General features: G+C 42.7%; 5 protein-coding genes and 1 long non-coding RNA gene across 23 annotated transcripts; 4 read left to right on the forward strand and 2 right to left on the reverse strand.

Annotated features, from left to right (window-relative positions):
- The first annotated feature begins 16,692 nt into the window (after positions 1-16,692).
- Positions 16,693-19,123, forward strand: il17a/f2 (interleukin 17a/f2). The gene is made up of 3 exons (XM_082539413.1): positions 16,693-16,740; positions 18,570-18,724; positions 18,832-19,123. Exons 1-3 carry the CDS (start codon positions 16,705-16,707, stop codon positions 19,064-19,066), a joined length of 426 nt encoding a protein of 141 aa, XP_082395539.1. The 5' UTR covers positions 16,693-16,704; the 3' UTR covers positions 19,067-19,123.
- A 2,409-nt stretch (positions 19,124-21,532) lies between these two features.
- LOC309709200 (membrane progestin receptor beta-like) lies at positions 21,533-28,355 on the forward strand. 12 transcript variants are annotated; one of them, XM_082537738.1, is made up of 7 exons: positions 21,583-21,614; positions 22,253-23,205; positions 24,724-25,025; positions 25,111-25,223; positions 25,357-25,513; positions 27,407-27,622; positions 27,781-28,355. In XM_082537738.1, exons 3-7 carry the CDS (start codon positions 24,741-24,743, stop codon positions 28,090-28,092), a joined length of 1,083 nt encoding a protein of 360 aa, XP_082393864.1. In that variant the 5' UTR covers positions 21,583-21,614; positions 22,253-23,205; positions 24,724-24,740; the 3' UTR covers positions 28,093-28,355. The 12 variants fall into 12 exon arrangements, with proteins under 12 accessions (XP_082393863.1, XP_082393857.1, XP_082393866.1 ...); XM_082537739.1 differs by having other exon boundaries at positions 22,253-22,682; XM_082537734.1 differs by having other exon boundaries at positions 22,253-22,359.
- A 698-nt stretch (positions 28,356-29,053) lies between these two features.
- Positions 29,054-39,767, reverse strand: LOC309721019. 3 transcript variants are annotated; one of them, XR_014280633.1, is made up of 5 exons: positions 38,383-39,767; positions 38,009-38,213; positions 35,990-36,056; positions 32,940-33,101; positions 30,989-32,273 (listed from the first exon to the last, which is right to left on the reverse strand). It is a non-coding gene; the product is annotated as an uncharacterized lncRNA (long non-coding RNA). The 3 variants fall into 3 exon arrangements; XR_014280632.1 differs by lacking the exons at positions 38,009-38,213; positions 38,383-39,767 and adding an exon at positions 29,054-30,037 and having other exon boundaries at positions 31,837-32,273; positions 35,990-36,328; XR_014280634.1 differs by having other exon boundaries at positions 38,009-39,767.
- LOC309720950 (uncharacterized protein) lies at positions 30,032-37,535 on the forward strand. Its single transcript, XM_082558210.1, has 6 exons — positions 30,032-30,978; positions 32,965-33,088; positions 33,243-33,303; positions 34,751-34,811; positions 36,342-36,416; positions 36,520-37,535. The coding sequence occupies exons 2-6, from the start codon at positions 32,970-32,972 to the stop codon at positions 36,798-36,800; spliced, it is 597 nt and encodes a 198-aa protein (XP_082414336.1). The 5' UTR covers positions 30,032-30,978; positions 32,965-32,969; the 3' UTR covers positions 36,801-37,535.
- A 4,817-nt stretch (positions 39,768-44,584) lies between the features above and the next one.
- Positions 44,585-57,857, forward strand: znf395a (zinc finger protein 395a). Of its 5 annotated transcripts, none has more exons than XM_082557797.1 (10): positions 44,585-44,684; positions 52,220-52,380; positions 52,542-52,627; positions 52,719-52,828; positions 52,933-53,126; positions 53,230-53,330; positions 53,680-53,953; positions 54,034-54,123; positions 56,147-56,217; positions 56,478-57,857. In XM_082557797.1, the coding sequence occupies exons 1-10, from the start codon at positions 44,645-44,647 to the stop codon at positions 56,587-56,589; spliced, it is 1,239 nt and encodes a 412-aa protein (XP_082413923.1). In that variant the 5' UTR covers positions 44,585-44,644; the 3' UTR covers positions 56,590-57,857. The 5 variants fall into 5 exon arrangements, with proteins under 5 accessions (XP_082413923.1, XP_082413921.1, XP_082413922.1 ...); XM_082557795.1 differs by having other exon boundaries at positions 44,586-44,684; positions 52,530-52,627; positions 56,481-57,857; XM_082557796.1 differs by having other exon boundaries at positions 44,586-44,684; positions 52,530-52,627; positions 52,936-53,126.
- Positions 57,858-58,174: 317 nt separating this feature from the next.
- On the reverse strand, positions 58,175-60,568 carry gtf2a2 (general transcription factor IIA, 2). Its single transcript, XM_082537923.1, has 4 exons — positions 60,365-60,568; positions 59,172-59,276; positions 58,929-59,086; positions 58,175-58,376 (listed from the first exon to the last, which is right to left on the reverse strand). Coding segments are annotated over exons 1-4 (336 nt in total). The 5' UTR covers positions 60,437-60,568; the 3' UTR covers positions 58,175-58,375.
- Between the last annotated feature and the right edge of the window lie 8,100 nt (positions 60,569-68,668).

Below are 68,668 nucleotides of genomic sequence, written 5' to 3' on the forward strand. Positions count from 1 at the left end.
CGTGTAAATGTGAAACTGTTCTTTATTATATTGCATACAGCAATATTACATAGTAAATTTTACTATTATGCGTTACATGCTATAAAAAGTGAAACAATAAGTTTAAACACAAAGCCCTGTTTCTATGACAACAACTTGTAAAAAGACCTAATTACCTAAAGAAGATGAAGCTGTTCAACTTCTTATTGGCTGAGCGTGGGTCAGACCGTCTCTATGCAGACAGCATCGGTTGTCAGATGGAGGCAGTGTCCAAATAACGTGGTACAGCTGGTCTGTGGCTGCTCCTCCATCAGCCAGCTGCAGAGAAGAGCAAAATTATAACATATGAAGATTTAAAAGAAAATCAAGTTGTAAAAACAATAAAAGTGTGATTTGCAGCCACCGTCTGTGATTTTCATGCTGCTTTTTAATCCTTGATGTTTCGTCACACTTCTCCCGTTCCTGGAAAACTCTGCTGTCGCTCCCTTTTCCGGCCCAGAACAGGCTGCTGGGTTTTTGGAGGAGTGCATGGTTGGTTCCATTTATGTTGGAAAGCTAGCTAACGAGATAGCTAAAGCTAGGCTTTAAGTTCTGTGTACGTGAGAGACACTACGAGGTCTGAAAATACCTCCCAGTTTTTCTGCGATGACGTTTACAAAGCTGAGCCTGTTTAATATTTGGATGAAAAAATAAACTTGTATGCAGATGATGCAGCACTTTTAAATGTTCCTGTGACCCCTCAGTTACTTCCAGTGACTACTTTGAGGAAAGAGAGGCCAGTTTATCTGCATTTATCCTTCAGTAGTTTACAACAGCTCACTGAGATTAAGAACAAGAAAAAAAAATTTATCTGACGTCTCGATCACTGGTTTCGTTTTGCTGCTGCCTTAGATCTTAGTTCAAGCATAAAACTGCATGGATTCTGTTTTTTGATATAAAATGATTGTGTCTTAAGTCTAGTCTTTTTAAGTCTTTTTCAATCTGTACAGCTCTTGTGCCACATATTATAATAAATGACAATAGTAAAATGCAAGTTGTCTAAGGAGCTTGGGAAAAAAAGCGTCTGGACTTCTTTAAGTTGCAACTTAAAGAAGTCCAGACGCTTTTCTTTCCAAGCTCCTTAGACTGCGATGACCTGGATGACTGAGAACCTTCACAGACATAAAATGCAAGTTATAACATTTTTAATAGACACAAAACATTGTATGGCTGGTGTCTCTTTTCCTTGACAATGAGAGTTTCTAACGTTTTTACTGTTACATTGCTCCCTTCCACTGAGCCTTTACAGGATGAAGTAACTTTGTTACTTTGTTTCTGGCCGTGGAGGCCAATAACGGTTGGCTGTCCTCTCCTTTAGCGCCACCCTCAGGTCAGACATTTTTATCTCACTACAGACAACGCTACAGCTAAGGCATCACCTTGTCTCCATCGCATTTGCAGGTGTCGCTGGTGAGGCTGCACAGGTTACCTTGAAACTTGATCGACACACGGCTGTGTGAAAACTCCTGACAGCCCTGCCAGTAACCAGCAGTGGTTGAATACTTAGTGATTTATCAGATAAATCCTCGTTTTGTCGGGTTTCCTGTGTCAAACCAGGTCAAAGGAAATATGCTGACAGCTCTGATAGAAATTCTCTCAGCTCAAACCTCAGGGTAGACCACAATCAAAGCTACACCAAACAGCTCCGCTGTGATGTCACTGCAGGGGGTGGAGCCACGGCAGGAGCTTCTGTGAGAACCTAATATGGAAAAAGGAAACATACAATACTGAAACATGGGGGCTAACTGAACTATGAATGCATTCAAACCTGCAGCTCTTTCCATGCTAGACACAGATGAAATGCATTGTTCTGATTGGCTGATTACACACATGCAGCTGTTTCTGTTTCTTACTGGTGGATTTTCTTTATTTGACACTTTAAGAATATGTCACTGGTTTCATTAGATTGGGATCCATGAATATGTAAGATTTCCCCTCATTTTTTTTCTCTGTAATGGAAAATCTCTCTTTTTTTACCTTCACAGAGAAAGTGAAACATTACGTTAAAACTCTGTGTTATACCTCCACCATACAACGTTTTGACATCTCCTATGAAATAGTAGACATGTCTATCTAATAGTCTCTAATTTGTTCATGTAAATGGAGAGTCCTCGTCATATTTTTATATTTATTTCCCCATACCTCTACACAATCAGTTAAATACAATACTGAGAATTATGATCTAGAACCTGTTTGATTTTGTTCATGATTGAGAGGTTAACTGAAGTGATAAGAGCTAGCTTTTGAACACTTGAGTTTGTACACAACTGGTTTAATTGTCACGTATTAGTCCTAATAATTTAGTCTCCTTTACTATTTTAGTTTGTTCATTTTCTACCTGTGTTTGTATCCCATCATTCACTTTATACTCACCAAATATCATTGCTTTTATTCCCAGAAAGAATATATTAGTACCATTTCAGCAAATAATATTAAATTTGATCATTTAGACATCTTGAACATCTCATTAATATATGTTCACACCAAGGGCGTAGATTTGGTTGTGGCATTGATGGGGACGGATGATTCAACCATCGAACCCTGCCCCGTTTCTTATTTTTTCCTGTTTGTTTTTGCTTCTTGATAAAAAAGGAGAAATATACTTGCCTACATATGCTATTCTACATGCTTTTAAACCGTTTAAAATTACAATTCATAGTTTTATATGTGAATTATATAATGTTAAATTACTATTAAACAAATGACTGACTAAGTATTTCAGGCTTTAGTTTACTTCAGCCATATTACATATCAATCAGGTATCATACAAAAGTAAAAATAGCTTCAAATACAGTCATGACAATAAAAGAATATGACTTTAAGGACTTAACAACATTACTTCAGTTACACCAACATCTCTGACACATTAGCACTAAGGAAACACTGAATGACCTGCTGGTTTTTGTCCATAAAACTACTCGTCTAAGATGACCACAAAGTAACAGATCTCTTAGCAACATTATGCAACATTTTAGGCACTGTTGCCCTGATCAAGTCAGTGAGCTGGGATGTTTTACTCTAAACATGAATTACTGTTACAGCAACAGACATGGACTATACGTCAGCTTGATAAGCTGTTGTTAGAATTTATTTAATATTACTTTCTACACCAGGATCCTTTTCCACGCAGCTGACGCTGGTAACTGTGCAGGGGCGGATCTAGGAAAGTTTAGCCAGGGGGGCCGATAGAGCATGAACAGGGAAAAGGCGGCACAAAGACATACTTTTCTTTCTTGTTCTCATTTAAAATGTCGAGCTTTTAATAAATAATTATCTGAATCTTACAACCAAAGTTTTAATTTGATGTAAAATGTATAGAAGTCCATTACTGTATATAGTAACTGTTAAGTCTGATATACCCTAGTAAGCTATAGTACTTTTTCCTTTGGGAAGATACCATCTGTGCAGTCTGCAGTTCTGTAGAAGAAAGATGTTGAATCTATTTAATTATTCTTGAAAAATAATTTATTTCTGTGCATTTTTTTCACACTGCATCAAATTAACCTTGATCAGCTGTTGTTAGAACTTATTTAATATTACTTTCGACACCAGGATCTTTTTCTACGCAGCTGATGGCTGGTAACTGTGCAGGGGCGGATCTAGCAAAGTTTAGTCAGGGGGGCCGATAGGGCATGAACAGGGAAAAGGGGGCACAAAGACATACTTTTCTTTCTTGTTCTCATTTAAAATGTCGAGCTTTTAATAAATAATTATCTGAATCTTACAACCAAAGTTTTAATTTGATGTAAAATGTATAGAAGTCCATTACTGTATATAGTAACTATTAGGTCTAATATACCCTAGTAAGCTATAGTACTTTTTCCTTTGGGAAGATACCATCTGTGCAGTCTGCAGTTCTGTTGAATCTATTTAATTATTCTTGAAAAATAATTTATTTTTGTGCATTTTTTTCACACTGCATCAAATTAAAGTTGATTACGTCGATTAAGCATCACGAGGTGGAGCGTGAGGGGTGGTTCCCCATTTATTTATTTATTTATTTATTTTGCTGGGAGTTTTAGAGCCCTATTAGTTAGGTTGCTTAATATTTCTGCTAAGTACTCTTTAAAATACCAGAATAGGGAGGATGGAGTAGGTTTAAGTTTATTAAATTGATCAGTATTGCTGAACTATGAAATATTTTGGGTGCAGTGTATTTTTTACATACAGGTATAACAGAATAGCTTTAGTGTTTTTGTTTTTTTTTTAACTTGAGTATGAACTTGTACAAAAAGCAGCAAGATATTAAAAAAACAGTTTTATTGATTAAAAACACTATATCGGATTCATATCGGTATCAGCAGATATCCAAATTTATGATATCGGTATCGGACATAATCAGAATCAGAATCAGAATCAGAAAGGGGTTTATTGCCAAATGTTGAGCAGGTTTACAACATTAGGAAATTGCTGATAAAAAAAGTGGTATCGTGCCATCTCTAATATAAATGCATAAACCATCTTCTTAAAGTTGATTACGTCGATTAAGCATCATGAGGTGGGGGGTGGTTCCCTTTTTTTTTTCACTGGGAGTTTTAGAGCCCTATTAGTTAGGTTGCTTAATATTTCTGCTAAGTACTCTTTAAAATACCAGAATAGGGAGGATGGAGTAGGTTTAAGTTTATTAGATTGATCAGTGTTGCTGAACTATGAAATATTTTGGGTGCAGTGTATTTTTACATACATGTATAACAGAATAGCGTTAGTGGGGTTTTTTTTTTAACTTGAGTATGAACCTATACAAAAAGCAGCAAGATATTAAAAAAAAAACAGTTTTATTGATTAAAAAACACTATATCGGATTCATATCGGTATCTCACATAAAAAAAAGTGGTATCGTGCCATCTCTAATATATATGTATGTAAGTATATATACACATACACACACATATATACATATACACATACATATTCCATCACTGAAAAAAGGAAATTGGGTGGTTGTTACATTTACAAAAGCCTAGCTTGTTTGCAAAACATGTTTCTATGGTGAACGTAGTGAAATCATCTAAGGTCTGAATGAAATTCAACAGATTAATTTGTTCTTGTTGAGATGACATGAAACAATCCTGTCAGAGAGATTACTTGACTGGACTCACAAAGTTCATAAGATCACACAAGATTTCAAAGCACAGGAAATGCACGAGTCAGAAGAAGCATAAAAGCATACGCACACCACGTGTAGGCTGTTGCAATATATTGTGGTTTAACCTGTCAAGGACAAAAAAATGTAAAGAAAATTCTGCATCAAGCCTTGTAATCATAGCTTTCCTACTTTTGTGAGGTCTGTATCGACAGCTCAGTGGTGCATTGGTTAGCATTGTTACATCACAGCAAGAAGGTCGTTGGTTCAAGTCCGCAGTCTGGTTAGTTTGCAGTGGGTTCTCTCTGGTTTCCTCCCACAGTTTAAAGTGTTGCATTTATTAGGCCTAGGTTAACTGGTAATTATAAGTGAACATTATGTAATATGAAGACAACATGCAGTATTTAAGTGACCAAGTAGTACTGGGGTAAAAAGGTATTTAATCAATCTGGAGAAAATCATAATATTCAAAGAGCTCAACTTACTTCATCTAAACATGTTTAATCACATTTTATCAACACAAAATTCACACGTTTATTGAATATGAATAAGTTGTGTTGATTTAACTCAGTTGTTTAAGTTGCTGCCAACGTGACTTAAACAACACTTTTTTCAGTATACCCAATTCTCCAAACTTCACAAACTGTTGTTCTTGATAAATGTATTTATTCACTTCCTTAAATGGACGACTGTAATTCATTATTATCAGGAAGTCCTAAAAACCCCTGAAAAGCCTTCAGCTAATCCAAAATGCTGCAGCAAGAGTCCTGACAGGGACGAGAAAGAGAGAGCAGATTTCTCCTGTTTTGGCTTCCTGTTAAATCCAGAATTCAAAATCCTGCTCCTCACATACAAGGTCTTAAATAATCAGGCCCCATCTTATCTTAATGACCTTGTAGTACCATATCACCCTATTAGAGCACTTCGCTCTCGCTCTGCAGGCCTACTTGTTGTTCCTAGAGTATTTAAAAGTAGAATGGGAGGCAGAGCCTTTGTACTGTAAAACTGTCTGTTTCGATAAAGCTTTTTCTTAGAGCTGAACAGCCATTAGTTATGTTGCAAAAGAGTGTTTGGCACACTACTTTAAAGTGGGAGAAAAGCATTTCAACAAAAGCTCCTGTTTGACATTCACGGGGAGATATTTGACTATTTTTGCACAGGTGATTTCTCTCAAATGACTGTACAGTTGTGGCAGATGTTACTTGGTTGAAGTTGGTTGAATTGGCAGCCTAAATGGCAGCACTGAGGATTAAAATACCACAGCAGCAGTTTCATGTGCGTTGATCTCTATGGTTAGGTCAGCAGTGTTACTATGGAGATGAAACCACTTTCATAACAGAGAAACACGAAGTTAAACCTGAAGTTTCCTCCAGAAGCTGAAAGTCCTCAGGACTGCGGTACCCTTGTGGTTAACCTGTGTTACTGCAGCGTCTGCGGTTTCTGCTGATTTCTTCGATCTTCTCTCACCGTAGATTCACGTTGCTGTGTTTTTACCATAACAGATGCATTTGGTCACCAGAACAAGGAGAGGCATCACTGTTTGTTTGAGTCAATTTCAGACTAATGAATGACTCATTTAATTGTTGCGTGGGAGGTGCTACAGTCATTTAATCAAAGATTAATGGTCATGTAGGTGTGATTGTGGACGTCATACTGGTGCTGGTTTGTTTTATCTCTTCTGCAGAGCGTGCAGAGCATCTGTTTATTATCCTGTTTAAATATCAGGTGAACTGAAGTAGCAGCATGTCACTGAGAAACGCCGCCCGGCAGCTTTTCACTCATCGCAAAGCGATTTTATGGAAAATCTAACGATTATGACTTTGCTGCAGTTTTTCAGAGGGTTGAATTTAATGAGCTGGTCCTCCTTGGTGAAAACATGGTTCATGTGTTAAACATAAAACATCTGGCACAGCTGTGCCGGCCTGCACAGTCAATCATGATGAGAGTTTTTAAGAGGACCCAAATGCAGGACACCAGGACATGGAGTGAAATATATTATTGCTATTATGATTATGTTTATGATTGTTATTATCATTGTTGTTGTTGTTATTAATGAAAAACATAAAACCGACAAGTTTACAAAATAAGAAGAAAAAAAATGAAAACGACACACAAAAAAAATTCCACTCGTACTGATCAGCAAATTTTCAGCAGATGAGTTTTTTTCTGCAGTAATTTAATAATTCAGGTTACACCACAAACATTTAGCCCAGATTCTCTAAGGAAGTCAGTCAGTACATCAGCCCCCTCGCCAATAACATCAAATCAAAAGACTTTGGTATCATTTTTGATCAGCACCTGAAACTCGCATCAAAGGTTACCCAGTCTTTTTCCCTTCATCCGAGAAATATTGAAAAAATCAAACCTTTACTGTCAGTTAACCTCTTAAATTTTAGTCCAATCCTTGCATCCCGTCACTGACTTCCAGTGAGATTAGAAGATTAGATTAGAATTCTGTTCTTAACATGTGAGGCTCTGCATGGACAGGCCCTGCTCACACTGCAGAGCTCCTAACCTTCTGTGATTTTGGAGGTTGTTACGTCCAAACTGTGGAACAGCCTTCCTCGGTCATTCAGGTAGGCTTTATTTGTTATTTGCTATTTGCTGAAAAAGTCATTTTTAGCCATAGTTTGAAACCATGCATGTGTGTGTGTGCGTGCGTGTAATGAATTATGTGTGTCTTTATTTGAACTGCGAAGTGCTTTTCAACTCTGTGTTTGGAAAAGTGCCATAAAAATAAGTTATTATTGGTTAATATTATCATTTTTGGTTTGGAGCTGTGGAAGGACAAAAGCTTCAAGCCTTTAAAGAACATCTGTCAACATCAGTACAGGTTAAATAATCATTGGGCCACTTTTAAATACCAAGCTTTTAAATCAAATTAAAAACATGAAGGTGTGTATTTTTTATGAACATCAGGGTTTACAAAAGATATAAAATATTTTTTTTAAATCCTCCAATTTTAATCGTTAAGTTTTTCTCTTTATCTTGACCAATGTACAGAATTTTAATTAATTAATTATGAAGGACAAATGCACATTTCACAAATTGAAAAATGAAGTCTGGACATAATGTGTAGACTCTCAGCTTTCATATGAGCGTATCCACATTCAAATTGGATGAAGAGTTTAAGAGTTTCAGGTCGTTAACATGTGCCACACTCTTTCTATAGGGACCAAAAGTAATTGGACGATTAACTCAAAGGGTGTTTCATGGGCAATTCCTTTGTTATGTCATTATCAAAGGCCTGGAGTTGATTTGAGGTGTGGTTTCATCTGGGAGATTTTGTATGAACAGATGACATGTGGTCAGAGGAGCTCTCCATGCAGGTGAAACAAGCCAACCTGCAAAAACATTTCTTCCTGTTAAAAGAGAGTTTTTCCTTCCCACTGTGGCCAAGTGACTTCTCATAGGAGGTCATCTGATAGAAAGACATGTTTTTCTGGTAGTAAATATTGCTATGTTTGTTTCCACATTATTACCTCTCAGCCATTTTCTACCGAAGGTCCATCCATCCATTTTCTTCGACTTATCCGGGGTCGGGTCGTGGCGGCAGCAGCCCAAGCAGAGAAGCCCAGACCTCCCTCTCCTCAGCCAGCTCTGTCACGGTCCCCGTGTCTCTCTGGTTGGCCCACGCTGGCTACAGGTTTTGTTGTTGTTAGTTTTGGTTTTTTGTCTCTCCTCCTCCTCCTCTCTGCCTGGGTGGAGCTCATTACGGGCTCTCGCTCTTGGCCCACACACCCGTGTGATGGTGTCCACCTGCGGCTGATCTGGCTGATTTCCCCAGCTGCTATTTAAGGCAGTGGCACAGAGCAGCTCACCGCTGGAACGTTGAACCACCTGAGTTTGTGCTCGCGGCATATTCAAAGAAGAATCGCTTACATGTGTTTTTTTTGTTGTGGAACTAACCTTTGACCTTCTGTCTGTAGATTCTGGACCGAATCACCAGACCTGTCCAAGTGGGGCAGTGTGTGGAGTGTTGGAGCGAGTGCGGCTGAAGAGGAGTGTGTGTGTGCGGAGGAGCGGTGGCGGTGACTGAGTGGAGGAGGAAGCGTGTGTGGGGATCCCCCCCCCCTTCTCTCCCTGGAGCCCTGGACCCCCTCCCAACTCACTGTACATATATTTTGCACTAAGGTGATCCCTATTGTAAATAAATCCCCTTTTGTTTCCTTGAAAGAACTGTCTGCGCGTGAGTCCGTTCAGTAGCCATGACAACCTCCTCCAACTTATCCGGGGGAACACCAAGGTGTTCCCAGGCTAGCCGAGAGATATAATCTCTCCAGCGTGTCCTGGGTCTGCCCCGGGGCCTCCTTCCTGTGGGACATGCCCAGAAAACCTCGCCCAGGAGGCGCCCAGGAGGCATCCTTGTCGGATGCCCGAACCACCTCCACTGACTCCTTTCGATGTGGAGGAGCAGCGGCTATACTCTGAGCCCCTCCCGAATGAACGAACTTCTCACCCTACCTCTGAGGGAGAGGCCAGCCACCCTTCGCAGGAAGCTAATTTCTGCCGCTCTTTCGGTCACTACCCACAGCTCGTGGCCATACAGAAGGTAGTCTACTAAATCACAAGGCTGGTGGTTTGATCCTTCAGGGCTCCAGTCTACATGCCAAAGTATCCTTGATCAAGATACTTAACCCCGGGGTGCTCCCGCTACGTTCATCAGATTAAAATCGAATCAAAATGCAAGAGAAAGTGATGGATTTCCTTTGATTTATTTTGATTCAAGCAATAACACATAGTATTGGCTATAAATTACTAAAGCTACCCAGCCATACACAAAGAGTTAAGGCCAGTGTGTGACCACTGGAACACAATTCAATACAAGCACAGGAAAGGTCTGAGTGAAGAGTAATATCACAAACTAACCACCTCCTATTACCAGTGTTAATACACTTTTATATACAGAATAATATGATATACAGAAGTTACAAGATGGACTTGATGTTTTATTCAGTGCAACCCTGAATGAGTCACTGAGGCCATGAAAGAGTCTGCAGAGGGTGGTTTTCCCATAGACTTCACATGGACTATTCACAAGCACAGCTAATGACCCCTGGTGGCCATTAGAAGAAATGCAAGTTTATGGGACTTCCATATTGCCTTCACGTTTCAGAGCCTGATGCAACATCCATCTTTAATACTATGTTTAAATAATAGGGGGTGCTGTCTGCGTACAGTTTACAGTTACAGTCAGAGACTCCAGCAACAGCTGGATTTACAGCCAAAACCCTAGCCACACTCCTGGCTAAAGAAACAGGCCAACCTGGCATCTCGGCCTCTGTAAGAAAACACTGTTACGACCCAGGGTTGCCTAATCCAGCCGTAAGCACGTTGGTAGGAAGGGTGTTACCATCACACGAAGGCAACATCAGACCAAACAGAGCTGCTGTCAGAAGAATAGCCGTTTTTATTTTATCTTATTTTTATTATTGCAAACAAATTTCAGAAAAATACCAGAATACCAAAAACATAATAGAGGCCCAAAGCATCACAGCTGCTGCAGACACAGTGCATATTACCTGCCAAGGATTCCCCTCTGATCTACGTGTTCCTCCCTCTGCTAGGTTACATTCACCCCCAATAGGGATAGACATGGACACCCCCATCCCCAAATTTTTATCTTTGAAACAGATCAAACTGTTTTCCATCTCTGAGCTCTTCTCTAATTGTTCTGTAATGTGCGCCCTCCTCTTGCCCTCTAACTAAGCAACTTAGGACTCAGCAGCTCACTCTGCACCTGGATACACTCTGGCGACAGTGAGAAGGAAAAACTCCCTTTTAACAGGAAGAAACCTCCAGCAGAACCAGGCTCAGGGAGGGGCGGGGCCATCTGCTGTGATTGGTTGGGGTGAGACAAGGAAGACAGGATAAAGACATGCTGTGGAAGAGAGACAGAGATTAATAACAGATATGATTTAATGCAGAGAGGTCTGTTAATACATAGTGAGTGAGAAAGGTGACTGGAAAGGAAAAACTCAATGCATCATGGGAATCCCCGGCAGCCTACGTCTATTGCAGCATAACTAAGGGAGGATTCAGGGTCACCTGGTCCAGCCCTAACTATATGCTTTAGCAAAAAGGAAAGTTTTATGCCTAATCTTAAAAGTAGCTAGGACAGCCAGTGATGTTTCTTCATTAGTGACAGTTTTCTTGCGTCCACATTTTGGCAAATCCAACACTGAACCAGTTTCACGAAACTTAGCAAGCAGTTTGCTAACTGTAGCATGGAGATGGGTGGTCTCGTAGGGTGTCTTGCATTGAAATCTGCTGCAATGACCCGGTTACTGCGTTCACCAGATATCAACACAATTTCGATCCGCTCCTCACGTGTTAACCTCTTCGACATGTCAATGGCTGTGAACAAATAGAAACTTGTATCCAAGATGGCCGACTTCTAAATGGCCACCATGGTCACCACCCATCTTGAGGAGTTTGCCCCCTCACATATACTAATGTGCCACAAACAGGACTTTAATATCACCAACCATTCCCATGTTGTTACGGTGTATCCATATAAATGGCCCACCCTGTATATTTTATCCCTGCACAGTTGGTGTGGAGCACCCACAATTACGTCGTGCATGTACAAGAACAATAAAGCGCTATTCTACTCTGTTCTACTCTTCCTCTATTAGCTCCAAACATCAGTGCAGGTTTATGCTTTCTGTAGATCCACAAAGACACAGAGTGAAGCTCTTTCTGACCTTCTCTATACTCCACCAAACATGCAGACATCAGTAATAATAATATTCATACTCTAACAGTGGCGTATGGCACCACCCTGTTCAGGTGTAGAACAATAACACGTTTTGAAAGTGCACAAGAAACGAGAAAAAAGCAGGAAGAATGCAGTTTTTTTTAATATGATCCGTGTTTCCTGGTCGATCATTAGAGGAAGACGAGCACTTTGATCAGTCTTTACTAATCTGACCTCGTGCTACTGACGCACTGAGGCTCCACGACGTCTTCCGGGAATGGGGACAGTATTTTCAGTAGGCAGCAGTTTCATGTGCGTTGATCTCTATGGTTAGGTCAGCAGTGTTACTATGGAGATGAAACCACTTTCATAACAGAGAAACACGAAGTTAAACCTGAAGTTTCCTCCAGAAGCTGAAAGTCCTCAGGACTGCGGTACCCTTGTGGTTAACCTGTGTTACTGCAGCGTCTGCGGTTTCTGCTGATTTCTTCGATCTTCTCTCACCGTAGATTCACGTTGCTGTGTTTTTACCATAACAGATGCATTTGGTCACCAGAACAAGGAGAGGCATCACTGTTTGTTTGAGTCAATTTCAGACTAATGAATGACTCATTTAATTGTTGCGTGGGAGGTGCTACAGTCATTTAATCAAAGATTAATGGTCATGTAGGTGTGATTGTGGACGTCATACTGGTGCTGGTTTGTTTTATCTCTTCTGCAGAGCGTGCAGAGCATCTGTTTATTATCCTGTTTAAATATCAGGTGAACTGAAGTAGCAGCATGTCACTGAGAAACGCCGCCCGGCAGCTTTTCACTCATCGCAAAGCGATTTTATGGAAAATCTAACGATTATGACTTTGCTGCAGTTTTTCAGAGGGTTGAATTTGATGAGCTGGTCCTCCTTGGTGAAAACATGGTTCATGTGTTAAACATAAAACATCTGGCACAGCTGTGCCGGCCTGCACAGTCAATCATGATGAGAGTTTTTAAGAGGACCCAAATGCAGGACACCAGGACATGGAGTGAAATATATTATTGCTATTATGATTATGTTTATGATTGTTATTATCATTGTTGTTGTTGTTATTAATGAAAAACATAAAACCGACAAGTTTACAAAATAAGAAGAAAAAAAATGAAAACGACACACACAAAAAATTCCACTCGTACTGATCAGCAAATTTTCAGCAGATGAGTTTTTTTCTGCAGTAATTTAATAATTCAGGTTACACCACAAACATTTAGCCCAGATTCTCTAAGAAAGTCAGTCAGTACATCAGCCCCCTCGCCAATAACATCAAATCAAAAGACTTTGGTATCATTTTTGATCAGCACCTGAAACTCGCATCAAAGGTTACCCAGTCTTTTTCCCTTCATCCGAGAAATATTGAAAAAATCAAACCTTTACTGTCAGTTAACCTCTTAAATTTTAGTCCAATCCTTGCATCCCGTCACTGACTTCCAGTGAGATTAGAAGATTAGATTAGAATTCTGTTCTTAACATGTGAGGCTCTGCATGGACAGGCCCTGCTCACACTGCAGAGCTCCTAACCTTCTGTGATTTTGGAGGTTGTTACGTCCAAACTGTGGAACAGCCTTCCTCGGTCAATCAGGTAGGCTTTATTTGTTATTTGCTATTTGCTGAAAAAGTCATTTTTAGCCATAGTTTGAAACCATGCATGTGTGTGTGTGCGTGCGTGTAATGAATTATGTGTGTCTTTATTTGAACTGCGAAGTGCTTTTCAACTCTGTGTTTGGAAAAGTGCCATAAAAATAAGTTATTATTGGTTAATATTATCATTTTTGGTTTGGAGCTGTGGAAGGACAAAAGCTTCAAGCCTTTAAAGAACATCTGTCAACATCAGTACAGGTTAAATAATCATTGGGCCACTTTTAAATACCAAGCTTTTAAATCAAATTAAAAACATGAAGGTGTGTATTTTTTATGAACATCAGGGTTTACAAAAGATATAAAATATTTTTTTTAAATCCTCCAATTTTAATCGTTAAGTTTTTCTCTTTATCTTGACCAATGTACAGAATTTTAATTAATTAATTATGAAGGACAAATGCACATTTCACAAATTGAAAAATGAAGTCTGGACATAATGTGTAGACTCTCAGCTTTCATATGAGCGTATCCACATTCAAATTGGATGAAGAGTTTAAGAGTTTCAGGTCGTTAACATGTGCCACACTCTTTCTATAGGGACCAAAAGTAATTGGACGATTAACTCAAAGGGTGTTTCATGGGCAATTCCTTTGTTATGTCATTATCAAAGGCCTGGAGTTGATTTGAGGTGTGGTTTCATCTGGGAGATTTTGTATGAACAGATGACATGTGGTCAGAGGAGCTCTCCATGCAGGTGAAACAAGCCAACCTGCAAAAACAGACAAAAACATCTGAGAAATGGCCACAATATTAGGAGTGGCAAAACCTACAGTTTGGTACATCCTGAGAAAGAAAGAAAGTACTGGTGACCTAAAAAGACCTGGATGACCACAGAAGACAACAGTGGTGGATGATCGCAGAATCATTTCCATGCTACAGAAGGCAGCTCATGACCCAAAGCACATCACATCATCTGTAAAACACGGCACAGGCAGTGTGATGGCTTGGGCATGCAAAGCTGCCAGTGACACTGGGACACTAGTGTTTATGATATTGTGACACAGGACAGAATGAAGTCTGAGGTGTTCAGAGACAAACTGTCAAATACAGTCAAATTGGGCAGTTTCATAAAACTGATGAACAAACATACAGCCAAAGCAACCCAGGAGTTTATTAAAGCAAAGAAGTTGAATATTCACAAATGGCCAAGTCAGTTACCTGATCTTGATCTGAACACGCATTTCACTTGTTGAAGACTGAGCTTCAGACAGAAAGGCCCACAAACAGACGGTTGCAGTAAAGGCCTGGCAGAGCGTTAAAAAGGAGGAAACCAGCATGTGGCGATGTCCACGAGTTTAAGACTTCAGGTTGTCATTACCACAAAGAGTTTGCAACCAAGTATTAGAAATGAACGTTTCATTTTCAGTTATTTAATTTGTCCAATTGCTTTTGGGCCCTGAAACGAAGTGATTTACTTTAGCTCCCTCACATTTTTTATTTCAACCCACCAAATTAAAGCTAAGAGTCTGCATTTCAGCTACATCTGAGTTGTTCCGCTGGGGTACTGTACAGAACCAAAATTAGAAAAAAGTCTCTGTCCAAATGCTTATGGACCTTACTGTATCTTATCTTATATACTGAAATAATCAGAGCCTTTTTTCCCACCGCGATGATTAAACACCCAACTTTAGCTTTACAGAATAAACAGATACGGTGATTATCAAAGAGGAAACAGATATTTAGATCAGATGTTTTGCTGATGTGCTGACAGTAAAAGATGCAGATAAAGACGAGATAAACTGGAATGATCCCACGCGGGGAGCTGAATTCTCACGGTAGATGATGGATCGAACAGATAAGAAACTACTAACGAAACAACATCGTAAAATTCAGGGCAGCGTGCACTTTGAAGACACTTTTGGGGGGATTTTATGCCTTTTATTTCAGAGGAAAGAGTCAGCAGGAGATAAAGAACAAAGGACTCCTGAATGACACCACAGGACTGCAGACCTCGACACAAAGCCAACCAAGTCTTCTACGTATCTGTAAAGCAAACCTTCTTCCAAACTTTCTTTGTCGGCCAACCTCTGGAAGCACGATGAGAAGCAGCGCGAATGTGGAAAAGCAGCTTCTGAACGACATTGCTTCTTATTTTTTATTACAAATCAGAAGTTCAGAAAGCACATCGCAGCCTCGCACAAGTTTTATGTCCACGGACACAACTTTCCCAGTTTTCTAACCTTCCTGAACACCATTTGTCATCTCTCCGTTCTCACATGTGATGATTTCATTATTTAACGAGGACCAGAAACACTTCTGGAAGCTGGAGGGACCTTATCAAATAGAATAAACTTGGTTAGATTTAGGTTAGATAAATGTTGCAGATATGAAACCTGCTTCCTGTTGAGATACATCAGTTGCAAAAGCAGTGCATGAACACAATCAGATAATTTTTTTTGATCAATTTCGATCGATCAGGATAAAGATAAGTGTGCTGGAGCAGGGTTGGAAGCTCTGAACCTTCTGCTTGCAGCTCTGCAGGTTTCACCTCGCGCTCTAAAGACATGCTCACTAACGATCGTAAACTGGCTGTAGGTGCGTCTGTCTCCAGGTGTTTGAGATCTTTTGCTCTCTGTCAGCTGGGAGAACTTTCCCCACCACCATGATCGTAGGTGAGGAAAATGGATGGAGCTGTTGTCCAAACAAATTACTTCAGGACGTCTCTGATCGCGAATGCTTCTTAAAATTGAACATATGTAGTTTCTGCTCAGGTAGACAGCATGGAGAACACCTACATTCTTAGCAGGAAGACCAGAGTTTGCTGTGCCTGAAGGAAATGACCAAATAAAGAAATCAGTGATGATCTCAGATCATCAGAGAGAAGCTGAGCGTACACTTATTAACACATTTAATGCAAACCGTGGACACTATATTACAGAAAATAAAAAAAGTAGAATCTGTTGTCATTAAAACAAATTCTGTTCTTTAAATTAATGCGACCAAACCTGCCACACTGAAAATAAAATTCAGCTTCTGCTGTTTTACACGTTTTTCCTGTTTTTCTGTCACAGATGTTATCAGTGCAGCAAACGTGTTCTTTTCATCTGACAGACCGCCTGTCAGGCTTTCATCGTGTGATTCAGATGGTCTGCAGAGATAACAGGAATCTCCCGTTTTGTTTCTTGAGCTGTTATCATCTCAGAGATCAGGCGTGATCACATCTGATCAGCATAAATTGTGCTGATATGAGAGCAGTCGCACACAGACGCTGGACAGGACCAGAGCAACATCATGAAGCTGCTGAGGCACGGCGTCTACACTCTGCTGGTGAGCATCGGCTTTGTTCACTCTGATCATCTGTTTACTGCGACTGAAAGATGAAAAGCCAGATTATATTAGTCTGCTGGAAATTACATGCAAGAAATTACTCACGGCTGATAGTCGCAAAGGTTAGATTGGGGATGACTGGTGAGAAGTTCCAGCGCAAAGCAAATTTAGCAGTTTGACTGTGAAATTGATCAGACTGGAAGAACCAGCAGCGGCTGAAAGGTTTTACTGGGTTCATTTAATGGATGGACATGAAAAGTGTCGCAAACAGAAACTAGTTCCAAGCAGTCTTTTAGAGATGTCGTTAGCTGGCCTAGAAGAGTCAGGTGTGCAGCGCAGGTGTCAAGCTTTCCAGAACTGGACCCAGCGCGGGTCTTTAGGCAGGTGAGTAAATTTAAACTGGTCAGAAAACGCTTTTAATAAAGTAATGTTTTACTTCACGTTTCCAGATAATCTCCTGTACGGCTCACCGGGTTTATAATAATTATAATCTGTGTGGCTAACATAATATTTAATCAACTATAACAGTTTTTGGTATTTTTACCTAATAGTTACACAGTCATGACGCGTAATAGTTCATCTCGTCCTAAAACTCTCCGTGAAATCGTCCTCCTGCAGACACTCTGTGTTTATTTATGTTTAAAACTGAGTTTTGTGTCGGCTGCTGCTGTTTAATGGACTATCATGTCTTTTTTTGTGCTTATCATGGTTCTTATTCAACCCTGTAGATTTGAAATTTAAACCCTGTTAAAACAGCGTTTAGAGTGATGAAGTTTGTCGTTGCTTAAATTGTCATCATCTCACTAAAAAGTATAATAAAATAACCTTTAAGGAACGGTTATAGACTCTCAGCAGCGCGCTCAGGTTAACAGATGCTGATGGAGGCTCGAAGCATGTCAGGTTTGGGATTTGATTTCCAGCTTTTTCTGAAGAGTCCACAGAATCTCCTTTAAAACAGTCCAACCCAGCATTTCCATCCAGCTTCAGGGTGACGCTCCTCTGGGCAACACCATGGATTAAATCCGGATAGACTTAATTAAAAAGAGCTTGTTTGTGTTGATAGTACATCTATAATTGTTGTTCTCACATTTTCACTCTGGATTTGAACTTTGTTCTCTGTGTGAGTCTATCGGTCTGTCTCATCACTGCCGAGCAGTTTTGGTCCACTCTCGGTAACAGCGTTGCTTCAGTTCATCGAGGTTTGCACCATTCGTTCATGCACAGCTCTCTGGACTCTGCACCACTGCAGCAGCTTGATTCTTTTCTTTTTCAGCCATGCATCTTCATGGAGCTCTTGGGTTTGAGCTCAGGGTGAATTTGCTGGTATGTCTGCTCCTGGGGAGATTGTGGCATTGAGTGTGTTAACATATACACCTGTATATAGAAGTGGTCCCTCGGGTCATTAATCGGTTAATGAAGGGCATTTGATTGGCTGATACTTACCCTCCGCTTCACGTGGAAGCAGTGAGAGAGGACTGTCTTTTTCACACGTATGGACTTTGAGGAATAAACGCTCTAACAGTCTTTAAAAGGCAGAGTTTAAAACTGTGAAACAAATAATTCTAGTTTTAGTATTTTAAGCTTCTAGTACAGACTAAAAACTTACTGAGAAACTTGCACAGATGAGCTTCACTAAGAGTTTCTAAGAGGTTCGTACTCTTCATACTAGATTAAAAGTTGAAACCACTGAACGATGTTTCAAACAGGCTGAGGATGCTCAGAAAGCTCTGGAATACATATATGTATGCAGAAAAAATGTAAAAATGGTTGAAATAGTTGCATTTAGTAAAACCCAAGATTGTAACTTGTTGGTAATCTTGTATATTCAGGTATGTTGCGGTGCATTGTGGGTCGCTCACTCCGAGGTTGAAACTGAATCTGCAGCTGAATGTGACACCATGCTGACGTTCTCCTCTGAGATCACCAGCTTGACTGAAGGAAACGGGGACATCCACAGCAGATCTCTGTCTCCGTGGAACTGGACGTGAGTAAACTCATGAATGAATTTGTGAATAAATGACTGAATGAGTAAAAACAGAAGCAACTCTGATAAATGTCTAATTTCACTTGTTGCTGTGTTTGTTGACTCAGGCCAAACACGGACAGAAACCGAATCCCCAGGACGCTCTGGGAGGCCGAGTGCAGTACCAGCTTTTGTTCCAGTCCCATCCCAGGACAGAAGGACCAACACAACCTGAACTCAGTCCCCGTCTACCAGGACATTCTGGTCCTGACCTCACACAATGGCCGGCGCTGCTACAAAGCATCGTTCCGCTCTGTGGCGGTCGGCTGCACCTGTGTTCGAGCCGAGACCGATCAGAAGTGAAGCCCAGGAAACAGAAATGTTTCGAAATAAAAGGAGCTAAAAAATAAGTTAATTGAAACCTGGTCATTTCATTCTTGCTGTTGTATTTATTTAAAAACTGCACAGTGCGTGTTAACATCAGATGTGCCAGATTTGAATCAGCTCTTCATTTTTATCTATAATCTCTGTGCAGGTAACATAAAAAACACACAAACAAATAAAAACTACGTGGAGTAAAAAATGATGACAAGTCTGGTTTGCTTGAGATCAGCTTTCATTGTATGTGCAGCGTCGATCTGAGAAGTGCCAAAATAGTTACTCCCCTTTACTGACCTCACATTTTACTCACATTTGGTTCGCCTATCAGGCCCCTCGCTGTCTACTCTAGCAGCAGCTCTAACACCAATCCCCCTAATAAATCAACTGAAAGTATTGGGGAAAGTCTATATAAAACTTTATACATAAAACTGCCATGTTTTTTAAATGATCGAAGCTTAAGAGATTGCCTTTATCGATTTTTTTCCCGGAAATGGCCTGATGTGCTTGGATTTGTGTAAATTAAATTTTAAATTGTTGTTGAAATTTTCAGTCATACTGTTACACCCGAGCCCAAAGTGAATCAAAGTTAACTGAACTTGTTTACAGCGTCATTAGTTGTTTCATAAACATCACACTGTAACGTCGGGTTGTGTTTAGTGGTTGAGAGGAAGGGGCAAAACACTTAGCAGGATAGTCGAAAGAATACACACTCACGCTGGCTTTGGGAATTCCACAGCATGTTCTTTAATACACGTTCCCTTCGTCAACCATATAAGCCCGGTTGAACGGCTGCAGCTTAACAAACAGAGTAGTGGCGCATACGGATGACAACATTAACCCTCGACTTGGGTTGTCTTAAAGAGACACCACACCATTGTGACTGTTACAACACGGATGATCTGATATCGTCGTGTTGGTGTTGTTCCCAGATCATCATGAAAATGTTGTTCCAGGTTCAACATTGCATGTGACCAATCACATTGTTGTGACGTTATTCTTTTGCGCGCCAAGCCATACGTGCATTTATGAAATTCCAATGTTGCAAGGACAATATCAGTTCTGCTTACCGTTTATTAAAGGGTTAGGGTTAGGGTTAGGGTTGGGGTTAGGGTCAGGGTCCGTTGATCGGCGGACAGAGGCGGTTTCTCGCAGCTTAAGTACAGTTTTTTGTTTTACGGCGTTTTTTTCCCGAAGTCGCAAAAGTATGACGTCACAACATTCTGATTGGTCACTTGCAATGTTGATCCTGGAACAACATTTAGTATGATGATCTGGGAACAACACCAACACGACGATATCAGATCGTGCGTTCAATAATTAGTCAAATTAATGATTTTGAAGTCACTCTTGAACCTGAGTCAGTGCCTCTGTAAGACATAAGAATGTGTGATTTTGAGCGTGTCATTGTGTGAAGACTACTGCATCATCTGCGTACATTGGAATATTAATATTTAGATACATGTTAATATGAAGTGCAAAGAAAAGTAGTCCGAGCAAAGAGCCTTGTGGAATCCCTGCAGAGTGAATATATGCACATTGCGTTCTCTGTGATAGAGAAATCCACAGAACAGCTTCAGTTCAGATAAAACTCGGTGTTTGATTGTGTGAAATGCTGTTTTCAAGTCTGGGTTTGGATGATTACTCGTTTTTGTTCAAGCACAAAATAACATTTTAATGTATTTTGTACAGTGAAAGACATGACTTCATTTGACAGTAACATTACAGGAACAGTCTTGATCTCTGAATGATGGCGTGTGAATATAACCAAACAAATCAAACACAAAACAAATTAAACATGTAGTTGTGGACTTGCAGTTCTCTCACCATCCACCAGTGGGCGTAGCAGAACTGCTTTTCTCCTCTTTTTAAAACATAATTCTTCTACAAAGCTTGTTACCTTTTACAGTTTTGTTTTGGCCAACATTCTTAAATATTTTATCATCTTACATTTTTATTATTTTAGAAGAGAATAAAATAGAATAGAATAGTTTTCATTTAGAATTTGGAAATATACCGGTAACTAAAATAACAAGAGAAAAACAAAACTTGAAGTTTACAGTTTTGCTTTGCTTTGTCTCTTTATTTTTTTTTTGTTGAATTAGTCTCCAAATTTACCATCATGTGCACTGGACGAATTAGAAAAGTTCCTAATCTTTCCTTTTATTAATCTGACGTATTTAGAGATTTAGAGAATAAATGTGACGTTACTGTGTAGAGGATTTGGTGGTGTATTGGCATGCACGCTGCAGCGAAGTGTGCATTACTGCTGAGTCTCATGATGTCTGAAATCCTCTGCAGAGAAAAACTTGTTCAGACTGAAATCAGCTCTAATTAGCTGAAAACAAGAACACATTGTGGAGTGTGTGTGTGTGTGTGTGTGTGTGTGTGTGTGTGTGTGTGTGTGTGTGTGTGTGTGTGTGATTTGAACACTGACAGCAGGCCCAAAGACCCGAACAGAAAACAATAGAGGTGAGTAGAAAATAAGTTGTGGAGCGTAGCAGCGAGCAGCTCACATCCAGGAGACGCTCAGGTAGGTTTGATTTCCTTCTTGTCCTTCAGATTCTGTGACCTCTGACCTTTGTACAGAGATGATTGAAGCTTAAGTGTTTCCAAAGAAAAAAGGCATTTGAAGCATCTTTAAGCCAAAGTTTGTTGAAGCTGAACAAGCTCCAATCAAAGCTGTTGGACTGCTTTTAACTCAATCTATTTGCCAGCTATCTGTACATTTATTTCCCTCTCATGCACAGCGGGGTAAAATAAGTACTGAATACCAATACCAATTCTCAAAGTAAATAAATTTTTAAGCTGCTATTGATGTGAAACAATGCAGTACACAGATGCAAAGAATTCAAACTTTCTAATGGTGTATTAATTAGAAAAACATAGGGAAAAAGTATTGAACACGTTTACTGAAATGTATTTAATACTTCGTGCAAAAGCCTGTATTGGTGATGACAGCTTCAAAACAACTCCTGCACAGAGAAACTAGTCTCACGCATTGCTCAGGTGTGATTTTGGTCCATTGTTCCACACAAACAGTCTTCAAATCCTGAAGGTTCTGTCGACCCCGTTATGAACTTTAGATCTCTCCATAGGTTTTCATTTGGATTCAGGTCAGCTGATTGGCTGGTTCATTCTAACAGGTTTATTTTCTTTCTCTGAAAGCAGCTGAGAGAATCCTTGGCTGTGGGATCATCGTCCTGCTGAAACGTCCACCCTCGTTTCATCTTCATCATCCTGGCAGATGGCAGCAGATTTTTATCCTGAATGTCTCTGTACATCTTTCCATTCATCCTTCCTTCATTTATATGAAGTACCGTATTTACTGCACTATAAGGCGCACTTAAAATCCTTCAATTTTCTCAAAAATCAACAGTGCACCTTATAATCCGGTGCACCTTATGTATGAACTGGTTGTGCTTATTGACCTCAAACTGATTTTATGTGCTACACGGCGCTCAAAAATCTGTCAAAAAATGATTTAGTGCGACTTTGGTAAGCTACGAAGCTGCTAAGCTTGATGGATTGTTGGAGCATTACGGTACTGTAGTCAGGAGCCTCGCGGAGTAATCGGGGTCCAAAACTCCGTCAACTTCAGGTACCAAAGTCAAACGAACACTGAGAGTTAAAAACGGTCTAAATTCTTTCTTCTTTAATAAAATGATCAGTGTTGCTGCTTTACCAGGTGTAACAATTAAGTTTAACATCCAGGCATCCATAAAAACAGGATTTATTAAATGTAACGGAGTTAGTTAGGAGTTAGCAGGAAGTTAGCTCGCTAGCTTCCACCTAAACTTGATATAGCATGTTCTGACTGAGAGATTTCTGAAACAATTCAAACGTACAGCTCTGCTATCACTTCCAACATAAATGAAAACAGAAAACTAAACAGCAGTGATGTTTGTAGGGTTACTGAAGTTGGGCTAGCTGGTATATAATGATGTGCTACGTGATTGCTAGCGACACAGCTATGTTAGCATAACATAAACGCAGTGAAGCTGGAGGATGAACGCTAATTTTTTTCCACCTGATAAAAATTAACGTGAGGGTTCCCGATGGTTAGGGACAAATGCCAAACTTCAGTCAGGAGAACAACTGAGATAATCCATCCACAATACGAGGTTAGTCATTAATATACTGCAACAACATGGGAATAGAGCAGCTGTGAGAGAATTCAACATTAATGAATCAATGTTACGGAAGTGGAGGAAGCAAGAAGAATGAGTTGAGTAAAGTTTGACTTAGTTTTGTTTGGATTAATGTGCTTTGTGCTCCAAAAAATATATTATGCTGAAAAACAGCCCTGCGCCACAATGTTTCCACTTCCAGACTTGACTGTTGGTGTTTTTGGGGTGATATGCTGTGCTTATTGTTCTCCAAACATGGTGTTTTGATGTATTTTGGCATCCAAAGAGTTCCATTTCGGTCTCAGCTAATCAGACTATATTCTCCCTCCGTTTCACAGGCTTGTCTAAATGTTGTTCAGCAACCCTTAAACGCTCTTCAACACGCTTTTTCTTTAGCAATGGACTCTTGCATGGTGAACGTCCATACAGGCCATGGTAGTTAAGTGCATAACTTGTTTTCTTTGAAACAACTGAACTTGTTGATTCCAGGTCTTTCTGTAGCTCTCCACAAGTGCCAAGTATCCAATGCCATCAGTATGTTTTACAAAAATACGGTTGTGAAAGTGTTGAGAGAGCTCACTGGGTTTATCCATCACGAGATGTTTACTTGTGTGACACCTAGGTGATGAGACACCATTTTTATAGGCCATCAGTTGGGACTGAACCAGCTGATATTAATTTGCAGTAATTACTGATTTTCTGAAGCTGATGCCATTTCCATGCCTTTTTGAACCTCCTTTTCTTCATGTGTTCAATACTTTTTCCCTGGGCGATCGTGGCTCAAGAGTTGGGAGTTCGCCTTGTAATTGGAAGGTTGCCGGTTCGAGCCCCGGCTTGGACAGTCTCGGTCGTTGTGTCCTTGGGCACTTCACCCGTTGCCTACTGGTGGCGCCAGTGTCCGGCAGCCTCGCCTCTGTCAGTGCGCCCCAGGGCGGCTGTGGCTACAATGTAGCTGCCATCACCAATGGGTGGACGACTGGATATGTAAAGCGCTTTGGGGTCCTTAGGGACTAGTAAAGCGCTTTACAAATACAGGCCATTTTGCATTATTACACATAAATTAGTTTATGGACATCTGTGGTTTGATTTATTTGTATGTGTGCATTGGATGGGTTGTTACCTACATCTGGTGTGAATTTCATGTTAACATCACCTTTAGAAATGTATTTATTTAGAAAATTAGAGTTTTAAAATAAATTACTTCAGAGCATTTTACTGGTATATTCATGGTAGAAATTTGTTTGATAAAGTACAAATATTTGACATTTTAATAACAAATATCTCTGCTGAATTACAGTCATTTCCCAGCATTAAACTTTTATTTTACATTTTATAATCTGGAATTCCCAACAGATAAAAGCATAACAAGGATATAAGCTTTACAGCTAATACTCTCAGCTTTTTGGCTTCCAAATAAATTTATAATTTAATTTACTGAAGTGTGATTTTCATTTTGTAGGGGTAATCAAATCAAACAGAACAGAATCTTCTTATCATTTCCTCCTCATCCAGCTGGGTCATCTCCCATCATGCCTCAGGTGTCGTTTGCCCATCCCTCGCTCTGTCTTAACTTCCTCCCTCTACTGCACCGCCTCCTCCCATCCAACCCCCCTACCGTCCGAGACGTGGATGTTCCCCCTCTGTTTCGGGAGCGCTTCATCCTGACGGGGTACCGTCCCACGGGCATGTCGTGGCGGTGTTACGCCCTCAGCTTGTTCCAGATCCACAATGAGACGCTGAATGTGTGGAGCCACCTGCTGGCTGCCGCCTTCGTGGTGCTCAGGTTCATGGTGTTCGCCATCATGCGAGGAGGGGTAGGATATTTACAGATGCTCTGATCTTCTGCTGCATGATGACATTCTGTTTGACTTCCTGTTGTCTGACCTTTGACCTATTAAGGGAATCCTGGGTTTCCGACTGCAGGGTCCTGAAGGTGAAGGTTTTTCTGTGGATGCCTCCTCTCTACCTCTGGTCCTCTATGTTCTTTCTGCAGTCACATACCTCAGCTGCAGGTGAGTGATTCATTCTTTAGTCACCAACGATAACAAAGTCTTCCTATATATTTGATTTGGGAATGATGTTTAAAGTTTAATGTAAACATTTTAAATATTGCAGCTTTAACTAACATCGTGTTACCTCCTGCAGTGCTGCCGCTCACCTGCTGCAGTCCCACTCAGAGCAGGCGCATTACTCACTATTCTTCCTGGACTATGTGGGCGTGGCCGTCTATCAGTATGGCTGCGCTCTGGCTCTCTGCCTGTACAGCTCCAACACTGCCTGGAGACAAAGCATGCTGGGACAGGTTTGTTTACAGATATTGAACTATGGTAATATTTGATGGCTGATTGTTGGACGTCTGCAATGTTGGTTGATTTTTTGGACGGCCTGGTAGTTTTCTGGTAAGGTAGTGGAAATTTAGTCTTGACTGACTGACTGGATGGAGGCAGGAGGTTGGACAGTTGGATGTTACATATTGGATAGTCTGACAGTGTTATGTTTGGGTATTTTCACTGAATGATAGATGGCTGGATTCTGTGATGGTTGGGTGGTTGCGTGAGTGTCTGCTGTTTTGATGTGTTTCTCCATGCTGGCTCTGGTTCTCCAGTACCTGCCCATGAGGGCAGAGGCTCATTTCCACATGCATCATCCAGCAGTGATCCATCAGTGGCAATCAGCAGGCTGGCATTTAAGACCAGCTCACCCTTTGTCTCATTGCCAGTCCGTCAGCTACGGCTGTAACTTGGCTCTTCCATCTCTTGTTATTTGCCTCGTTGAATTCTAACTGCTGTTTCCTTGTGTGTCCAGTTTGTTTTTGCCGTTCCTGGAACTAAACTCCGCTGCAGCTTTCTTTACTTGTCACTTTCTTCAACCGTTAACAAGACAATTTGAAGATTTTTGCACAACTTTCGGAGCCAACTGGAAACTTTCATGGACTGAATATACTTATAACTCACTTCTCTCTTCTGCTATAGGTCTCTTGCCTTTTGAAGCCTCTCTAGGGTACCAACCCCCTCTTTTTCTACAGATGGAGCCTGATCTTGCGGTGCCCTCAGTTTGCTCCAGTCCACTGTGCCCGTCTGCTAGTAACTGCTAGTCTATTGTCCCTTGAGTCTGCTTTCATGTCCACTTCCACATATCAGCCTTTCACCCCCTGACAGTTAGATGACTGTATTGTATATGGATAGTTGGATGGTTTGATAGTATAACCATTGGATGTTTGGATACTGTGATTGTTGGACAGTTGGATTGTTGTATTTTGGATAGATGGATTGTAGGACAGTGTAATACCTTAATGGTCTGAAAGCTGGATGTTTGGATATTGATATGGTTGTATTTTTGGGGAGCAGGCTGACTGGCTAGTTGGATACATGGACTGCAAGATGGTGTGATGGTCAAACAGTTAGACGAGTTGATACTAGGTAGTTGGATGTTGAATACTGGTATGTTTGTATGGTTGGAGAACTTGATGGTTGGATAGTTGGGTAGTTAGAATTTTAATAGTGTGAAAGTTGCACAGTTTAGTGATTCGATGTTGGATGACTGGATGGTTGGATAGTTTAATAAATGGAGTCCTGGACGGTTTAATGGTTGGGAATTTGGTTCATTTGATTGTTGGATGTTGCATTATTGAATCACTGGATATTGTTATGGCTGTATATCCAGTGATGCAACTGGATATACCTCCCAACTGGAGCTAGGAGGTTGAATAGTTTGACTCATGGACTGTTAAATAGTGTGATGAGTGGACAGTTTAGTGACTGGGTGTTGGATGACTGGATGGTTTGTAAATGATATTGGTAAACAATTTGATAATTGGATATTGGATTGTTGGACGGGTATAGCTGTATGGTTGGAGATCTGGGTGGTTGGACAGTTTAATGATTGGATGTTGGACAGCTGAATACTGTGACTGTTGGATATTGGAAAGTGGGGTGATTAGATGACTGAATAGTGTGAATGTTGGACTGATGAACCCAGTGCAGGCTGGACAGGTTTGTTCATGGATGGACAATTTGGATGTTTTGTAGTTGGCTTATTTAATGGTTTGATGATTACTTTGTGGACAGTTGGATTTCTTATTGCAATGATGCCTGGATGTTCAGATGGAAGGGAAAACATGGTTAGAAAGGTTTGTGTTTGAGTCTTCCGTCCCATCGGTATGTTCAGATGTCCTGATCAGGTTTTTGGATTTCAGGTCTTCCTCCCAGCAGCTGCCCTCCTTGCGTGGCTCTCGTGCACCGCCTGCTGCTATGCAAAACTTCGTTTCCGCCGTCCATACCCCCTTCACAGGAAGCTCTGCCAGCTGATCCCAATGGGTGTGGCCTACCTAGTGGACATCAGCCCTGTTGCCCACCGTCTTGCCACCCACAGCTGGACAGGCAGCCCTGCACTACCATTGCACTTCTTGCAGGTAGTTCCTTTTACTTATTTCTTTAGTCATGGATTTATTAGACCTAACAGTTATATTTATTACTAGTTAGTAATTTTGGGTAAAATTATTGCACAAATTGTTCTTATTTGTATATTTTTGTGCTACTGTCAAAAAGCTTTCTGTCATTTTTCCACCAGGTGGTGCTGTTTATGCTGTCCGCCTTCTTCTTCTCTTGCCCCGTTCCTGAGCGCTTCTACCCCGGCCACTTTGACATCGTCGGCCACGGACACCAGCTCTTCCACATCTTGCTGTCACTCTGCACACTGGCCCAGCAGGAAGCGCTGTTCCACGACTTCCTATGGCGGCGGCCGGCGATGGTCAGAGAGTTTGGAGAGGAGCGCCTCCTGCTGGCTTGCGCCTCCTTTCCCTGCCTGACGTTGTGTTGCGCCTTGACAGCCCTCGCCATGAGGAGGCAGGCTCAGGCACAGCTGATGAAAGAGCAACGATAGAAGAGGAAAAAGTTTGTGTACAGGAAGTCTCTTCTTCTTCTGAGGGACTGACTCTGCAGTGGAAGCATTTCTTTACTTTTGTTGGTTTGGGTTGTTTGTTAGCATCAGATGATAGTGATGCAGACCATCATATTCCTACACCGAACTTCTGGTTCTTCTGGTTTCTCTTTTTTACATTTTACTAAACAACGACTAAAATCAAGTGACCATTTAACATTATGGGACCAGTTTTTAATTTCTGTTTGCATATTCAATAAAGTAATATTGTCTATAGTTTGTACGTTTATCTGTTAGCTGAACACTGTTGCCTCACTGAGCTCCAGGTTGGGGCCTTGATTGAAAATAAATCTAAAACCTGTATTTAATAAGATAAGATAACCTTTATTAGTCCCACATGTGGGAAATTTGTTTTGTTACAGCAGAAAGTAATAATAATAATGGATTGCATTTATGTAGCGCTTTTCGGGACCCCTCAAAGCGCTTTACAATTCCACTATTCATTCAAGACGAACTCCCAAATCTTGAGCCACGATCGCCCTCCAAAGTGGACAGTGCAAAGTTATATAGCAAAAATTAGAAACACTGGAATAGAATAAGAATAAGATACTATATACAACAGATTAAAATAATAAGATAATAAAATACTAAGATAACCGTTGACTGTTCTTCCTTTAACAACAGTCTGTAAGCATTTGGGAACCAAGGGTTTACATTTCTGTAGTTTTGTTGTAGTTTTTGCCAAAGGATTCTCATTCTTGCTTGTTTTAGGACTTGAGCCACATGTTTTTAGTGGTTGATGGTCTGGAGAACTTTCAGTTTAGCAGGCAGATTTTTTTTTCCTGCATACCCGTGCAGTTTGTGTCGGCGTAAAGGACGGTGATAGGTTTGTAGCATAAACCTATTTGCTGGAACGTTAAGGACAATTTAATTACACAGCAAAGCAAGACACGAGTAGGCAAAGTTCTTTATGGTTCTCATGCACGGGAGAGAACTGGACAAACGCCGTTCCTTCGCTTGACCCCAGGTGCTCTCATCCGCTCCCCCGTAACACTGCTCTTTTATTGAGGTTACATGAATATACATAGGTTCATTAACATATGACGTCTACATACACACAAAGAGTACCTTACCTGTGCGTTGTGTAAGTGTGTGTGTGGTCAGAGTGTGACCCCATAAATGACTTCCCTAACCCTGCTGGTTTGGAAGTCCAACAGTTCGTCTAAACAAAAGGCACTTAGCCTAAAACAGATATAGACATGTTTATCCTTCCATAAAACAATAAGAGAAGGTACGACCTCTCCCATGCTCCCAGGATGTGGGTGTGAATGCCAGAACACTCTGGAATGCACACCAAGCCTTTGCAGACTATTAAGGATCACACATCCTATCACTACACAATCGATTATGCACCTCTAAGCATATATAGTTAAAAATTTCTAAGCATAAATGACAATAAACAATACAAATCTAACAGACGGTTTCTGTAGTACCTCTAAAATTTACAGCCTGTCGATTTGTATGAACAATCATTGAACAACCTACAACCAACTTGTAGGTTGGTTTTTAATATATCTGTTATTAAAAACCAACCTACCAACACCCCATATTTTACTAAAGCTGATTCTCCCTTTATCTATCAAAATGAAATTTTAGCTGACATTTTACAGTAACTACAGGGTTTCTATGGACTTTAACACCACAATGCACGTATGACAACATCCAGACAGGAAGCTGAATGCAGACTGCGATAGAGAAAAAATAATGTGAATTCACTTTATGTGTCCTTTAACAGCAAGGCTGCTGTTATCTGCCTCTCACAGTCCTCAAAGGGCCTCACTCTGCCAGTCAAGCAGAAAGTGTCAGTTGCACAGTTCGGGTGGAGCTGCTCTTGGTGCTCCAGTTTCAGTTTGATCTCGGCTTTATGGAGCTTATCAGTCGCAGCTGCCTGTGGTTAGAAAGACGCCATAAAATGTAAAACACACCCCCCGTTCAGCTATCAGGAGAGAATATCATTCTCGGTTTGAACACTAAAATTATGAAACAAAGCCACTTCTGAAAGCATTTGTGGCTGTATTATTGACAGCACAGAGTAAATGTTCAACACAGTGATTATAACAGATGTGTGAGGAACCACATGGACAGGTGAGGAACATCCTGTTCACATACACTTGTACCGTAGAGCAGGTCAAAGTTCATCAGTAAATCAGCAGTGAAACAGCAAATACGCAGAGGGTGTTAAAAATAAAAAAGCAGAGATATGAAAACATTAAAGCAGAAAAAGAGGCAGCAAGTGAGCTGCTAGCCTGTAGCTCTGTGAAAATAGAGGTTTCAAACAGGTTGATTTGCTTTACAGCAAATCTTTAACAAGACAGTCTGTGATGCCACGTTCCAGTTTTAGTTACTCACAGTGATCTCTGATGGGTCTAAAATGTGTCAGAGCCTCATTATTAATGTGGACTAATGTTTTTGACATAAATCCCCATGACTGTCAGCACTCTGCCTAAAATTAATATACACACAGTAGGTTTAGTGCCCATTAAACTATGATCATGCTGAAGCCTCTGTTGGATATTAGAGGAACTGCAGTCTTTCTGCACATTTCTGAATAATTACCGATTTTTGTTAGCATTAATAATCACACATTTTTAGATTTAAGCAAAGACTGCAACATTTTGAATATGTGCACATGCAGTCTTTGTGCTTAGCTAAGCTAAGCAGGTCTCAGTTCCTGTGGGGGAATCCGGAGTCCTGTGCAGTGTTTGTGCAGTGTGTCTTTAAGCAGCTCTCACAGCAGAGTGTTTGTTCAGTCTGTCAATGAGTAAACGTGCAGCAGGAACAAACCCTCATAGCACCACTGAACCTGAACACACAGCTGTCTGCACACAGGTACGTCCACACTGCTTCTTAAACTTTAGCGCTCATACATTAAGAAAGTAAACTGAACTGTTGGAACACTCAGAGCTGCACTCGTACTCTGGAGCTGCCTGCAGTTATTCAACTGACATGAATGTAGATGAGAAAGTTGATGTGTTTTAATTCACAGACATACAGTCATAATGTCAGTTGTAAAGGAAATTAATGTGCAAACACTAATTATCCTAATATTAATGTGTCAAGAGATATCATAAAGTAACTATTTTACCAAGTTTCACATCTGAGGTTCTGTTATCTGTTACTTTTCTGAGCTGTCTTATGTGATAGCAGCAGCATCAGTGTGTTCTTGATTTTCACGTTTGACGTGAAAAATATTCTCATAGTAGCACTTTTAAGACCAGGAAACAGGTTAAAAGACAGACTGGCATCGTTTGGTATTCACACCAGAAAACCAGAGACAGATGATGAGGCAGCGGGCCCCCAGCTGCAGACCCCACCCTGTTCTATGAGTTACAGGCTGAAACAAAGGGCTGTAATTTGGGGTAATTTGAGGCCAACTGTTGTGACTTCATTGTCTTTTATCAATACAATGTTGCTGTTTTGCACTTTGTCAGAACTATTTAGGGTCTCTTTATGGACTCTTAATGTCTCTTTTACTTGTTTTACGCCTCTTCGTGGCTTTTTTTTCTTTTTTGACTTGTTTGGCATTTTTCTGGGACCTCACCGTGCTCGTGCATACAAAGATGGAGCGGGTGGAGCGACAGCACCACCTCCTCGTACAGAACAGAGGAGGCTTCGCTGGAAGGCAAAGGGGCTTGCAAATGTGCAGAAACTGTGGCCCGGCAGGATAAAGCAGCTTAAATTGCTCACCCATCAGGATGTGGACAAGGGTGTTGCCTGAGCCATCAGGTGATGTGGGCTGACCTTGAGATCAGGTGACCTGCTGGGACTGCGGCTCGCTTTTGTGGACGCTATAGGCTCGCTTTCTTTGCAAAAACAAAAAGAAAATAAACAGAAAGGCAGTCGTCTCCTTCATACGTGGAACTCCGTCTCCAAACAACTGAGAAAAGAGAAGAAATCTTAAAAAGAGCAGCCCCGCCCAAACCTTTCACCGCAGCTCTGATCATCATCGCACATGGTGATGATGTTTCCTGTTTTCATTCATTTATTCTAATCTCTTCATGGTTCGCCTGCTCTGTGGCCTTACTTCACTTTAAGTTCAGTCTCAAGTTCGATGGACTACGATGTGTCTGCGTATTTGAGTCGCAGCTCTGGAGACAGGCATTGGAGACAACAGGAAGTTCCCCCTGCGCAGAATAAAAAACAGCCCCAGCTGTTGAAACATTTAACTGATGTTTTGTCACTGCAACATTTAACAGAAGAGATGTGGCGTGATAATCAGTGAGGTGGATACGTGTTAGCTTGGCTGTTTGCGCCTCGTTTCCTTTATTACAGTGAAATAACTGCGCTAAATGCAGTTTTTTCTAATCTGAACATGGCGTTCTCGCACCGCGACCCACCTCCGGCATCTGCTTCACTGTTTGTGTAACAGGAGTTGGTCAGGATGATTCAATCGCCGCTGAGCTGAAAGAACGAGTACACACCCGACGACGGACCGGCCTTAAAGCACACACAGGGTCACGTTTGATCCACGAGTGTGTTGCTTTGTGCGTTCATGACTCAGGGCTTTAGCACACAATGATATCAGTAAATTTGAGCTCATATTTGCTCAGTTATGTTTGAAGAGCGCATTTAAAGCATTCCTTTGATATGAAAACAGATCAGGTGGAATTTATGTTTCAGAATAGGTCAGAATAAAGTTTCTGACCTTTGACCTCTGCTGATTGTTAGACCTGTTAATGATCAGAGAAACTGAGGATAATTTACATCTGATGCTAATTAAAGTTCTTTACAAAACACTAAAATGCAAAGTGAGTTTCTTGGAGGTCATAAAGTCTCCAGGTCATCCTCACTCATCTGCGTTTTCTCTCCTCTCAGGGATCATGGCAACCGGACCAGACGCCATCGAGCTGTGGCTCCTGCCATCAGGAGTGGTTAGCTTCTTCATCCTCCTCCTCATCCTCTCCATCTTCCTCACGGGTCTCTGCAGCGACTGCGGCAGGTCAGCAGTCTTTCTACATCACAGAATGATGAAATGAATGAAAATGAAAAGTTTAACGTGATTATCAGAGTCAATCTTAAACAATCCAGTAACATCTGAAATGATCAGTGAATCATTAAAACCTGATCTGACGCTGTTGTTTGTTGTTTTTCAGACATTCGTTTGAGCTTCAGGATCTGGAGGTGAACAGAACCCCGTCAACGCTCATCAGCGTGGTAAGAGACGAGTTTAACGACCTAAAACCTCTGATGGGACGGGGCGTGGCTTAACTTGTAGTCTAAGGAGCTTGAGAAAGGAAAGCTTCTGGACTTCTTTAAGTTGCTTGAAGACGTTTCACATCTCATCCAAGAAGCTTCTTCAGTTCTAAGGTCAAATGGTGGAGAGTCCCAGGCTACGTCCACACTGGCCCGGATAGATTTGAAAACGGCATTTTTGTCTGAAAACGCTCCGCGTCCACACTAGCGTTTTCAGTCATTTTCACAGAGTTGTGCGTCCACATTGAAACAGCCGAAAACACTTACGTTCTAGTCCTGTGCATGTGTGAAACGCAAGAAGATTCGACCTGCCTCATTTCTGTCTGCTGCTTATTTACTTTCCGGCTCTGAAACGTTGCGGCAAAATGTGGAGGAAAAGCAGCGAGTTTTTAAAATGGACTAACAATGAGGTGGAGTTGTTGCTGCGAGTAACACAAAAGTACAAAGTTGCAAAAGCGAGAGAGAATTACAGAATTTGAAGAAAAGCTCTCTGGAGGATGTGCAGACTGATATTAATCTTTAATAGGGCCGTCAAACAAAACAACTGCTGCATAATGCCCTCCGCTATCTTAGTATAATTGGTCACATGACTGCATCATATGACTAACATGCGTCATCGTTTTAGAAAGTCTCTGTTTTCGCCGTCCACACTGCCACGCCCAAGCACCATTTTGAAATGTATGTGTTTTTCAGAGCGTTTTGAAAACGCTGTATTTGCCGAAACAGAGAGAAAACGATGCATTTTTAAACTAATATGCATTAGTGTGGACGTAGCCCCAGATTTAAGCCCTGTGGGAGTGTCCACCCCAGGAGGGACAATGGACCCCCTAATGGTCCTCTACCTAATCACACGAGCCATTGTGAAACCTGGCCCCACCCTATCATGTGATTTCCTGAGGTCAGATGGCCCAGGATGTGAGTGGGCGTTAAGGCGTCTGGGAAGCATCTCAAAACTGGATTATAGATGGCAGAGAGTTGGTGTCGTAAGCCCCGCCCTCTTTTCAAAGATGGCCATTCACAGTGGACATAGATGCTTCTTTCACTCCTCTTTCAAACCATCTGTCCTCTCTGTCCAAAATGTGAACATTGGCATCCTCGAACGGTTGACCTTTGACCTTTGGATGCAGATGGACAGCCGAGTCTTGTCCCGTGGAGGTGGCTCTTCTAGGTAGGGGATCATTAGGGGGTCTTTTGTCCCTCTTGGGGGGGGACACTCCCACAGGGTTTAAATCTGGGACTCTCCAATATTTGACCTTAGAACTGAAGAAGCTTCTCGGATGAGAGGTGAAACGTCTTCAAGCAACTTAAAGAAGTCCAGACGCTTTTCTTTGCAAGCTCCTTGGACTACGATGACCTGGATGACTGAGAACCTTCACAGACATAGTTAACCTGTCGTGTTGATTGACAGGTGAAGCTGGAGGAAGTGAGAGAAAACCCAACGATCAACGAGATCCAGAACGACGAGAAACGTGAGCAGACTTTTCAGCTATACTAAATGAAGTTTTAATGAAGTAGTTTCATCACATTTTCAGGTTCGTGCGACGGAGTTTACTTCAGTTTTATATAAGCAGCACCAAACTGCATGTGGAATGAAGTCAGGGTGGAGGAAGAGCTCACAACACCTCCAGAAAATAAAAGTCTTTGCAGAAAAATGTCTTTTACGCGTGAGTGCACAGAGGTAGACGAGTAATGGCCCTGAACCTGAAGATCGGAGGTGAAATGAATACCTCCTGTGCTGGAAACGATGACCACCAAGGAAAATAAGTCAGAATTTACTGCGCTAACAGCTACTGACCGTCAGCGAGAGCCGATTCAGCTCCACAAAGATGTGATATCTTTGTGGAGCTGACATGTCAGTTAACCCTGTTAGGGACCCTCCCTGGAGGAGCCACCTGGGGGCGCCACAGACTGAGCAAGGTCCCACCAGGCAGACAGCAGACTTTAACTAAAGACATTTAAATTATACGATTCATGAGGTCAAATGAATGATGAGGCTGGGAAGACTGTTTTATAGTTTCAGAAAAAAAATATGAATGACTTCCTGTGTGCATTCCCACCTTTAACATAACTTTATTCTTCCAAAGGAAAAATAAAGAATCACAAAAAAGAAGCTTTCGACCTCGAGCTGAAGGATCTTTTAAATTTATTCTGCATTTAAAGGAGAGGCACGTTTCATCTGTAGTCTCATTTTTCGTGCGCAGAAGCAGGAAGGACGAGATGCTCCGTGATTATCAGCGGAGCTGATTTAACGTGAGGTCTGCAGAAATCATTTCATCAGTGTCCAAATGTAGGAGGAAACAGGAAGTATGACGTTGCACTGATCCCCTGGTGGCGTGGCAAATTTCAACGTGTCGCCATGAAGCACCAAGCTGCTGTAGATCAAATTGTCCAATCAGGGTTGAGCAGCAGCCAGCTGCAGACCCTAATTCGCTGGAGGTTTAATCCTGTTAAAAGGGAGTTTTTCCTTCCCACCGTCACCAAGTGCTTGCTTAAAGGGGCTCATCTGATAGTTGTAATATTGTTGGGTCTTTACATTACAATATAAAACACTTTGAGGCAAGTGTTGTTGGGGCTAAATAAATAACAGCGACTTGAATTTAATCAATGTGCTTTTTAAAATAAATAAATAAAAAGATGATGTCCTCACCTCTCGCTGTCTCTCCGGCTCCCGATGTCCTGACTCTAAAGTCCCGACAGCTCCATCGTACCTGAAACTAAAGAATAAAACAGATGACATGAATAAATATAAGTAAATAAGAAATATTCCACATGTGCACAAATGAGGCTCATTAACAGGTTCAGTAAGAATATTTAATGGAGTTTTCGTGTAGAACAAGATGCTTTTAGTTTGCTCTCATGCTCGATTTTCTGGCTTCAGGCTGAATCGCTTTCATGAACTCGTGATATTATTTTTTAATGAGAACACTTAAAAATTAAGAAACTCGGTGAAGAAACTCAGATTGCTGAATGTCCCATGATGCCTGTGTTTGTGTGTTCAGAGTCACGTCCTGAAGAGGAAGTCTCAGTGCAGTTCACTCCCTGGAGGAGCCACCTGGGGGCGCCACAGAGCCAAGGTTTTATTCTCTGAAGGGAGAGAACGAAGAAACCACAGAAACTACTTTTATTGATCATCGTGATCTGATCATTAGTTCCTAACTGTCGTCTGTCTGTTCACAGATCAAAACGCTGAGCACATCTACCACGCCATCGGAGGACACGGCACCAACCCGGACATATCATCACCAGCAATGCCGGCCAATCACAAGCCAGCCAGAGCACATGACGCCGCTCTGGAGGATTTTAGCAACTACGACGGGGATTCGGTTTATGCTCAAGTCAGCAAGAAGCTGAGCTCCAGTGCTTCACCTCCACCTGTCCATACACCTGCGGAGATACCGGTACAGGAGGAGGAGCCTTCACCTCCGCTGCCCGAGAGGACGGCAGAGATGGAGGGATGATGGATGAAGGACGAGAGACGGTGTGAAGAGACAGAGAACGAAGGACGCCAGGTCCTCCCGCACGCATCATTAACGCCAAAACCTGAAAACTACATCTGCCAATCAGAGTGCTGGAACCCTAACACTCATGACATCACAGCGTCAACATCTCAGCTTCAGCGTCTTGATGTGAGGTTGAATTTCTAATGAAAAGGAGACACGTGTCACACGTGGAGTGACATCAGCGACTCGCTGAATCTGAACACAAGTTCAGAGAAAAAAACACGGAGCACGATTCAGGAACAGCAAAGACGGAGGGAAGTTTCTCTTCCATGGAGGGAAAAATATTTTTCATCTTTATTGTGGTTCAGCAGAGTTTTCAAGCATTTTTATTTTTTCAGAATCAGAAATACTTTATTAATCCCGAAGGAAATGTCCTGATTTTTATGTCCCAATGAGCCTTAAAATTAAAGACAATTTAGATAACTGGCCAAAAAAGTGCCAGAGGCTGTTTCAGAGTAGATGCTAAGTGGCGAGAGTTGTTTCTAGAAGGACTTTGGGGCAGATTCCACTACAAATATATATTTATGTATTTAATTCAAATTCAAATTTTTATTTGTCACGTACACAGTCATACAATTTATAATATACAAACAGTGTGACGGCCTGCAAGAAAACTGCAAAGAAAGCAAAAACACATCTACATGAAAGGAAAGATGATGAAGGACGGAAACCTTAAATAAAGTTATAGAAAACAATTTTTGAAAGTCTTATGAATGAATTGTTGTTGAGTTGTTTTCAAAGTAGATCCATAAGGTGAAACCTTTACCTACATTAAGGTAGCGCCATTACCATTTTGCCCTTTTTGAGACAGAATTGATCATTTCTATGATCGTGGGCCGATCGTGGCTCAAGAGTTGGGAGTTCGCCTTGTAATCGGAAGGTTGCCGGTTCGAGCCCCGGCTTGGACAGTCTCGGTCGTTGTGTCCTTGGGCAAGACACTTCACCCGTTGCCTACTGGTGGTGGTCAGAGGGCCTGGTGGCGCCAGTGTCATTACAAATGCCCCAACAGCACAAACATGGTCCAGAGGTCCAGTTTAGGGTCAGGTGAAGCCTGGCTAGCAGCTACGGCCACCTGTGTCACCATCCACCTATCAGTCAAAGAGGCCACGCCCCTAATAATGCAAACTAAGCATTAATAAACTTTAAACAGCTGTGATGAGGCAAACCTGTAATTTGTGGCTGTGGCCGTCCAAGTCCACTGACAGGAAGTGTTCTCAGAGAGAGCCCGTCCTCCTCCAACCAGGCCAAACCTTCATGGGGTCTTTGTTTGCGCCACCACTCCCACTGAGCAGCGTTTGAGTGATCTTGCTGGAGTGTAACAGCTCTCAGTGAGGGAATAAACTGCAGCATGGCGGTGGGTCACATGACTTGCTGTTTGAGACACAGGAAAGGAACCAGAGTAGATCAGTTTACACGTCACATTTTGCTGCTTCCGTTTATTAAATCTTCCCTCAAAGCCGACATGTTTATGTCGGATTTCACTGCCTCGTGTCCAACATCGTGACATCGGTGTGAAACACTGAAGCTGAGCTTCTCTCACCATGTGCTGTTTGTATATTCCTGTAATCAAACCGTGGCCCCATCCTCGTGGTGACAGGAGGTGATTTCTTCTGAGCTTTATCATCTGACTGTAAGTGAAGTTACAGCATTTAGAAAGTCACGCAGAGTCACAGCGAAACCAGGAGAGGATGCAGTGGCGTCCAAATCACAGCTGAGGCTTTGTTTGGACATGTTTTCGCTTCTGAGACGCTTCTGCTCTGTGATGACGATCTGTCCGGTCCTCGTAAAGACACAATCAGGTCTGAGACTTCACACAAACACAAACACAAAGCTTCTGTGGAAGAACAGGGAACTTTATCAGGAAGTTTTAAATGAAAGAGGAAGTGAGGACAGTTTTGTAAGGAGGGAGGGAATTTCTGAAGCTTTGGGACATTTTTGTAAGGTGGAGATGCCCTGCAGAGTTTTTGTAGGACTTGTCTGACAGAGTTGCACAGATGTCCCACAATTATCACAGATGACACATCACCCTCAGCTTAAGCTGACGACTCCATGGCAAAGCCTGTAGCTGTGTGATGTGAGACGGCTGCGCCTCAGTCAGGGACAGAACTTTAAAGGTTTGAGGTCCAGATCCAGGTTCAGGGATCTGTGAGAGTGCCGAATCAGTGACAGACAAACAGGGTAAACATGTGTGTGTGTGTGTGTGTGTGTGTGTGTGTGTGTGTGTGTGTGTGTGTGTGTGTGTGTGTGTGTGTGTGTGTGTGCGTCAGATCCTGTCATCGTGTGAGTCAGAGTTAATCAGAAGAGTTCAGCTGATGACTAAAAACAGTGAAACTATCAGCAGGCACGTTTACCACGTCCATCAGCTGCCAGTGGACGTATCCGTGGAAACGAGGAGTCTTCTTCACACACAGACGTTGGTATTGCAACCACAGAGGTGAAGAAAAGAAACGCACCTCCTGACTGACATCATGTTACGCACAGCAGTTATGAATGAGGTGATTTTGGGGTGGGGTTCGGCTATGACTATTTTCTGGAGAACAGAGTCCTGTTTTCTGTCTTCGCTGAGTTTAACATGTCACAGCGGCGGACACTGTTTACATCATACATGCTTCTCTTTGGTAAAATTATTAGCAAACACATTTTTTTTTCATTGCTATGGAGATAATAACCTGTCATATTCGACTATTTTTATAGCACCAACTCACCTCGAGGCGCTTTATATAAGAAGGTAAAGTTATTTAAATCACAAATACACGATATTGTGAGAAGTATTCACTCACCCATCCAAACCATTGAATTCGGGTGTTCCAGTCACTTCCACAGGTGTATAAAATCAAGCACCTCAGCATGCACACGGCTTCTACAAACCGTGACAGTTTGCCACCTGTGCAACAAGTCCAAATATTTCCTCACTACTAAACCTTTCACGTTCAGCTGTGAGTGGGATTATATCAAAGTGGAAGCGATTGGGAGTAACAATAACCCCGCCATGAAGTGCTAGGCCACGTAAAATCACGGTGTGGGGTCAGCGGATGCTGAGGAGCATAGTGCACAGAGGTCGCAGACTTTCTGCATCCAAACTTCACGTGGCCTTCAGATTAGCTCAAGAACAGCGCGTAGAGAACTTCATGGGATGGGTTTCCATGGCGACCAGCTACATCCAAGCCTTACATCACCAAGCACATTGTAAATGTGGGATGCAGTGGTGTAAACATGCCGCCACTGGACTCTAGCGCAGCGGAGATCTGTGACCAATCACACTTCTCCATCTGGTGGTGCACGTGTCTGAATCTGGCGGTTGCCAGGACAACGGTACTTGTCTATCCTCATTGTGCCGAGTGTTTTGGTGGAGTGGGGTTATGGGTTGTTTCTCAGGAGTTAGTTCCAGAGAAGGGAACTCCTAATTCAGAATTTATGGTCGAGCGGAGCGAGCGCCTCTGCTGTGGGCTCCACTCCTGCCCGTCGCCTGCAGGGAGCTCTGCTGTCAGATGGAGGCGGTGTACAAAGTATGTGCTGCAACCAGTCTGTGGGCCCCTCTTGCTCATGTTGTTGTTGGTCCGTAAGCCAGCTGCCAAGGAGAGTGAAGTTCTAACACACCGGGCATTAAAAATAATGAAAAGTGTCACTGCAGCCACTCTCTTTATTTTTTTATTTTGCAGTTTTTTCCCGCTTCTCCCTGCTGAACTCTGCTATCGCTCCCTGTTCTATTCCTGCCCACCTATCAACCAGCCAACATTCAGCAGTCACATACGTGGACCGCACGACAGCAAATGTTCCCCCCCTCGGTCCGACCTAGAAAACATTTATGGGATTAATACCCTGTTAATAATTCAGCATACCAAGACTGTTTCATGTTCCCAACTTTGTGGGAACAGTTTGGAGATGACCCCTTCCTGTTCCAACACAATTGCACACAAGGTAGGTTCAAAAAGACGTGAATGAGCCAGTTTGGTGTAGAACAGGGCTGCCCAATCCCAGTCCTCGAGAGCTACTATCTTGCAGCTTTTAGATGCATCCCTACTCTTCAGCATGCCATCGTGTTTGGCAAAGGCCTGATAACAAGCCATTCATTTGATTCGGGTGTGTGGGAACAAGGATGCATCTAAAAGCTGTAGGACGGTAGCTCTCGAGGACCGGGATTGGGCACCCCTGGTGTAGAAGAACTTGACCGGCCTGAACAGAGTCTTGACCTCAAACTGACAGAACACCTTTTCATCCCACCTTGGGATTAATTGGAGATTGTCAGGCCTTCTCGTCCAACATCAGTGTGACCTCCCAAATGTGCTCCTGTAAGAACGGTCAACGATTCCCATAAACGCTCCTAAACCCTGGGAAAGCCTTCCAGTTATAGCTGCAAAGGGTGGGCTGACATTAAATTATGGATATTAAACTATGGATTAATAGTGGGAGTTACAAGTTATTATACATCTGAATGCAGATGTCCAAAATGCTGGGCATCCTCTGCACACGGCCATAAACAATCAGAAGAGTCTGTTCAGTGACAGGTTGCTTCTCCCAAAGACAAGAACTAACAGACTTAAAAACTCCTTTGTCCCACACGCCATCAGACTGTTTAACTCCTCTCTGGAGGGGAGAGGGAGGGGAAACAGGAGGACAAAGGAGGGGGGAACAACTAAGCTGTAGTGCCTCTTCACCTCACTGTACAATACCTTGTGCAATACTTTTTGTAAATAGTCAACAGTGCAATAGACTCAATACTTGAAATGTGCAATTCACTTGTATTTTTATTTTTTATTCCTATTTATTCTATTTATCCCCTTCGTATATTTTATTTATATTGTCTCTGTATTTATATATGTGTGTGTGTGTGTGTGTGTGTGTGTGTGTGTGTGTGTGTGTGTGTGTGTATATAACAATTCTGTAACTGTAACTTCGGTCGTTGCTGTGCTTTTTTTGGAAGTCGAATTTCCCAGAGGAACCCACCCGAGGGATTAATAAAGTTCTATCTTATCTTATCTCTTATCTTAAAAGCTTATTGCAATACAGTGAATGTTTTTAAACATAAAGGCTGGATGAACGTAATATTCTTCCTCTAAGTTCAGACAAACTGATGTTATTATATTTGACTTATAAACCTTAGAAACAGGATTTCTAATCACACTGACTCGGACAGCATTAAATAAACTCGGCCATTTTAACATCTTTCTATTCACATACAAAGCCTTGAATAACCATCGTATCATCGCAGCAGAGCACAATCTTTGCTCTCGCTCTCTCATAGTTTCAGTTTTCTTCTCCTCCCTCTTCACTTTCTCCAGTAGGGCTGAGAATCATCACTGATTTCTAGAATCGATTCGATTCAGACTCACAAGGTCCTGAATCGATTTGAATCGGGGAAATTTTGCCTCAGACAGTCAGAAATATTATAATTCAGATCATGCATCAGTACATTTCCATATTTTTATATCTATAAAAAGGAAGCTGACACTTGTGAGACTTTATCAAAGGTGTGAGCATCACAGCAGAGGCCTTTGTGTCAAAGTAGCTGCGGATAAAACACAGAAAAACATGATGGTGATTTTCCTGGCCTGGATTTTATAAAAATATTCTGCAGTAGATCAAAAACGAAAGAAAACCATTAATCAACTTATGAACATTAGCTGATGCTGCTGACGTGAAGCAGAGCAAAGTTACAGACGTTTGATTAGAGACACAGCGTTTCGCAATTTTGCATAATTTTAAAAAGTTTAAATTTGTTCAGTATTGAACGGCAGAAATGAGGCTTTCTTGTCAGAAGTAAGTAAAAGGAAACAAACAGCGGCCGACAGCCTGTAAACTACGGTAGACTTGTGCGTAACAAGCAAGCGATTAATGCAGAAAACAGATTTTTAGATGGGAAACTGTTGTTGAAGTACAGAGAGAGAGAGAGAGAGCTGTGCATGAAGTGTGATTTTATCCTGGTGGAAGCAAAACAGCGACAGTCAGAGTGAATTCATGACGATGTTTATGTGAAGCGTAGTTTGGATCTTCTTTTGCTGCTGGTTCAGTCAATATTGTTTGGAGAGAGATCAAACCTGCAGCTTCAGAATCAGTGCAAAAAGGGCATAAACACAAAGCGCGGACCCGCCGAAACATCAGAATCAGCGAGCTGTCGGCTTTCAGCCCCGACCGTGTCCGTGCCGTCGGGTGAGAAAATCACATCTCACTGATCCTGATGCGTCGGCGGGTCCGAGCTTTGTGTTTACGTCTCTGTGCAGAATCCGTGTTCCTGCTCTCATTTACTGTTTCAGCTGTTTGGTGGTTGTTGAAATTTTGTGAGGTTTAACCTGAGATTCTGGCGTTTCAGGCAAAATAAATTTATATTAAAAAATCGATTCAGGATTTTAATGAATCGATATCACGTTATCCAAGCCAGAATCGATTTTAATCGATATATCGATAATCAAAACACAGCCCTATTCTCCAGCCTGTCACAGCAGATCGCTGCCCCTCCCTTCACATAGTTCTGTTGGGGGTTTCTTCCTGTTAAAAGGGAGTTCTTCCTTTCCGTCCACACGTTTAGAGTCTGAATGTCTAAAACTGATGAGAGAATCAGACTGAGAGTTATTCACCGAGTCATCTGACTGCTTCGGGTCTATCACGCCAGAGTGATGTCATCATCAGCTGATTAAACAACCCTGCATCCTGATGATGAATAGACCTTAAAAATAAGCTCTGCTATGCCCCAGGCATACACAGAAATGTGGCTCCTCAGGATAAAGAGGAGGCCACGTGTGCTGATAATGATGATGATAACTATTGGTTATAAATTTTTGAATATCGAGCCATGTTCAGGTTAACGCCTTTCAGATAAAAGAAAGCAGGGGAACGGGACTAACCCATGAACAGCTGAACTTTGTCAAATAAACAAACTAGTCTCAGGATGGAAAAAGTCTTTACCAGAATCACTCAGACACTTCCTGTTTATTTAATGATGACGAGGGAAGTATTTCAGTATTTCTGTTGCCTTGGCTGGACTGCATCTTCAGATCGCTCCGCGGCTGGTTTCAGGGCTGAATTTCTTCACCGATTTCCTTTCTGTCTTTTTTTTCTTACTTGTTGAATCACCCAACTTCCCCAAAGCTCCGGGTCATGGACTGCTGCCCTCACATCCTGCTGTGAGATTGCTTCACACAGTGCTGAATTCCTTCTTCCATTGCGAGAGTCTGAAATAGCAGAACAGACCCAAACCATGACGCTACCACCGCCATGCTTCACAACTATCAAATCTGGCTCACGGCGTCTGATCCAAAACGCTACGATGGCGACAGCCAAAATATCCTTTGACTCTGCACGACAGCATCTGTACATCGTTGATATACAGTCTATGCGTCACTGAGGATGAACTGGTCCAGTGTCAGACAAAGAAGGATTATTTTCAACTGTGAATCAGGCAAAGCTGCTCTGATAAAATCACTAGGTTTACAGTATACACCCAGGTGCTCTGCAGGGCTCCCCACACTTCCAGGCTTTAAACTACATGCCTCACTGGTGCATATTTATGTGTGTTTGCTTATTTTAGATATTTTCTACTCTGTTGTCCTCGATGAAGCCTCGAGCTGAAACGTGTTGGTCACGCAATGAAGTCTTTCATTACAAGCGTTGCTGTAGCTTTGGCCTCTTCAGGTTTTCTCCTCTTCTTCTACGAGCACTTTTGAAGGAGGCGAGGTTGAACGCTCAGCTCTGTGCCTCGCAGCCACAGTGAGCTTTGATAGGCCGCAGCGACACCTCCTCCTGCCCTGTCCGCCCTGAAAGCCAGCTCTTTGCAGCACGGGCGGATAAGCAGTGGAGAAAATGGATGCATGTTGCACTCCTGGTGTTTTCTGCGCAGGTCTGAAACTCGTAAGTAGATCTTAAACCGAGTAAAACTGAATTTCCTCCATTTGTAGCCATCTTATTTACTTGATCTGCTGAAGGTGAAGCACTTGCTTGTTTATTGGTTGGATGATAATGTCTCCTTATTACTGTCACGTAGTCATCGCACTGATGCTGAAGCAGCAGAAACAGATGTATTAATGTGATCCTTTTGAGGCCTTTATAGGTTGTTTTCAGTGTCTTAGTTCACTAAGTAGTTGTCTAAGTAATATATGTGCACCCAGAAACACGCCATAACTGGGCGTTGTGGAAACACACAGAGCTGCACTCCTCTCCTTTGCAGCGCAGCTCCATGCAGCACTGACACACTGCCACAGATTCCTGCATGCATGTAAATCACAGTGATTAGATGATTCCCAGAGAAGCCGTCTCAGGACACGTGTGACAGACAGCTTTGAAACACGCCTGATCTTAAAAAGCAGGTGACACGGGTACGTTCATCAGATCGCCTCCCGCAGAAAGCCTGAAACGGCCTCAGAGTCTGAAAGCAGACACACACAGAGGAGTGAATCACGTCTGTGTGTGTGTGCTGACTCAGCAGGAGTAAGATTACAGAGAACGGTGTTTAAAAGCACCACAGAGAGCCTTTTGGCTTTACTATTCTTTATATTCTAGGATTTGCTGAATCTGATTTCTGTTTTCCTAAAACAAATAAAAATAAAAAAGAACAGCATTTCCATCTTAAAATGATAAAAACAAAGAGCAAAAATTCCAGAAATTCAGGGAATTATCAGTTTGATGCTGAAAATATCCTGATGTGGGCACCAGGACTTCATGTTTGGCCACCTCGCCTTCACTTCTCCTGCAAATCTGTCCATAAATTCCTGAGCAGCTGCTGAAAACTATCTGAAACAGTCACACGACGCTCTTCATAGAGCTGATAATAAATATCAGGAGGCCTTTAAACAGTTTTGAGTCAGACTGAGAAAATAATTCATTCCTGATTAAAATCTCTCCGCATCTTGTGTCCTGCTGATGTTTTTCTGGCTGTTATTTTTGCTGTGAACTGTCACACAGTGGGAGCTGCGAGCGCAGAGAAAGTGGGTCAAACTGTCGGCGTGACTCATTAACACGGAGCACAAAAAGAGGCGGAATGTTCCTTTAACGGCGGCTCTGCGGGGCCTGCACGTAGCTCACGCAAGCAGCGCAGCGTGTGTGTGTGTGCGTGTGTGTGTGTGTGCTACGTGCAGCTCTGTACCCCTGCACACACGCTCCGCCCACAGCCGTCTCTTTGTTATCTCTGCAGGATCACACCGCTGAAACTCCGCAGATGTTCCTGCGCAGTAATCGAGCCTTAGCGCGAAATGCGCAGGCGCAGCAGATGCGTACGCGGTGCTGGTGTGTGTGTCCTGCAGCTTTGCCACAGACGGTCGGTCCGCTCCTGCTCACAATAAACAACAGTCCTCGGTGGGGTGTGTGCCTGCGCTCCAGACCTCCGCCAATCAGAGCTCAGCTCCTCCCCCACGTGGTGAGCTTGTTTACTACGGGGCTCGAGCGGCACCGCGGGTGCTGATGGGAAAACCCGGCGCGGATCGGGGAGCACCAGAGTTCAGAGTTCATGTTTGTTAGTCTTCGATCCTCCGGACTGTGTCACATGACGTTCTATGACGTCATAAACTCAAGGAAAGCGGGTTTTGGAGGCTCGTGCTTCTCTGGTGTACGTGACTCTCACTGGGGATTGTTATCCTTCAGCAGGAACATAGCTGTGATTTCTTTCATCTCATCGATATCTCTAAAATTAGAATCCACCTGTCTGAGAGTGAAACACTCGTTCATGCATTTATTACTTCCAGGCTGGACGACTGTAACTCATTATTATCAGGAAGTCCTAAAAACTCCCTGAAAAGCCTTCAGCTGATCCAAAATGCTGCAGCAAGAGTCCTGACAGGGACTAGAAAGAGAGAGCAGATTTCTCCTGTTTTGGCTTCCTGTTAAATCCAGAATTCAAAATCCTGCTCCTCACATACAAGGTCTTAAATAATCAGGCCCCATCTCATCTTAATGACCTTGTAGTACCATATCACCCTATTAGAGCACTTCGCTCTCGCTCTGCAGGCCTACTTGTTGTTCCTAGAGTATTTAAAAGTAGAATGGGAGGCAGAGCCTTCAGTTTTCAGGCCCCTCTTCTGTGGAACCAGCTTCCAGTTTGGATTCAGGAGACAGACACTATCTCTACTTTTAAGATCAGGCTTCAAACTTTCCTTTTTGCTAAAGCATATAGTTAGGGCTGGACCAGGTGACCCTGAATCCTCCCTTAGTCATGCTGCAATAGACATACACTGAGACCTCCTGTCTCCCCCCCTCCCTGATTCTGGCTCTGTTGGAGGTCTCTTCCTGTGCAAAGCGGGTTCTTCCTTCTCACTGTCACCGTGTGCTGCCCACAGCGGATTGTATGATTTGGGGGGTTTTCTGTAAAGCACCTTGTTGTTTCCTGACACAGTGAGAGCATAGAAAAATGTTCAGAAAGACCAAACAGTATCTGAACCTCTGTGTCTGTGATAATAACAGTGTGAGTGTATTAACTGTAAGAATTGTCAAACTGAAGATCAAATTTCAACTTTGAAGCCAAAGTTTGTCACCCAGCAGGACTCAGAGTACGTCTACCTCAGAGCCTCATCAACACTGAGCTTATTATTCCCTCTATTTAAAATCATCTTTATTTGGAGGAATGTGTCATCTCACGTCTGTTTCCCTTCATGCTTGTGCTTTCACTCTGGTATGTGTTTTGTCCTGAGGGGCCACTCTAGTCCAAACTGGTGATTCACCGTTTAGTGGCACAAAGAAAGAAAAAGAAATCCTCCGACATCTGCGAGTCACGACGGTAAAGTTTGTGACTGACTGCATAAAAAAACACAAATAACATAAAGGTGGAGGCAGCAGGTATTCTTCTCACCTCAAATTTAGGATGACGGATTCTTTATCCAAAAAACTCAGAAGATTCCCGTTACAGCAGCAAACACAAACATACAGCAGCTTCATAAATGATATGAGTAAAAAGCTCCGTCTGCGTTTCAGGTTCAAAGTTTGGCTCCACTTCTGAAAACAAATCTGAACTTTTTAAATAACCCTGTAAGCAAACTGAAGCGATCACATGACCGCGCTGACAATAGAAAACTGCGTTTCAATAACAGCAATGTCTGAGTTTATGTATTTCACTTATACTTAACCAGGAGGAAAAAATGCTCTAGAGAGCAAAAACCTCTATTCCAGTCGCATCATCACAGCTGTGATCAGCAGACGTTTAGCCAAAAACAACAAAGAGCATATCAAGTCAGCTGCTTTGTCCTGACTAAATGCTGGCAGGTCGTGTTTGAAGGCCAAGAAAAACCATGAACAGGATTCATCCAGCATGAGCTCCAGCAACAGACAGACCGAAGGAGAGAACTTCCTCCACCTTTTTACAGGATGTAGGTCAGTCAGTGAGAACAGAGCAAGAAAGGTCAAAGGTCGAGCCTGTGGAAGGACAGACAAGCCAAGATAATCTAAATCAGTAAGTTTGCCACATAACATGACACAAAAAAGCTCCATAAAAGTTACAAAATCAGAGTAGCATAGAATAAAATCCAGAAAATAACCCAGTAGAAGAGCTCTGCTCAGTAGAAACCACATAAAATAGAATAAAAAGATTTCGTGACCTCGAAGGTGAGAGTTTCTTTCCAGCTTCACAGAAAAACCGAACCTGAACCAAGTCCTGTCCACGGCCTCTCTAATTAAACTCACTGTGGAGGTGGTGGGTGGGGGCTCTGCGCTGACCCCTGTGTGACCCGCTCAGCTGCCCCTCTGTTATTTTGAGTCTTCACTTGTGGCTTTTACAGAAAGCAGGGTCAGGGTCCCCGGACCTGCAGGGGAAAATGTGCCGGTTTGAATATCAGCCCTGCCTCCACCCTGCCTGCACCACCTCCCTGTCAGCTGAAAGATGCTGAGTGATGCCCTCCTCCCCCCATCCGCCCCTCCTTCGGTTTGGGTGGAAAGTTCCTACAGCAGCTGCTTTGCCTGCGTGCAGCTCTGAGGGTTTCAGGAGCTCCCGTCCAGCCGGATCCAGTCCGGGTCTTGCAGGTCTCTTGTCCCGCACTGAAGGTGTTGAACTGCAGCCACACACACTCTCCCTCACACACACTCTGAGCTCTCATTGAACGGCAGCAGACACACACTCAGGAATCCTCCGAGTCTTGTTTTTGGTGCTTTTCTCAGTCTGCAGGTAGGTGACAGCTGCTCGCTTTAAAGCACTTTTACTGCTCTCAGAGTTTTACTGCTGAAGCATGCGCAGTGCGCGTGTGTTTTTATTTATTTATTTGTTTGTTTGTTTGTTGTGTGTAGACTGTGTGTAATGCTGTGAGGATGGGGCTGCTGGGAGTTACAGCGTCGGGCTGACTGCTTCTCTTTTTCTCACTTCTTCTGTTTGATAATCATTTTTTTAATGAAGGATTTTTTAGTTTTTTGTGAAAAGGTTCATATTTTTGTGTCCTCCTCCTCTGCGTCGTCCTTCCGATCAAACACAGCGTGAGGAGTTGGAGGAGCCTCACTTTGTGTTTCAGGAGTTAATGATCAGCTGCAGAGTTGCTATTTTCCTGTTCATGCGGGGCTCTTATTGTGGAGGGACGAAGGAATCCGATTGGTTATATGTGCGTGGGTGTGTCGGTGTGTGCGCACTAACAGTCTGAAGTGCTTTATGTTGAAAAGCAAGGATCCTACAGGAGTGATTCCCAAAGTGGGCTCCGTGAGGCTGATTTTAGGAGTTGTTTGCACTTCCTGTTAATTCCATTTTACAGAAACTGGCTGCAGTTCAGCCAGAGGAGAAACAGAGCACGCTCTCACGGTAAAACTCGGTGAATATAGGCAGACAACTTCTAATATGATCAGTAACTCTATGGAGACGCAAGACAGAAATCGAAATACCACATTCATGAGTGGCGTGTTTCTGAGACCGATAAAAATTTACTGATTTAAACTAGAACTAGAAAAAATTGCATTTCCTGCGAAAATGCTGTGTGGATGCCTTAACGCGTAAGATGTCTGCTGAAAAAAGCTGAAAAAGTTAAAAAATTGCAAAACGTTGTATGGCAGTGAAGAAACTGAAAATTTTGCAGAAAACAGGTGAAGAAGCAGAAATTGTTTGCTGAAATGTGGTGAAAAAAAAATGTTGCCCTGAGCAGGATTTGAACCTGACCCTCCTGGTCTCAAGGCAGCCACTTGTCTCACTGAGCCAAACTCATTCTGACAAAGAACATGTGGAGAGACTGACAATTTTGCTGAAATGAGCAGAAGCTGCTGAGAATTGTGCTGATATGAGGTGAAAAGGCTGAAATTTTTGCAGAAAAGAGGTCAATCAGCAGAATTTCTGCTGAAAACAGGTGAAGAAGAAGAAAGTTGCGCTGAAAAGAGATGAATAACCAGAATTTCTGCTCAAGAGTTTTTTTCTGAAAACAGCTGAGATTTGTGCTGATAAGAGGTGAAAAGGCTGAAAATTTTGCAGAAGAGGTGAATAAGCAGAATTTGGGCTGAAAAGAGTTTTTTTCTGAAAACAGCAGGAAAAACTGAAAATTCTGCTGAAAATGGGTGAAAAAGCTGAAATTTGTGTTGAAAAGAGTTAAAAAAGTTTTACTGTTAACTGAAAGAAATTTTGCCATAAGCGGGATTTGAACCCCGGCCTCCCAGTCTGAGAACGGATGCTCATCTCACTGAGCTAAAACACAGGTCAACCCGGCAAGGAAAATCAGTGAGGCCACTGATAATATGGCAGAAATGGGCAAAAAATATTGCAAAAAAAAATTCAATATCTCAAAAAGTATAGAAGTTATGAGCACCAAAAGTCATAGCACGCATTAGCAGAAAGAGCAGAATTTTTTAAAGAAGAATAATTTGAGGGCATCCACACAATAAAATAGAATAGCCCTTTATTGTGATTGCACATGTAGATAACCTCCAGCTGGGTGTTAGTGACGCTCCTGACCTCTGCTGGAGACATTGTTTGGAAACAGCTGACGTCCTGTCCCAAGTCATTAAAGGTACTTCATGTGAAACAGCCGTGCAGCCGAAACCACTTTCAAACCTTCTAAAGTCAGTGAAACGTGTGTTTGTGCTGCAGAGAGGTCGCCTGAAGCTAAAACACGGGCGGACTGCGCTCTCGTGTAATACCACTGTGAGCCACAAGGTGTGTAAGACAAGAACACGCCAACAATATTTAACCGCGTGTTAGCGCAATATGTGTGTGTGATTCGTATTTCCACCACGCTTGATCTCCGTGTTTGACCGCTGCACTGAAACATTGTTGCAAAGAGCTGCAGCGTTCTGGGGAAAGTTTTCATTGGAGAGTTTTTACAAAAAGCGTCTTTAATACTATAATACTGTGTAGATGTGTGTGTGTGTGTGTTTGAACTTTAAGGGACACTCTGGTGCTTTGGTCACTGACATCACCAAATAGGACACCATTTAAAGAAGTCAGCATCAGAAAAGTGTGCAGGGAAGAGTTCAGGATTGCCTTAAACTCCAACATCTGAAAGCCTGAAGTGAAGCTAAAGTATGTGGACGCCACCCCTGACAGCGCTTCCCTGACTGCTCGCTCTGAATGACGGGAAATGGAGAAATTGTTTATGCTGCAGCTTGTAATGATCATCAGCCATGGCCTTCCAGCTTTCTACCAGCTGTTTTTCTCTGCTCATTCAAGATGATAATCACCCCCCACCTCCACCCCACCCCACCCGAGGAAAGAAATACACAGAGGAACATGTCCACATACTTTTGGTCACACATGTTAACAGATGTAAACTGATAAAAAGAGGCTGATGGACAGTTACACCCATTTGCTCTCTTCATGTTAATCCTCTACGCTGTTAGTGACAGTGATAGTGAGCTGGTAATGACACACACACACACACACACACACACACACACACACACACACACACACACACACACACAGCCTGACTGTAAATGACTCTGCAGCCTGTGACTCACTCAGATTTTAATCCACAGCCAACGTTTTCCCAGCAGAACGATTCAGATCCTCCAGTAAACTAAAAAACAACAACGATAAAAGTACACAACGTGTTTGTGTACTCGGAGTGGATATCTGCAGACTCACAGTTAGATAGGTAGTCCACTGGTGCCCAACCTGTGGGATGGGCCTCTCAGAGGGTCAGCAGATAAATCTTAGCCGTGAGTTTGTGCACAGATGCAGTGTTTACACAAAGGCGGAGGTGTGGCGTTGGTCCTAATCCAACACGGCGTGGGCGGGGCATGCACGGTCCCTTCAGGTTTTCTTATCTGAATCATTAAACACCGTTTATAAATTTCTCCTCTGCTAATATCTGTGACCGAAGCAGACAGTGATGTCCTGCTGACGAGCTGCTGGTGGAGGTCCTGGTTCTGCAGCGGTTCCTCTCCTGGACAGAACCAGTACCTCCAGCCACAGCCCTGCAGGTGTTTTTCTTCCAGCCACATGGTGGTTTCCTTCACCTGCAGCTTCCTGGCTGTGCTTACAGAGACTCCTTTGTTTCTTGCAGACATGATACCAAAGGCTCGTCTGGGGAAGCGTTCTCCTCTTGGGGCACTTGTGACCTCTACCTGTCCGGGGGTCAACCTGGAGACTGGTGAGACTGTGGTGACGATGGTGGCAGCGGGACAGCAAGCGACAAGCAGAGCAGACGGCCATCTTGGATTAAAGGTGAGTGCTGGTCCTGGATGTTGAGCTGAGCAATAATGTGGGGAAAACGCAGCGTCTGTCCAAATTAAGAGTATTTCTGTTCGTGGAGGTTTGTGTTGACTGGCAGCTTTCTGAGCCAATCACAGTGAGCCGTGTCTGTCTGATCTCAGATGTATTTCCAGTGTGGAGGAGCAGGTGAATCTTCAGTCGACAGCTCGCCTTCATCCTGCAGCAGATCCGTGTCCTCCAGCATCGATGTCCCGAAAAGGTCAGACGCGTCCCGCCTCTGGTGTTTATTTATCATTTACTCTGTGTTTACCTGTAAACGTGTTTAAACGCCGCTTCCTGTCGTCCTGCAGTCAGAGGAGTCCTCATGAGGTGGACATGAACGAGCTGATGGCAGCGATGGTTCTCAGCAGTTTGTCCTGCAGCCCGCTGCTGCACAGCCCCGCCCAGCCTGACCTCGCAGGTACACAACATCAAACAAACAAACAAGCAACACGTTTTTCCTCCACGAAGCGAGGCTGGAGGTGTTTCTCCCTCTGATGGTTTTTGTTGTTTTTGCTGTTTCAGCAGCTTCGATGGAATGTGGCGGCGGCGAGCTCTCCGACAGCGGCTACTGGAGCGTCGGCCACGCTCACCGAAGCCCGGCTCCTTCCCCGCCAATCAAAGAGTCCGATGCCAGCCCGGCCACGCCTCCTGATGAGGGTGTTGACATGGAGCTGGACCAGGTGCTGTTTGATGAGCCAGCACCACGGAAACGCAGGGTAAGTGGCGGTTTACAGCAGTCACGGAAAAACGATTTATTGATTGTCGAAGTGTCGAAGACCACGAAAGCTGCCCATGGTGATGATGCGTTTCCTCCTGCAGAACTCGGTGAAGGTGGCGTACAGGTGTCTGTGGCCGAGCTGCGGTAAAGTGCTGACGTCTGTGGTGGGAATTAAACGCCATATCAGGACGACACACCTGTGGTAAGCCTCACCGGACGGCGGCTCCATTCTCTGGCGTTGCTCAGCCTCGGGACGAGCTAAATATGGAAGCTCGTTACTGCCAGAAACATTTGAAAACTTCAGATTTATATCTTTACATTTTTATATCAAGTCTGACCGCAGCTGCTCCCACACAGATATGCAATGTGTTCATATTTACATTTATTTTTTAAATCCTGAAATTTCAGCATTTTAATGAAATTTCTGACATCAATGGGCTTCCATATATTTTTAAAAACTGTATTTATATAAAATTGTTCTTCAGAAAGTTTTTCTGACAGTAAGGAAGGAATTTGTTTAATAATAACCTCTGACCTCTGACCTCTTACAGCCGTGGTGGCGAACATGAGCGCTGTTCCCGCAGTGAGGAGGATTTTTACTACACTGAGATCAACCAATGGGAGCATCCGCAGCAACGGTCTCCTCCCCATTCTGGACACAGCGGCTCCTCCCCCGCCTCACCGGCTTCCTCCCCGTCCTCGCCTTCCAGCCCACCAACACCGTCTCCACCGTCTCCCTCCTCTCCCTCCTGTGCCGCCCTGAGTTGCTCCGCCCCCTCGTCTTCTGGCAGCTTCTGGCAGGTCCAATCAGAGCACTCCTACCAGGTGTGTTGATGTTTTTTCGGCTGTAAAATATTAATGATTACTTTTATTGTTATAGCTAACTCGTATTTTTTTGTTTTTAGGCTCCTCCTCCGAGTCAACACGTGGTGTCAGCGGCAGCAGCCACACCATCCTGCCGTTGGACAGCCCCGCCCACCACCTGCCACAAACAGGTAAATCTTCAGAGCAACTAAGATCTGTATTTATAGGAACCTGAGAGAACTCGTTATTAACGGGTCGCTCCCGCACATCTGGGATCTCCATGTTTGATTTGATGTGGTTTCCACGTTTTTACGCCATCACGGGTACATTTATCTGGGCTTATGATGCCGCGAGGAGCACGCTAACTTGTGATCAGGGATCTGAACCTTTGTTATCTGTGAAAACATAAACACAGAAGTATCTAAATAGTCTCTGCTGCGGGCTCAGCACGCCCACAGAGGATAAACAGCGGAGCTCAGCAGGCGTGGGTGCTGCCCGTCTGCAGGCTCAGCTGATATCGCCCCCAACACGACGCGGATACCTGGATGTAAAGTCAGAGCAGTTGTTGATAAGCTGAGTTAATAATAGAACTTTGGCTGTTTTTAATCACACGGCTCTGCAGTAGGTGTCTGTGTCGCTGTAGTTGAAGCAGGATGCAGCTGCTGCTGGGGGAGGTGTGAGCTTAAAGGTCGAAAAACAAAAAACAGTTCGATCAGAAAGTTTCCCCAAAATTCAGACTTCAGTTTTTTAATAATCAGGTTTTATTGTGAAGGTGTGCTGAGCTCACACTTTGTGTCCTCGAAGCTACCGAGGAGCAGCGTGGACAGTTAGACACTACAGCTGCGTCGAATGGGCTAAAAAAAACAGTATCCGGTTACCATGACGTCTGGCACGAGATGTATCCTTCAGTGAGACCCACAGTGTAATTGGTTGGGTCCACGATGAGACCAGCTCACCTGTCCCCCCCCCCCAATTCAGAAAAAGGATCGTGAAGCAAACTTCTGTTTCATCCCTTTAATCCGACAGAATGAGTCAGACTCATCATTACTGCACCACAGAAGTTGTTGCTTCCCTGCTGGAGCGTTCGTAGGTATTTCAGGATCCATCAGAGAAAAAAGCTTCAATTAAAGCAGGAAAAGTTTGCTGCTGCTACCATGGCGGCACCCGGACACCGAACGTCTCTCAGTCTGAGGTGGAACCGACATAAAAACTAAAAGCGTCCCGCAGCAGGGTGTCAGAGGTGTAAGGTGAAATTTTGGCTCACTTGTGCTTTGGGCACAAAAACTCGGCGTGACAGAGCTCTGACGAAGCTGCTGCCCTCGGCCGGGTCTTTACGGCGGAAAGTCCACAATTAACCCAAAGTTATCCTTAAAGAAGAGTGAAGGTTGTGTCCTAACAGTGTGTGTGTGTGTGTGTGTGTGTGTGTGTGTGTGCACAGTGAGGCTCTGTCTTCATTAAAAACAGACTTTTCTGTCCCCGATCTGCAGAGGAAGCAGCACGGAGGACTTTCCCTGAGAATTTTAGGTTCTATCCAAGTTTTTAAAGCTAATTACGGTGCATCCCCCCCACAGCCGGCTCTCTGCCCTCACTTCTCCAATTCGGTGTTTTCTCGGTGAGTGTGCACAGCAGCCGATTGTTTGCTTCCTGCCACCGCAGCCTGTTCAAACTGGTTTCATTCTGGAGAAAGGAGGGTGCGTACTCCTCCCTCATGGTTTCATTCAGGCAGGAAAATCCCCTCACATCATTTGTGATTAATTCTCCATGAGCTGTGCACTGCAGAGCAGCGCTGCCACCTGCAGGCCGGCAGAGGACACTGCTCAGCGGTGACGGCTGTAAACAGCTGCTTCATGCACGACTGCACGACTGAAAACAGGCAGCTGGGCCTGAAAATAAAAACAAAACACCTCCTGACGACGAGCCAGACACACAATAACATGAACGTGTGGAGGCGTCTTGTCTTTTTCATCCTTCTGTGGCGATTTTATCTCATGTCTTCGATTCTTTGTCTCTGCTTTGGTCATTTTATGTTTGTTTTTTGAATTATCGTGCTTCTCTTTGACTTTCCAACGTGGAATATGAACACTTTAATCAAGGCTCCGTCCCCGAGAACGGGTCACGGCGCCCTGCTTCTGTTTTTTTTGTTCGTGCTTCAGAAAGCAACAGAGAAACAATGAAAAGCTCCAATCTGACCTCCTCTTCCTCTCTCTTCTTCAGAGTCTGTCATTCCGGGTGCGTTCGGTCAGTGTGGGAGAGCAGTGGCTGCAGCATCAGAGCGCCCCCTCCAGGTCAGTGCTTCTCTTTTGTTGAACAAAGACTGTATATATGAGATGGCTGTAGTCTATGAGATCCTCCCATTCAGCTGATCGCTGAGCTCAGTGCACACGTCCCTGATAACGAAGCCACGGGAGGAAAACTCGATGACACAGTGGCGTCTGATTGGCCAGCTGCTGTCCTATGTTGGCTCGAGCTTACAGCTTCCTTTCATGTGCGTGAAGCTTTAATCTTGAAGTCATTCGCTGACCCTTTTGTCTCCGTGTTTTTTCAGAAGGATTCGCGGCGAGGCCAAAAAGTGTCGTAAGGTTTACGGCATCGAGCACAGAGACCAGTGGTGCACAGCCTGCCGCTGGAAGAAAGCCTGCCAGCGCTTCCTCGACTGAGGCGATGGGAAGAGGCAGGAAGACTGGGAGGAAGAACAGAGGCTGGACTTTAGTGGTGGATGTTTCTTTTAATGTTTTTACATCTGGAACCAGAAACGGTCCCAAACCTGTGCGATGAACATTTGGCAGCTCTGAAGCAGCTTTACACGTCCGCGTCACTTCCAGCTGAGCGCTCTGCGACTAAAGGAGCATTTCACGGTTTCTGCCGCTCACAGCAGCTGCTCTTATCTCTCTGTAAACACTTTGACTCTACTGATCTGAAGTAACTACACTCGGAGGTCAGTTTATTAGGAACACAGCAGCAAATCTGCCATCATAGAGGTTTCAACACGTCGGAGCTGCTTCACACGTATCCTGCTCAGCGATGTCGACCAAATAACAGAAACGGACGCCTGAAGTGAAGCAAAGGTTGAAGGTTACGTTTTTAATGAGTCAGATTTACAGACTGTCCAAGTCTGGTTTGGTGCTAAAAATCCAAATTTAAAAGAAAAGCAGCACACGTGAGATCCTGGAAGTCAGATTTTAGTTTGAAATCTCAAGCTCAGCGTCTCGCTGTGAGAGGGTGAAGAGAATATTTACAGGCAGTTTCTACAGTTTTTTCTTTTTTAACAAAAATTTTAAGCAGAAAATTCAGTGCTACTTCCATTTTTTAAACTTGCTGCTCCTAATAAACTGGTGACAGAGTACGTAACATTTGCGTGCATATATACAAATAGAGCTATAATGAAAGAGTTCCTCTTGGAGCTAACACCTGGCACCTATTTTTTTGTTTCTTTTTGATATGTTGTATAAAGAGCAGAACTGACCGTCAGCAGCTTCTGATCGCTGAGACGTCGGCGAGTTTCTGAGAGGCTGAAAACACTTAAAACGAGATTTTTCTCGAGCAGGTTCTGCTGAAACGCGGCCGCTAACGTCCCGTTTCTCAACATCTCGTCTGGATTAAGTCTTTTTTTTTTGTAATGTTTGGAAGCTGAAGCCATTTCCGTCTCTGTGCAGTATTGATCCGTTTACACAGAGTTATAATATCTATATTTTATATCTGCTCTTTTCTGAGATGTACATACAGATGATGTATTATGGGTCCAAATATGACGTCAATAATCAGTCTCACCGCAGCGAATACGAGACAAAGATGTGTTGATATTCTGCTTGTTTATGAAGCAAACGAGGAAGCTGAGGAGCGAAATCGTGTCGTTTTTACCGTGATTTCTTTTCTACATGATGTCAGTCCTGATGTTGTAGTAAATAAAGCATAAAAACTCTGGAAACGTCTTCGGTCCTTTTATAATCTGAACAAATCGCTGTTTAAGACTCATTTAATTTTGTGTTTCTCACAATCTTATTTTCACAGATCCGAAGCTTTTTATGAATCTCAGTTTTTGTCTCTTGGTTTAAGGTTTTTAAATTCTCGCAAATCTGAAATTTTTTCTTGTAAATTTGAGCTTTTTCTCACAAATTTGAGGGGGGGGATTTGTTTTTCTTTTGAATTTAAAGCTCAGAATATCAACCCCCACCCCACCTCTTTTTTTAAAACCTTTGTCCGTCATGATACCTGATGGAACAGAAGAGCTCGAATGCTCAGAGGTTCTTTGTGTTTTAAATAAAGTTTTTATTCATGACTCAGTAATCACAACAAACTGAACAAAAACTTCCGTAAACAATAAAAAACAAAGCAAACTGCCGCACACACCCACACAGGTGACCGCTGTAATAAATTATATGTACAGTCCAGGTCCATCCGGGACTTTGTCCCACAGAGGAACTCCCAGAGAGCCGGCCGCCCAAATCTAAAGAGAAGAAAAGACGACATTAACGACGAATAACACCGTCACAGAAGAAGAAAATGTGAGAATCTGCTGGAGCAACTTTATGTTGACTGCATCTTTATGCTGTGGTATCAGCATCTACTTTCACAAATCAGATCTTAAAGCCTTTTTTACTTATTAAACAGCATATTTATCTGTGGATTTTATTGTGAAAGGTCAAGGTAGGAAGTAGCTGCACTTCTGCATGTGTGTAAATGAAGAGACAGCAAAGTGTTTTTGAACGTTAAAACACGCACGCGGAGATAAAGGATTATTCTGAACAATCATGCAAAGCTCCTCTCAGAGTCCAAGCATTAAAAAAAAGAATAAAGCTGAAGCACAGAAACACAGCAGAACGTCTGCCGCAGAGCACGAGGAGCTCGTCCCTGCTGCTGCGTCGTGTCGGCAGAAAATGTTTTAATGAACAAAAACGATTTTGGTACAATTGATTTTTAAGAGCTGCACTCAAATAAAGTAAACAAGGAGGGCCGATTCTGATGGACATGCGCACGTGTGTGTGTGTGTTGTACTTGCCATTTATCAGTTTTGTTGTGGGTCGACTCGCTCTTTCCATCACAGGCGACAATCTTGACCTTGTCGACCTTCACGAGCTCGGTGACCTCTCTGAACTCAACGTCATTCAGAACGAACGTCCACACGTTGTCGCAGAACCTGTATGTGTTCAGAGATCCCTGAGAGGTGGAGACAGAGACAGAGGCGGGGTTGGATGATTTTTTTTTTAGGAGGCGGAGCTTGAGAAAATACAGATGGACTCACCCTGAAATTGACCCTGTTGCGGACTCGGTTGGCGAGCGCTGTGTTGATGGCTTTATCGAACTGGAGGAGGACCTGAAGAGCGAGCTGAGGAGTTATCTGCTGAGTCTGAACACACACACACACATTTATTAGTTTAAATTTAAGATTTTTAAATAATAAACAGCTCAAAGAAATGGTGGGAACACGCGATCATTGTAGTAAAACACAAAGTCAGGTGAACATTCGAAGAAGAAACCACTGAATCTATTTCACCTGCACAGGTGCAAATGAAATGAGATGAACTCGAGGGCAACAACAAGACAACACTCACAAACAGGAATGTTGTAACAGCTGATGGCACACGGAACAAAAACAGAGAATTACTTTTGTTTGTGTAGTTACTCTCCTAATTTTATACCCAGTTCCTAAAATTATAGCCCAGCAGACCGGTGGGTGTGCTGCCACCATCTGGTAGAACTCGGTACAACAGTGAAGTGCAGCCATTCAAACTTGTGTTGGCATCTTTGCCAACACGAATTGTTTTTGAACTAAAGTCTTAACGCTTTGTTAGTTCTAAAAGGTTTAAGACTTTTTTGAAACAAGACTTTACAGAAAAATCAGAAGCACAATTTACATTTTCAAGACAATTTTTTTCTGAAGTGATTTAAACAGATGTGCTGTACTCAGGTCATCTGCCACTTTGCACTAAAGTGGTTTGGTCTTTGAGCACACAGGACTTTCCTCTGCCTCTGGAGGGAGCACTGATTGGTCTACGTGTAGTTAAAGAGTCAGATGTTTCCTCGTATTTCTCACCACCTGAAGAACAAACTATACTCTCCCACAGTGCGGCACACCTGAGAGGGCGAGTGTCAGAGCATGATGTGAGGTTCAGACGTGAAAAAGAAGCGTCAACTCGTTTAATTAAAAGGCTTTCTCACCCTTGAACCAGGTAAACAGAACCTTCATCACTGTTACAGAACAGTAACTTGTACGTCTGTGAACTTTGACCTCCCCGCTTTTATTCATCCCCTACAGCTCACACCTGCAAAATTGTAACCCCTCTCTGGTAAAAACTTGATTTTTTTGCTTGTTTTCTGGAGTCTGAAACATGGTACAGCTAGCAGGCTACTGTTAGCTCATCCGGCTAACAGGCTAGCGGGGAGCTGAATGCCACCAACTGGCAGCACTGGCTCCGTGTCCGCGGGCAGTGTTACCTGTATAAGCTCGTCCAGACTCTCCTGCAGGCTGTTTCCCAGCGTCGTGTTCCTGTACAGCTGATACGCCATTATGGAAACTCCGAATGAGCGAAAACCAGCAGCGAACTATCCTCCAAACACAGGACGAGCAAACGGAGCTAACTGCTTCCCTCCACAACAACAGCCTGAAGGACCACAAGCTAAAAAGCTAACAACACACTTCCGCTAAGATTTTTCGAAATAATTGTCATTCTGACTACGTAAAATAATTTATGCTTTTAAAATATCAAGTTGTTAGTCGTTGACATTTTAATTTAATATTTTAAATTCATTTTATTAATTTAGTTCAAAAGGTATTTTGAATATGTCAACAAATTTACTTTTATTAGTTTATAATCAATAAAATATTTCCTTTATGATTTTGTTAAAAGTTATGTATATAATTTAAGTAATTTTTATTATTTGTTTAAATATTTTATTAAACATTTTCATCTATTTTTAATATTTTAAGAGATTGTGTTACTTTATTCACCTTTTTAAAAAATAATTTCATGTTATTATGTTACAGTATTTTCAGGACTTCCGACGAGTGGATGTGATGATGTTGTGTTTTTGTCAATACTCATGTTTGCTCAGAAAGGATTTTTTATTTTGGAGTTTTATTTTGGAGGTGGCCTCTTCCTAGTGTGTATTGCTTACTTGATGCAGAAAAAGTCTGTCTTTTTCCTTCGAGTTTTCGTCCTTTTAAAAAATGATTTCATCCACGTTCGATTTCTACTTTGTTTGTACCAGTTTTATAGGGTTTCTAGTTATTTTTCAGTTTTTTGCTCGTCTTGTTTTTAAAGTGAAGCTGATGAGATATCACAGCTGTGATTGTAATAGGAAGCACTAGATGGCAGCAAAGCTTCAAACTGTAGAAACACTAACCTTCCTCTGCAGCTCCTTCATTTATGACAGCGGTTCCCAAACTGTTTTTGCTAGGCCCCCCTTTGTTTTACAAGAAAAATGTTGTCCCCCACCCCCCGGGCGCGCGCGCACGCACGCACAAACACATCCTCCAACCACACGCGCCCATTTTTTGCTCCATTGCGGTTTATTTCACAGCTCAAACATTTAGTAAACAATTAAGCAAATACAAGTAATCTGCAATAAATCACAGGCAGTAATAAAATAAACTTCTAACTCTTTCACGCTGCGTCCGCACCTACACGGGTATTTGTGAACACGCAGCTGTTTCGTCCACGTAAACGCGAATCACCGAAAACGGAGATTTTTTTTTAAAACTCCTTTTTGCATTTATGTGTGGACGAGGAATACAGAGTTCTTCATGCAACGTCAAAGGTATGCGCCTTTTTCACGTCACGCTGTGCGCCACATTATTGTTTACATGAGATGAATGGCAGATGGAGACAAACTACTGTTAATCTGACTGTCTGCAGGTTTTACACGCAGTTACTGTCCCTCCATTTAGAAAGGCAGAGGCGTCACGCTGTGATTATTTTATGTGTAGTTGGTTTTTTCCTGTGTAATAATATTCAACATTGCATCAATACATTTTTCAAAAAAAATGCCTCTCTGTGCAAAATGGGTTTAAAAACATAAACAGCTGTGGGATCCAGTTTGTCCGTGATTTGAACCGGGGGGGACAAATCATGTCAGGATCAGCCTGATGTTATTTGTATCCCACTGTGACTTTACTGTATAAAGAGCAAACATCTCCAAAATGTTACAACAAGTGTTTGTGAACTAAAGATCAAGAATGTGGGATCCTGTTTGTCCGTGATTTGAACAACCCAGCGCTGCTCCTGATGCAGGGAAAACCAATCCTGCAGGGAGACCTACCTCTGTACCTGTGCAGGTGAAGCCAGGTGAAGGGAAGATTTGCTTCACCATATTTTCTAGTCTTTGGCTTAGAATGAAGTTGGTTTGGAAACGTATTCAGCGATGCTTCATCTCCTGCTTTGCGTTTGTGTGGGCGCCCCAAAGCGTTTTTGTTTTTTTTCCCCCTTTTCACACCGCCCCCCTGCAATGGCTGTTCGCCCCCCCAGGGGGCGGGCCCCAGACTTTGGGAAGCTTTGATTTATGAGTTTCTCTGTTATGTTGCCCTGAGACACTGGCCCCACCCATCAATGCCAGTGGAGGTGCTGGAGCCTATTCCAGCTGCCACAGAGTGAGAGGCAGCGTGTATCCTGGACAGGTCACAGGTCTGCAGCCTCTTGGTGTCAAATTGCAACCAAAGTAAAAAACTTTGTGAAAAATGTGGAAAAAGCAGTGTGGCTTACCCCATCACTGCCCCTCCTGCCTCCGAGAGAGGAGGCACACAGCACTGCTGCAGTGCATCATGGGACCAACACCAAAGAGTGTGTGATCTGGAGACAGTGCATCAAACTGTTCTGAAATAATTTCTCACAGATGCCTCAGCAGTGTCGAATTATGACCTTTATTTACTTTTGTTCCTTTCCAGCGACTGCAGAGGCGTCTCGTATCTCCTTTAGCTCGCTCTTCATGTGGTCCAATCACAGCTGAGGACACCAGTGTGAGCGACGCCCACATTTAACCTGCAGGTGGAGGCCATCGTCGGCCTCAGCTGCTGTCACAGAGGAGGTTATGATGGGATGTCATCACTGAACAGATCTGTTTGGCCAGCCGTTCTAGTGACCTCTGACCTTGCTGCAGGTAAATGATAAAAATGGCGTGTTAATCTGGAGCCGTCTGTCGCTGCTCCAGATGATAACACATCAGGTTTCACGTACCCCTCACTGAGCATGCCCAGTGACTCCCACCCAGAACAGCTGAATAGGCTGGTCTCAGAGAAGGTAACGACCAAGATAAACAAGTTAGAGGAAGTACCTGATGATGTCAGCACAGGTGAGAGCTGCAAACAGCCACTGATGTCCGAGTCTGAGCCATCCCTTACCTCGCACTTCAAACAAATATGTAGAACTGATTTTTGTCATCCGATTAATTAAATCATTAAAACGTCTCAGTGATGCTGAACAACTACTTCATGCTTTATTACTTCTGGACCACAGTAATACATCATCAGCCTGTTCACTCTATACATATACATATTTTAATAATGATCTCGTCTGTGTGTGTTTATTTTGTAATGTTTATATTTTTCTTTAGTTTTTATTTTAATACTTTTGTGGTTTATTTTTCAGTATTTTGACAAATTTTATTTGAATCGCAGATATGAATTTTTTAGTGTAATTTAGGTAGTATTGTAGGAACCTCTTAATATCATTTAGCATATTTTTGGTCTTATTGTAATTTTGCATTTTATTTATTTTTATTTATTTATTTATTTTGCATACTCCTCCCATACTGACTTCTCTTCACTGGCTTCCTGTTAAATCCACAATTAAAGTTCAAAATCTTTCTCCTCACATACAAAGTCCTGAATGATCAGCTTCCACGTTCTCCTAAAACACCTGAACTGAAGGCAGCAGGACTCCTTCCTGGTTCCTGAAGATGCTCCACCTCTCACTCAGGTGTTCAGTTTTAAAAAGACTCAGGTGTTTTCTCTTAGGTGTAAAACCTGGGACCGATTGGTGAATGTGAAACATCTTCACAAACCAAAATCCCTTCGTTGTTGGGATGTTCTCTGTGACGTCACAGTCGTCTTACACAGCACTCGTGTGAGCAGCAATAAAACTGAAGTCAGTCACAGGATAGGAGACTCTTCCACAGAGGAAACGAGTCTGATCGTAGTCACTGCTTTGTCTCAATTGTTTCCATTACAGCAATGATTCCCATTGGGTCCCCCTAGTGGGCCACAGAGGTACTGCAGGTTGAAATCCTGCACAAGTATGTACAGATCCATTTTCATATAAATAGGAGATGGTTAGTTTGATATATATTAGATATTGCTCATTACTCTTGTGTACCAGTGGCAGATGGGTCGCACACTGACTTTAACAGCAGTAGTAGTTATTTAAAGCCAACAGCCTGTTTGGTTTATGTTTAAAGGAAATCTCTTCCTGTTCTGTTTCAGTTAGGGTGAAGATTTCAGATGCGTGGACCCCTGTGGGATTTTCTGGTCTTTAAGTTGTCCACAGTGCTCTTGACTTTGGAAATCTGTTCTCTATATTTGCTCTATCGACTTTAGGACAACAGAGAACTGTAGCACTTTGTAAAACTCTAATCTGGTAGAAAAATACAATAACAATAATGTATGATAGAGTGTCTGTTTGAGCTCGTGTTGTGTGTTTGTCATAGTTTCTGTCTCCTCCGTGTTGTCGCCTTCACTGAAGCGAATCAGCCTTCGCTCTCTGTCTGACCACACATGCGTCACATGGACGGAGACTTGACAGATGGTTCAGGTGGAGATTTAACAGCTGATAGTTTAATTGTGGAGCGTTTGCTGTGGGTGCGAGGAGGTTAAACAGCTGATTAATGCGAGGCTAACAGCGAGCGGCTCCTGCAGTGGCTCCTCCGTCTCTCGCCGCTGTGATAATGAGCTCATTCGATATGCAGATTCGATCCCCAGAGGCCTCGTACAATTAATTGTTCTCGTTGACTCGAGTAATTGTTTGTTTGCAGGTTTAATTTGGAGATTTAGAAAGCGTCACATGACGAGCGCGAGCCGAGCTTGATGTAATGAGCGGCAGCTGATCTGTGACGTCATGTTATGGCCCAAATGATGGCCAGCGCGGTTCAGTTACAGCCTCAGCTGAGCTTTGGATCACATGTGTCACAAAGCAGGGGTGTGTCTACAAGGGGGGCAGTGGTGGCACCAGCCAAGCCATCAGACTCGGGTACTGTTAATCTTACAAAGTAGCTGAGTACATTTACTCAAGTACTTCTCTTAGGTTTAATGTTCTTGTACTTCAAGTATTTCTATGCTGCGTTCTGCTTTTATATACACCAGGTAATGAGGGAGAGGAAACAGGTGGGGGCACAGCTGGAACTAATGACAGAAGAGGGGCTGTTGTGATTTGGCACTTGATGAGACAAGGGAAGCAGAAATGAGAGACCAGAGACCATCAAAATAAAACAGGAAATGACTAACAGATATGACTAAATCTCATATCCCGATATAAAACATCTATCGTCCGATAACGATATAAATCACAAAAATGTAACATTTTCTGTAAATTCTGTGAATCTCGGGCAGCTGAAGTGTTTCCAGCTGGGCGTCGTGTATCTGGAGTCGAGTGTTTTACCGATGCATGAAACTACACATTTTTAGACGTTTTCTTTGCGGCGTGCTGCAGGGAACAGCCTGTTCTAACGTTTGAGTCTAAGGTTTATTTTTTAGCACCTGACGCCTCTTTTTTGCTTCTCATCGGTAAATAGTCTGCATACTATTTCACATGATTCAGTTTATTTTGAAAAGTCTCAACAGGATCTTGAGCTTTATTGTGAAAGGTTTATGTGGAAAATAAACAAGCAGACACGCGATGGTTTTACCATTGTTGTTGCTAACGACAACACATAAAAACAGGTGTTTGTCCGTCCATAGTGTGTGTGTGTGTGTGTGTGTGTGTGTGTGATCTGCTTTGCTAATAGTTTATTTGAAGGAAAGGCTGAATATCAGACATGGGAGAATCTGATGAATTGTAAATATGAAAATCATGAATACGTATATTTCTTCAGGAAAACAAAATAAACTAGTGATAAAAAATATTTTCACTTGATATTTATTGTTAAAAGTTTAAAGAAATGTAACTAAATAATAAAATAAATAAAATGTGCTAAATCCACAAAAATAAACAGTAACAAATGATAATTATATTAATTGATGTTAAGTATATTAAAATGGGTTTTAAAAAACTGCACTTTGTACTTGTTTTTGTTGCAAACTTCTGAAAGTACATTTACACTACAACACCATAACCTGAAAAGTAAATCCTGCCCAGAGACCGAGAGGTGCGCTGGCGGAGGCTCGACCCTCTGAGTGCGTCTTGTTCTCAGACCTGATTGGTCAGTAGGCGGTGATTTCATACCTGCCCTCTTATCTGGAAGATAACCCTGAACAGGAGGAAATACCACAGCATCTCCAGGCTCCACATGCTCAGTGTGAACCTGTGAAAAGGACAGGGCACCATGATTGGTCCTGCCAGATCAGGTGTTCTCAGGTGAATGCTAGTTAAGCTGCATGGCACTGGTCTGTGAGCACAGGTCCTATTAAAGATCATCAAGCCCCAGTGCTACTCTCGTGAAGTCCCTGATAGCTCGATCAGACACATGCAGTGCTTCTCCTCTTCCTCCTCGCACAGATACCTGTCCTGCTAACAGCCCCTCTCCTGGTATCTCCTCCACACTGAGCCTGTGCTTGGAATCACAGCAACCTTACTGTGACGGCACATACAGATGTTTCATCCTGCATGAGCTGGACTACCTGTGACACAGTTACACACTGCCAGCTGCGAGGACACCAGCAAAAAGCAAAAGTAGAAGATCCATCAGGGCGATCGGAGTCGATGTCTCTCCGGTGCACCTGTGGTCACTTCAGTTTCCACTAAAGCAGGTGAAACGTTCTCAACGGAAGTGCATCCAAAACAACTCTGACTCCGAATTAAAAGAAAAAAACTTCTGAGTTTAAAATCAGATCATGAACACAGACAGTATCGATAGATTTTTAACAACTTTTCTAGAACAAAAATGTGTGGAGATCAAATAAAGATTTGCAGGTTAATAAGGATCCACATAAAGAGCTCTCACTTCAAAGGGAAGCTGGTTGTTGCTAAATCTGATTATGAATGTAATGTTCAGTATCCCAGGGCGTGTGTGTGTGTGTGTGTTAGTGGTCCAATATTTCCTCAGACAAAGGCAAACACTTTGTGGTCTGTGTCATTTTGGTGGCTTACTCCTTTAATCAGGCGGCGCTCTGATCTGGCAGAGCAAACATGGCTGCTCTAATTAACAGCATTAGTATTAATTAGCTCCCGGTAATCTGAAGTCAAACACACTGAACTGTGTCTGTGTTTGGTTTGTTCATGAGATTCATCCACACGCTGATTTCATTCACATAATATTTAATGACGAGTAAACGCCGCGATAGAGCGATTTACGTCAGGAAAATCAGAACAGACCACGAGCAGCGAACGCATCAGAAATTCTTCGACTCTTCCAGAGCAGCTTTGCATGATTCACAGTTCAAAATAAGCTTTCTTTATCTGACACTGGGTCACTCAGTTCATCTCTGTCTGAAACAAGCTGTTGTCTCTCGTGTCTTTAAGGTCATCCCCCCTTTAAAGCCTGATTGGCTGGTTTCCAGAAGCAGAAAACCAATCGACCAAACTGACCAATCAGCACGCGTTAACTGAAAATCAGCTTCACTTCCGACATGTTACTGATGTTTGACTGAACTAAAACAAAATCTGAAGACCTGACAATTTACCTCTTTGTGCAAAGTGAGGAAGTTTTTGTGCGTTCCTCACACGGACGGGGTCTCACGGGGTCTGAGGGTTCAAGGCTGGAGGTCTCCATCGGCGATGGTCCCCAGAGAGATGGTAATACAAGCACGTGTGTTTCCTGTGCCACAGCTGTCCCCAAAAAATTAATTACTGTGATCCAACTTTTTATAAAACGTGTCGCTTAATAAGAGCTGAGACATAATTAAATTTGCAGTCGAGTGACCTTGAGAGTTAAAACATAAAAACATGATGGATGGGTAGACCACACACACACACACACACACACACACACACACACACACACAGAGAGAGAAAATATAGTATGAAATTATAAAAATGTCAAAATTAAAATATCTCCTTTATATTTATATTCTGACTGAGCGGCCCATGTAAAAACAGACACAGTGGAGAGGTCAAAGGTCACAGATGCTGAAAGTAAAATTTTGAAATTTTACTTCCTTCAAAAACCAAAAGAACAAATGTTACAGTTTAATAGGAGAGAAGCTTCCTGTTGAAGCATCAGAACTTGAATATGGTCATAAAATGACGATGAAGACTTTCAGTGAAATGCTGCTTCAGGTTGTTTTGGGACTTTTTTTTACCTTTTTAAAGGTTTCATCTTCACCTTTTTTTTGCTTTGCTCTGAGGTTTAAACCCATTTTCTAACTGGAATCGTGCGTTTTTCTTTGAAAAACAGTGCTTTCAGCATTCTGACATGATGAAATACCCTTTAACTATCCCTCAGTGTCTTCTTTGAGTTTGGTCGCCTAACAAACCGCAGCAAATTACATATTAACTTTCTTTTCCGCTGCTCTTTGGCTTTGTCTCATCGACTCGGCCGCTGTAAGTCATCTCTTCATACATGACGCGACCGACCTCCTCTCGGGGACTGTGTGAATGTAATCGGACCCATCGATCACAGTGAGACAGTGCGTTTGGAGTTAAATGGTCCTAAAGA

The sequence above is a fragment of the Aulonocara stuartgranti genome (genome assembly GCF_965226115.1).
Source record: "Aulonocara stuartgranti genome assembly, chromosome: 1".
Lineage (NCBI taxonomy): Eukaryota > Metazoa > Chordata > Actinopteri > Cichliformes > Cichlidae > Aulonocara > Aulonocara stuartgranti.

Excerpts from the sequence above, each read along its gene's own strand:
- LOC309709200 (XM_082537729.1), top strand. The coding sequence starts at position 23,268 with ATGAATCAATGTTACGGAAGTGGAGGAAGCAAGAAGAATGA. Across the intron at positions 23,309-24,670 it reads GGAGGAAGCAAGAAGAATGA|GGGTAATCAAATCAAACAGA; the intron begins GTTGAGTAAAGT and ends TTCATTTTGTAG. Across the intron at positions 25,026-25,134 it reads TCGCCATCATGCGAGGAGGG|GGTCCTGAAGGTGAAGGTTT; the intron begins GTAGGATATTTA and ends TTCCGACTGCAG.
- gtf2a2 (XM_082537923.1), bottom strand. The coding sequence starts at position 60,436 with ATGGCGTATCAGCTGTACAGGAACACGACGCTGGGAAACAGCCTGCAG. Across the intron at positions 59,277-60,364 it reads GTCTGGACGAGCTTATACAG|ACTCAGCAGATAACTCCTCA; the intron begins GTAACACTGCCC and ends GTGTGTGTTCAG. Across the intron at positions 59,087-59,171 it reads GCAACAGGGTCAATTTCAGG|GGATCTCTGAACACATACAG; the intron begins GTGAGTCCATCT and ends TCCACCTCTCAG.
- LOC309720950 (XM_082558210.1), top strand. The coding sequence starts at position 32,970 with ATGGCAACCGGACCAGACGCCATCGAGCTGTGGCTCCTGCCATCAGGA. Across the intron at positions 33,089-33,242 it reads CTCTGCAGCGACTGCGGCAG|ACATTCGTTTGAGCTTCAGG; the intron begins GTCAGCAGTCTT and ends GTTGTTTTTCAG. Across the intron at positions 34,812-36,341 it reads GATCCAGAACGACGAGAAAC|AGTCACGTCCTGAAGAGGAA; the intron begins GTGAGCAGACTT and ends TTGTGTGTTCAG.
- il17a/f2 (XM_082539413.1), top strand. The coding sequence starts at position 16,705 with ATGAAGCTGCTGAGGCACGGCGTCTACACTCTGCTG. Across the intron at positions 16,741-18,569 it reads ACGGCGTCTACACTCTGCTG|GTATGTTGCGGTGCATTGTG; the intron begins GTGAGCATCGGC and ends TTGTATATTCAG. Across the intron at positions 18,725-18,831 it reads CTGTCTCCGTGGAACTGGAC|GCCAAACACGGACAGAAACC; the intron begins GTGAGTAAACTC and ends TTGTTGACTCAG.
- znf395a (XM_082557794.1), top strand. The coding sequence starts at position 44,645 with ATGTTGCACTCCTGGTGTTTTCTGCGCAGGTCTGAAACTC. Across the intron at positions 52,829-52,932 it reads CGCCCAGCCTGACCTCGCAG|CAGCTTCGATGGAATGTGGC; the intron begins GTACACAACATC and ends TTGCTGTTTCAG. Across the intron at positions 53,331-53,679 it reads ATCAGGACGACACACCTGTG|CCGTGGTGGCGAACATGAGC; the intron begins GTAAGCCTCACC and ends GACCTCTTACAG.